Source organism: Zea mays, chromosome 9 (assembly GCF_902167145.1).
Source record: "Zea mays cultivar B73 chromosome 9, Zm-B73-REFERENCE-NAM-5.0, whole genome shotgun sequence".
Lineage (NCBI taxonomy): Eukaryota > Viridiplantae > Streptophyta > Magnoliopsida > Poales > Poaceae > Zea > Zea mays.
In genome coordinates this window covers 32,124,150-32,196,238 of record NC_050104.1, presented here as the reverse complement: position 1 = coordinate 32,196,238, position 72,089 = coordinate 32,124,150, and the positions used below count along the sequence as shown (strand labels likewise).

Genomic DNA, 72,089 nt, shown 5'->3' with positions numbered 1-72,089 from the left:
ACACATCTACGTACTCAGCAAATGTTCCGTTTGGCTAAAGTGGACTAGCTGTATATGGAGTTGAGGTCAAGCAGTTGCTTTTAGTTGGTCAAATATTTATCATTATTAGTAGAGCCATGTTTTAGTAATAAACCCAGTTATTACCCAGAAGTACCTCCTCAAAAGAGGAAATACCAAAGATCATATTTTATAGCATCATTGTTAATCATCATCATAAAAGTATCCAAGTTCTTCTAATCAAAGAGGATCCCAAGGCTGCTCTTAACCGTGAGCTCAGCTGATATACCAGTTTTTAACACTCTGCAGAGGTTGTACACTTTACCCACAAGTTGTGATCCCTTTATGCCTCGGGTCGGTCAAACCCTCAAACACTACCAAGGTGAGTCGGCAAGGTTTCACTACGTAGCCTTTACAAAGACTCCCCTGGTGCATAGCTGCTCGTTAGGTTTCGCCTGTCGTACAAATGCAGTACACCTCCCCAAGGTGGGTGACTAACAAAAACCAAATCGAATGAACCTCTGCACCCCAACCTTGGCAGAGCGAGCACTATGCCCTCCGGCAAAGCCAACTACACCCCCAGGTTCATCTAACTAATCAGCTAAGGGTGTCCCATTCCACCCTCATGGTTGCACTGTTATCCCGGGTGGTCACTCCACGAACAGGTCCTTATGGAGAGGTACTCAGGAAAAAAGGCCTGAGCCCCCTAAGGTATCACAAGATCATCCACATAATCAGGATAACAGTACCGTATCATAAATGTTCATATCATGTTAATTAATTAAGTTAAAGCAATAGCAACATGCTAACCATGGTAACCCAAAAAGGTAAACAAGGATAAGTGAATAGAAAGCTAGTCAATCCTTAGGTTTCATAAAGTAATGCGGGACAATGAATCATAAAGTATGTAGGACATAATAGGTTAGAGGACACTTGCCTTCACCAGGTTGCTGCTCAGGGAGGTCTCCAACAACACACTCAGGAAACTCGGACTGCTCGTTGTCTAAATAAAGCGAGCATGCATTCAATACATTGGGAAAGTACAAATGAACATCACACCAAACATGTACAAACATTGGAACACATCTTTAAAAAGACATAATACTACATAAGGGATAATGAATTCAAAGTATAACATAAACTATAACCTACATTAACTTTGTTTGAAAATAGGTTACTATTTCTCCTAAGTGTTATTTACAAGTACATAAACATAGATCAATTTATTTTATGGTGACCTAAAATTCAGAACAGAGATGAACTTATGTAATACTTATTATTAATCTCACAAGTTTAAACAAGTTTAAATCTCTAAGATTCTCATTTATTTATTTATTAAATAAACAAAACATACACCTACAATAGTTCATATTCAACTCCTAAAAATTAGAGTGTGCTGATAGTAAGTGAAATCATTTTATTTAAACAGAGAATAATTCTATGAACATTTTGCAATATGAACCACTAAATTTGGAGTTCATATGCAAAAGTTATGAAATAAACAAGTTTGGGAATTCAAAATATGAAATTAGGGCTAATCTTGTGATTATTTAAAAGTTCAGGGCTAAATCTATAAGATTACAGGGACCTGCGCACGAAAACCAGGGACGGCGGGTTGATTTCCTAAAACCAGGGGGTTTCTTAAGCAAAACAGCCACGCGAAGGGGTATCGGCCGAGGCTAACCGTTGGATCAGAAACCGGCGGCCGAGATTAGATCTGCAACCGAGGGCGTGCGCGCGCGGGTGGGCGAGCGCTGACAGGCGGGCCAGGGAATGTCAGTGACAGAGGGGGAGAGAGAGCGCTGACCGAGCGGGCCCAGCGCCAGAGGGGGAAACGGTCGGCTACAGGGGTCCGAGGAGGTCCGAGCCGTTCGATCAAGATCGGACGGAGGGGGTCCAAAGGGGGTCCGAACGGGTCCGAGCGGGTGCGAATGGCACTGACAAGCGGGCTAGGGCGTGTCAGGCACGCGTGCGCGAAGTGGTATCCCGCGGTCCGGGCCGTTCGATCTGAATCGGACAGAGGGAAAACGGATGGCTGCGGGCGGCGTCACTCCTCCCCACGGCGGTGAGGTCGCCGGAGCTGAGGCTGGTGCGAGCTAGGGTGGCTCCAGGGTCGCCGGAGTTGGGCAGAGAGGAAGAGGACGCCACGGCGAACTCAATGGCGGGGAAGAGGCCATGAATCCACGGGCAGAGAGGGGAGAACGGCGGTGAGGGAGTCTCGGGCGAGTCAGAGAAACTCCGATGAGCGATTCCGGCCACGGGGAGGGGACTTAGGGCACGCTAAGGCCTTGGCTAACTTCAGCAGAGGCAGGGGTGACACAGGGAACTACTCCGGTGAACTAGACCGGGCTAAATCGGCCGGCCACCGCAAGAGCACGGCGGACCGCCGCGGCCAAGCACCGGCGAAGGCAAAATTAGACGAACACAGGGCGTAGTAAAGGAAATTGGGCACGGGGACGGGTGTCTCACCTCGGGGCGGAGCTCGGGGAGGCTTGGGGCGATCTCCGGCGAGCTGGATGGCCGGGAACACGGGCGCAGGTCTCCAGCGGTGGCTGGCGGCGTGGGCAGAGCGCAAGAGAGGGCGAAGCTATGCGAAATGAGGCGAGAGGTGTGTGCGGGGCGCTGGCGGGGCTCTAAAAAGAGAGCTGGGCGCGTGGGCTGCGTCATGGCCGAGAAACCCGGCGACGTGCGCGAGTGCGCACGCGATGGTCCACGGCGGGCGCGAGGAAGGCGGAACTGACACGGAGGGTCCACGGTGCAGAGAGAGAAAAGGGGACGTGTGGGGCAACGGCTCGGTGACTAACGAATCGGGCTCGCGAGATAGAGAGAGAGGGAGAGAGCGGGTGAAGTAACTGGCGCTGATAGATCGGCCCCACTGGGCAGTGAGCGACAGAAAGAGGGTGCGCGCGAGAGACTGGCGCCGACAGGTGGGGTCCGCCTGTCAGGGGCGGCAGGCGCGCGCGTGACTGGGCCTGGTGTGCTGGTTTGGGCCGAAATGGCTTTTTCTTTTTCCCTGGATTTTCTAATTCCTTTTCCATTTCTTTTTCTATAGGGTTTTCAAATCCAAATTCAAGCTAGGTTTCAAATTCAAATAAATTCAAACATGTGCAACACTTCAAAGAATATTTTAAGCTCAGCATGATGCAACATGTCATGACTCATAAGGTTTTGGCAAAAATAACATAAATAATTCCTCACTAATACAACTAACTCTAATTAAAGTAGAAAGAGAGAGAGAAAACTAGAGAGAGAAGGAAACTAGAGTGAGATAGAGAAGAGTAACACATGAATTTGGGTGATCATTAGAAAGAAATTTTATACCCCCAAATTCAGGGTGTTACATGGTGGAGACCATTTCTTGGTCAAAAATCCGTAGTTGTTAGCCTTTGGTATTATTGAAAATGGTCATTCATGGCTATTTTCAACTAAAATGGGGGTTGTGTGGCCATTGATCAATGATCAAAGGCTCATTCACTTCACCCCACATATGTTTCGTTGCCAAAGATCACATTCTTAGATTTCTGGTGGAGACTATTTCTTGGTCAAAAATCCTTAGATGTTAGCCTTCGGTATTATTGAAAATGGTCGTTCATGCTATTTTCGACAAAAATAGGGGTTGTGTAGCCTTTGATAATCAACCAGAGGCTCGTACACTTCACCCCACTTATGTTTCCTTGCCATAAATCACATTCTTGGATTTCTAGTGGAGACCATTTCTTGGTGAAAAATCAGTTGGTGTTAGCCTTCAGTATTATTGAAAATGGTCGTTCATGTTATTTTCGACAGAAATGGGGTTGTGTTGCCATTAATCATCGACCAGAGGCTCGTACACCTCACCCCACATATGTTTCCATGCTTTAGATCACATTCTTGGATTTCTAGTAGAGACCATTTATTGGTCGAAAATACATGGTGTTAGCCTTCGGTATTATTGAAAATGGTCGTTCATGGCTATTTTCGACAAAATGGGGGTTGTATGGCCATTGATCATTGAGCAGAGGCTCGTACACCTCACCCCACATATGTTTCCTTGTCATAGATCACATTCTTGGATTTCTGGTAGAGACCATTTCTTGGTCAAAATTCTGTAGGTGTTAGCCTTCGGTACTATTGAAAATGGTCGTTCATTCGATTTCGACAAAAATGGGGGTTGTGTAGCCATTGACCATCGAACAGAGGCACGTACACCTAACCCCACATATGTTTCCTTGTCGTAGGTCACATCCTTGGATTTCTAGTGGGGACCATTTCTTTGTAAAAAAATCCGTAGGTGTTAGCCTTTGATATTATTGAAAATGGTCGTTCATGCTATTTTTGACAAAATAGGGATTGTGTGGCCATTGATCATCGACTAGAGGCTCGTACACAGGTTCCTATAATTGTTTCCTTGTCATAAATTACATTCTTGGATTTCTGGTGGAGACCATTTCCTAGTCAAAAAATTGTAGGTGTTAGCCTTCGGTATTATTGAAAATGGTCGTTCATGGATATTTTCGACAAAAATGGGGGTTGTGTGGCCATTAATCATCGACCAGAGGATCATACACCTCACCCCACATATGTTTCCTTACCATAGATCACATAGTTGAAAATTTTTGTTGTAGACCATTTCTTGGTCAATAATCCGTAGGTGTTAGCCGTCGGTATTATTGAAAATGGTCGTTCATGGCTATTTTCGACAAAAATGGGGGTTGCATGGCCATTGATCATCGATCAGAGGCTCGTAACCTCACCCCACATATGTTTCCTTTCCATAGGTCACATTCTTGGATTTTTGGTGGAGACCATTTCTTGGTCAAAAATCCATAGGTGTTAGCCTTCGGTATTATTGAAAATGGTCGTTCATGGCTATTTTCAACAAAAATGGGGGTTGTGTGGCCATTAATCATTGACCAGAGGCTCGTTCACCTCACCCCATATTAGTTTCCTTGCCATAGATCACATTCTTGGATTTCTGGTGGAGACCATGTTGGGGACTTGTTCTCAAATGTTATGAATCAAGAACAAGGCAACATAGAAATTGTTAAATGTTATAGTCCTTCGTCCTTCGAAGCATTATTTCCCTCAGGATATAATGGATTCCGGACGAAGGTTATGAAGGTTATACCTTCATAAACACAACAAATAATGAGGAAGGGTAAAAAATATGTAAAATGATTTAAACACATGATTATTATTATTAACTCATTTCTATTTCATTATTGTAAAAATGATAACAAATTACAAATGTACCTTCGGCTCGAAGGAAAGCAAAAATACCAGCATGAAGCAAAAACAAATGCCCAATGCGTGATTACAGGAGAGCATGTGAACAGTACAGGGGTACTGTTCACCTATTTATAGGCACAGTTCATAGCCTGTATATAATTACATTTATACCCTTTACAATGAACTATAATAATGACACAGAATATCATGGGTCTTTAAGTCATTTCATCTTTAAGTCGGTTCACCCCTTCGTCTTGAGACATGTCATTGTACCGAAGCTTTATAGTTGATAGCTTCGGCGTTGTTTTGGAGAGGATCTGCCGAAGGTGTTTATTTCTTTAGGATCTTCGGATATGAAGCATACCCCCAACAGTAGCCCCTTCGCGGCGCTAGATCGTTTTTCGTAACGAGCTTGATCCGTGAAAAATCTTCTAAGCTTCGGGATGCCGAAGATCCAAAAAACACCTTCCCTGAGCTCGTTGGCGAGAAACGATTAAAATAATCGTCAGACGCGCGACCCATCTTGCACCGATTACACTCTTGCCAGCGATTCACCTTCTCGAGCTATGTGGCCCACCGTTCAGTGAGCGCGGGTGACTGTTTGTTCGGTGTTGGAGACCTTGCCGATTCACCTTCCCACCTGCAACACTATATAAACAGACGGGTAGGTGTGAAGTTACCGCAGCATTCATTGCTATTGTACTGTTTTGCTGCCAAATTTTTAGTCATAGCCGAAGCTTGATCATTGCGCTCATACAAAATCTGCTTCGGCGCAAGTGTAAGAGCTTCGAAATAGACAAAAAAGCCAATTCAAAAAATTTCAAGTAAGTCGTAATCAAATGGCCAGAGTTCGCTCTACTGCAAGAGTCGATCACGAGGGAGACGAAACCGAAGCTGTGGAAACTGTTCCTATCTCGGAAGCAATGAAGCGATCTGGGTTGATGACACCGGAAGACGTCCCTGCTGCTGAAGCAGAGCAAGCAGATATTGAAGAGACTGATTCTGAAGATGATTACAACATCGCAGTGCCGAGCAAGCCTAGCCACCTGGACTTCGGAAAGTCGACCATCTCCAAAGCTGATTTTCCTAAGATGGTGAAGTCGGGCTACTTTAGCGAAGATAAAAAAGAGTTGATTCGCTTCGGTGGAGAAGAAACTACTTCGAAGCCACAGAAAGATGAAATAGTGATTTTCAAGAGTTTCCTCAAAGCTGGTTTGAGATTTCCTTTGAATAGGATGATTGCCGATGTGCTAAAGAAGTTTGGGATCCACTTTCATCAACTAACTCCTAACGCTATTGTTAGGCTTAGTGTTTATATTTGGGCTCTCCGAAGCCAGGGGTGGAACCATTTGCCGAAGGTTTCTGCCGGGTGCACGAGCTACATTACCAAACCAAGGCCAGAAAGGATGGGCTACATGAAAATTTTGGTTGTTACAATTTTGCCTATCGGAAAACTACAAAATTTCCTGTGATCAGCTACCGAAGCAAGTGGTCGGCAGGCTGGAAATCAGAATGGTTCTACGTCAAAGTTGATGATGACAAGGAGAAGCTGGTCCAGAGTCCGCTTGAACTGATCTTTGGAGAAACCAGACCCCAATGCAATATGACACCAGAAGGTCCAACCCAAACTGCGTTGGCTAAATTTAGGATTATCGCAGAGCACATTGGCACTAGAGATTTAGTGCAGGAATTTCTGGCTTACAAAATATTTCCAACTATGAAGGAATGGGCTATGCCGAAGCTTGAAAAAGAGAAGAAAGAGGGGGAGCTTGTCCGACTGCCCTACCACTATAAGTTCAAAAAATATTTCAAAGTACCCTGCCAAGAATGGCTCGAAACAATCGAAGTAATGTGCACTGAAATTCTTGGGAACTATTCTAAAAAGGAGGATCAATTGATGACAGCAGCCTTCGGCACCCGGCCGAAACGAAGGCTAAACAGAGTGCTTGATGCTATAGGCTTTGAATATCCTGATTATGAGCGACTCGACAAGGGTGCCGAAGGGCAGAAAAGGAAAAGAGTAGCTGGCGCTTTGATCAAAGACGACGAAGATCAATCAAAAAAGAAGAAAGAAAAGTTTGAATCAAAAGTGTTAACTTCGAAGAAAAGAAAGGAATCAATCCCAGAACAAAAATCAATTGATGAAGAAGAGAAGACTTCTGCGACATCTTCTGATGCTGAAATAGAGGAAATTCTAAAGGTAATGACTGAAACTTTGCCTGTCAAACTAAGTCCATTGGGGCTTCATTTGATGAAGCTTTTTCATAATGAAAAGGAGCCCACAAAGACAAAGGCATCTAGGCCAAAAAGACAAAGGATTGTTACCATGACTGAAGTGATTGAAACAACACCACCAAGAGCTCCAACTCTGAAGATGCCGGCAGTTGAAATCATGACAGCTACTGAAGTTGTACCTTCGGAGGCTGCCGCAGAAGAGGCCAGAGCCGAAGATGCTAACTCCGAAGGTATTAATTTAGAGAGCATAGCCGCTGACATAGATAAAATGCTGCTAAACATGGCCGCTGAAGAAACTGCTGCAGCCACCGAAGAGACCACGGCTGCCAAACCCGAGAAAGGAGGAATAACCGAAGATACCTCGGAAGATGAAACTTTTGACTTCCGAAACTTAGTTGGCCAGGAGCTGACTGAAGCTGAAAAAGAGGAATTAAAAGAGTATGATATATCTTGTGGATATCGGCGGGGGGCGCTTCTCTTTGGTGGTATTGATGATGAAGGGTTAGGCTGTATACGAGACCAAACCGGTGCGAAGGTTGTCGGTACCTTATCGACGAGTATCGGCTTCCCGAAGCTTGAAGCTGATATCAGCCGCTACCGTCGACAGCATATTGTCGGCAGTTTATTCTATTCTAATTTCAAGGTAAACATTTTGTGTCTAACTCTTATTACTTGTGGTACGAAAATATTTTCTAACGAAGGCTATTTGTGCACAGAGCATGCTTTTGAGCAAGGCATTAAAAATGCAACAAGATTTAGAGGATAAAAGGCAAGAAGTTATAATTGAAAATTTAGAAAACAAAATAAAGGAGCAATTTGCTGCCATTGAGAAGAAAGACCTCGAGCTACAAACAGCCGAAGGCTTATTAGTGGATGCTGAAGCAAAAATAACAGAATTAAATTCGAGCTTCTTTCCCAGTCAAAAAATTTTGAACAAGAGAAACTGAAGCTTGATGCAAGGCTTGAAGCCGAAACTCAAAGAAACTTGGAATTGAAAGAATCTTTGAAAAATCTTCAAAATAAATGTTTGGAGTTCTGCACTCGATGCATTCATCAGCTAAAGCAAGTGTTCCATTTTGTCGGAGCCAGTAGTGAAGAGTTTACTCCTTCGGCCGAAGACCTGCCCGGTGCCTTCGAACACATTGAAGGTGAAATTAATGATCTTGATGAAGTTATAGCTGGGCATAGCGACTTTTGTGCCCTGGCAGCTTCTCGGGGCACAGCTGTTGCTTTTTTGAAGTCTGGCTGTGAACATGGCAAGATTGTTAATAGACCCAACTTCAGCCTGTCACCGGCAGACTTAGATGATGTTCCGAATCTGGCTCGAAGTATTGCAAACATAAAGTTAGTATGGACAAAGGGTGGTCGGAGCAAAGCTGGTGACGAAGCTCGGAGTCACCTCAAGCTGGTAACAAAATCATACCTTATTCTTACCTTTTCCTTTGAATTTTTGAATTTGGCTTATAATACTTTCGTACAGATTGACCAGGCCGAAGCTGCAGCTGCAGAGTAGAAGAACGAAGCTCCAGAGATAGTGTCGAAGCTTGAATGGTCTTGTAAAAGTAGCTCAAAAAACTCCTGTAATAACTTGTATAAAATATGATGTAATCTGAGTTTTACTTTCTAATATAATCTTACTTTTCCGTCCATGTATGAAATGCTTTGGTGTGGACGAAATTAATACTTTTGAGCCATAGGCGAAAAACACCTTCCCTTTTTTGCGTACACAGCGAAGCATAAAATTGCCTTCCTTTTGGGACCGAAGCATGTTTGTACGTTATGCTGATGATAATCCTATGTATGTCTAAGTGAATGTTTATGAATGCAAATGTCATGATGTAATGTATCGTGCAAATGAATGTTCAAATACATATTCGAAGCCATATTCCCTTGAGAATGACTCAAACCTTCTTTGCCGCTTACTTTTCGGCTTCACCGTTTATTTTTCGGTGTATCAGCGCTGACTTTTCGCTGTAAGCCTCCCTTAGGAGCTTCTTCGCCTTTTACTTTCGGCGGAATCAGCGTTTATTTTTTGCTGTAAGCCTCCCTTAGGAGCTTCTTCGCCTTTTACTTTCGGCGGAATCAGCGTTTATTTTTCGCTGTAAGCTCTGCATTCCCTTAGGAACGACTTTTGAGCTTCTCCCTGTTTTCTTTTCTTTTTCCTTTGCACTCGATGATGTGTTATCAGCTTTTACATTTACATCTTTGGGGGATATCACTCTTATAGAATTGAAATAAGGAAAAGAAAAAATACATGTTGTGGCCCCATTAAAAACCTTTCTCCCCCTTTGGAAAGGAAAAGGGTGCCACAAGAAAGAATAGAAAAAATTACATCAAGCTAAACATAATATCGTCGAAGCTCGTCCGCATTCCATGATCTAGGAATGTCGTTGCCGTCCATATCCTTCAACCTGTAGGAACCGGGTCTTGACGAAGATACTACCAGAAAAGGTCCTTCCCACTTCAGCTGTAATTTGCCTACTGTCTCTGGGTTGGCTACTCTTCGAAGCACCAAGTGTCCTGGTTCGATGTTCTTTAGCCTAACCTTTCTATCACGTCATTTTATTGTTTCAGCTTGGTATTTGTTGATGTTTTCCACAGCTTGAAGCCTGATTCCCTCTATAGCATCTTTTTCCACAGAGTAATCAGCTTCAGCTTCGCCTTCTGCCGAAGCTACTATTCTTATTGATCCTGCTTTGGCTTCTTTCGGAGTTATTGCTTCGTCACCAAACAATAGTTTGAATGGCGTAAAGCCTGTTGATCTTGATATTGTTGTGTTGTGGCTCCACACCACTTTGATTAATTCGTCTGGCCACTTTCCCCTGGGCTGATTGAAGATTAACTTCATTATTCCTGTCATTATGATGCCATTAGCTCTTTCAACAAGTCCATTTGACTCCGGATGTCGAACTGATGCGAAATGGATCTTCGTGCCAATTTGATCACAAAATTCTCTGAAAGCTTCGGAATCAAACTGTGTCCCATTATCTACAGTAATAGCCTTCGGTACTCCGAAACGACAAACAATATTTTGCCAGAAAAACTTTTGAATAGTGACCGAAGTTATTGTGGCTAAAGGCTTTTCCTCAATCCATTTAGAAAAATATTCCACTGCCACTACAACATATCTTAAGTTCCCTTGTGCTGGTGGTAACGGACCTAACAAATCAAGGCCCCACCTTTGCAACGACCAAGTGGGTTGTATTAACTGAGTTAGAGACGAAGGTTGTTTTTTATCTCTTGCACATTTCTGACAACCTTCGCACTTTTGGACTAATTCCGCTGCATCTGAAGCTGCCTTTGGCCAATAAAATCCTTGACGAAAAACTTTTCCAAGCAAAGGCCTAGATCCAATGTGAGATCCACACAGGCCTGCGTGTATTTCCTTCATCAGTTCTATACCTTCGGCTCTGGATAAACACTTGAGTAACGGAGAACAGACCCCACGCTTGTATAGCTCCCCTTCTATTATAACATATGGTCGAGCTCTTGCCTCTATCCTCCTGTTATAAGCTTCGTCGTCTGAAAGAAAGTTACCCTGAAGGAAGGAGATGATCTCAGTTCTCTAGTCTTCACTATAGACTGGGGATATGTTGAGGACTTCTCTTTCAAGAAGCTCAACCGAAGGTGCTTTTATTGTTTCGAAAAATACTTCCGAAGGTAAGGGCAGCCCCTGTGTTGCTGACTTGGCTAATAAATCAGCATATTCATTTTCTCCACGAGGAATATTTTTAACAGAAACCCCCTCAAAGGAAGCCTCAATCCTTCAGACCGTGTCTAAATATTTTTCAAGCTTCGGATCTCTTGCTTTATAACTTTTGTCAAAATGACCAGAAATAACCTGGGAATCAGTTTTAAGAACCGCCCTTCTGATTCCCATTTCCTTTAACTTCCGAAGGCCCAAGAGCAAAGCTTCGTACTCAGCAATGTTATTTGTGCAACTGAAATCAAGTCTTGTTGCGTAACAAGTTTTAACTTTGGAAGGTGCGACCAACACAGCAGCTGCTCCTGCTCCGAAGGTTCCCCAAGATCCATCGCAAAATACTATCCAAACTTTGGCATCTTTACTTGTTTCTTCTTCCTGAGCCCCTGGCGTCCAGTCAGCAATGAAGTCTGCCAACGCTTGAGACTGAATCGAAGATCTATGCACATAATCAATACAAAATTCATTGAGCTCTGCAGCCCATTTTCCAACCCTTCCAGTAGCTTCTCTATTTCTCATAATATCCTTCAACGGTTGTGAAGAAGGAACAACTATATTGTATGCTTGAAAGTAGTGCCGAAGCTTCCTGGAGGCCATCAAAACAGCATATAGCACCTTCTCCAATTCTGTATAATTTTTCTCTGATAAACTAAGAACTTTGGATACAAAGTATATTGGGGCTTGCTTTTTGACTTGGCCTTCAGGCTTCTCCTGAACAAGTGCTGCACTCACCGCTGAGTGCGAAGTTGCCACATATAGCAACAGAGGAGCCCCTGGCGTTGGTGGAGTTAGTGTTGTTAGGTCTATCAAATATTGCTTCAGCTCTTCGAAGGCTCTCTGCTGGACTGGTCCCCATTGAAAAACTTCAGCTGACTTCAGCACTTCGAAAAATGGTAAATTTCTCTCTGCTGATCTAGATATGAATCTGTTGAGAGATGCCAGTCTTCTTGTTAATCTTTGAGCCCCCTTCTTTGTACTTGGTGGTTCCATTTGAAGGATAGCTTCGATTTTATTTGGATTAGTCTCAATCCCTTTTGTTGAAACTAGGCAGCCAAGAAATTTCCCTTTCTTCACTCCGAAGACACATTTTTCTGGATTCAACTTTAAACCGGCCTGTCTAAAATTAGCGAAGGTCTCCTGCAGATCAGTAATGTGATTCTCTTGCTTCGTGCTTTTTACAATGATATCATCAACATAAGTTAGCACATTTCTGCCTATCTGAGATTGAAGAACCTTCGCTGTCATTCTGCTGAAGCTTCCTCCAGCATTCTTGAGCCCCTCAGGCATCCGAAGGTAACAATATGTTCCACTAGGGGTTATGAAGCTGGTCTTCGGCTCATCCTCCTTCTTCATCCAAATTTGATGATAGCCTGAATAACAATCCAGCAGACTCATAAGCTCTGATGAAGCTGCTGCAACAACTAGGGAATCTATCCTTGGCAATGGAAACTCGTCCTTCGGACAGGCCTTGTTGAGATCAGTAAAATTGATACACATCCTCCATTTACCATTGGCCTTCTTTACCATAACAGTGTTAGCCAGCCATTCTGGGTATTTTACCTCTCTGATAACTTCGGCACTGAGGAGTATTTTCACTTCATTCCGAGCACCTTCGGCCTTATCATCAGACATCTTCCGAAGCCTCTGCTTTCTGGGTCTGAAAGATGGATCAACATTGAGCGAGTGTTCAATAACATCACTGTTAACTCCGCAAAGATCATTAGCTGACCATGAAAAAACATCTTTGTTGTTGAACAGAAACCTTATCAAGGTTTTCTCCTGTTCTTCGGACAGTTGGGATCCCAACAGCACCTTCTGCTCTGCAATGTCCTCGCATAAGAGCATGGAAATCGGCTGATCGGCCGAAGCAGCTTTCTCCCTTCTGAACTTGTATTGCTCACAATCTTCAGCTCCATCTATGTTATGGATTGCTTTTGAGTCTGTCCAGTTTCCTTCGGCCCTTCTGGCAGCTTCCTGACTTCCATGAATAGTAATGGGTCCTTGGTCTGAAGGTATCTTCATGCAAAGATATGTTGGATGAAGAATTGCTTCGAAGGCATTGAGAGTACCATGACCAATGATTGCATTGTAAGGGTATTCCATGTCAATAATATTGAATACAACTTGTTCAGTCCTTGTGTTGTTGATAAATCCGAAGGTTACTGGCATTGTGATTTTTTCCAAGTGCTACAATCTGCCTTCCTCCGAAGCCACAAAGGGGATGTGTGGCATCATGGATCTTGTCTTCGGGCTCTTGCATCTGTCTGAAGGCCTTAGCAAATATGATGTCAGTTGCACTGCCTGTATCAACCAAAACATTATGGACCAGAAATCCTTTGATCACACAAGAGATAACCATAGCATCATTGTGTGGGTAATCCTTGAGCTGAAGATCCTCTTGAGAAAAGGTAATTGGGATGTGAGACCATCTTGATTTGATGAAGGGTCCTTGTACCCCTACATGTTGTACTCTTCTCTGTGCCTCCTTCTTCTGTTTCTTGTTGGCCGGCTCTGAGCATGAACCGCCTGTTATCGGGAGAACCAGCTTCGGAGCCGAAGCAGTTCCAGCTTGATTCTTGATCGAAGCCATCAGCTCAAAAAAGTGGAAGTGAGTTCACCGGAGGTGGGCGCCAATGTTGGGGACTTGTTCTCAAATGCTATGAATCAAGAACAAGGCAACATAGAAATTGTTAAATGTTATAGTCCTTCGTCCTTCGAAGCATTATTTCCCTCAGGATATAATGGATTCTGGACGAAGGTTATGAAGGTTATACCTTCATAAACACAACAAATAATGAGGAAGGGTAAAAAATATGTAAAATGATTTAAACACATGAGTATTATTATTAACTCATTTCTATTTCATTATTGTAAAAATGATAACAAATTACAAATGTACCTTCGGCTCGAAGGAAAGCAAAAATACCAGCGTGAAGCAAAAACAAATGCCCAATGCGTGATTACAGGAGAGCACGTGAACAGTACAGGGGTACTGTTCACCTATTTATAGGCACAGTTCACAGCCTGTATATAATTACATTTATACCCTTTACAATGAACTATAATAATGACACAGAATATCATGGGTCTTTAAGTCATTTCATCTTTAAGTCGGTTCACCCCTTCGTCTTGAGACATGTCATTGTACCGAAGCTTTATAGTTGATAGCTTCGGCGCTGTTTTGGAGAGGATCTGCCGAAGGTGTTTATTTCTTTAGGATCTTCGGCTACGAAGCATACCCCCAACAGACCATTTCTTGGTCAAAAATCTGTAGGTGTTAGCCTTCGGTATTATTGAAAATGCTCATTCATGCTATTTTGACAAAAATAGGGTTGCATGGCCTTTGATCATCAACCAGAGGCTCGTACACCTCACCCCACATATGGTTCCTTGCCATAGATCACATTCTTGGATTTTTGGTGGAGACCATTTCTTGGTAAAAAAATCTGTTGGTGTTAGTCTTCGGTATTATTGAAAATGGTCGCTCATACTATTTTCGACAAAAATGGGAGTTGTGTGGCATTTGATCATTGACTAGAGGCTTGTACACCTCACCCCATATATGTTTCCTTGCATAGATCACATTCTTGGATTTTTGGAGGTGACCATTTCTTCATAAAAAATCCATAGGTGTTAGCCTTCAGTATTATTGAAAATAATCGTTCATGCCTATTTTTGACAAAATAGGGGTTGTGTTGCCATTAATCATCGACCATAGGCTCGTACACCTCACCCCACATATGTTTCCTTGCCATAGATCACATTCTTGGATTTCTGGTGGAGACCATTTCTTGGTCAAAAATCCGTAGATGTTAGTCTTCGGTATTATTGAAAATAGTCATTCATTCGATTTTCGACAAAAATGTGAGTTATGTAGCCATTGACCATCGAACAGAGGCTCATACACCTGACCCCACATAAGTTTCCTTGCCATATGTCACATTCTTTGATTTCTAGTGGGGACCATTTCTTGGTCAAAAATTCGTAGGTGTTAGCCTTCCGTATTATTGAAAATGGTCGTTCACGCTATTCTCGACAAAAATAGGGGTTGTGTGGCCATTGATCATCGACTAGAGACTCGTACACATCTCCCTACATTTGTTTCCTTGCCATAGATCACATTCTTGGATTCCTGGTGGAAACCATTACCTGGTCAAAAATTTGTAGGTGTTAGCCTTTGGTATTATTGAAAATGGTCATTCATGGCTATTTTCGACAAAAATGGGGGTTGTGGGACCATTGATCATCGACCAGAGGATCATAAACCTCACCCCACATATGTTTCCTTACCATAGATCACATTCTTGGATTTCTGTTGGAGACCATTTCTTGGTCAAAAAATCGTAGGTCTTAACCTTTGGTATTATTGAAAATGGTCGTTCATGTTATTTTCGACAAAAATGGGGGTTGTGTGGCCATTGATCATCGACTAGAGGCTCATACACCACACCCCACATATGTTTCCTTATCATAGATCACATTCTTGCATTTCTGGTAGAGACCATATCTTGTTCAAAAATCTGTAGGTGTTAGCCTTTGGTATTACTGAAAATGGTCGTCAAAGCTATAATTGACAAAAGTGGGAATTGTGCAGCCACTTATCATCGACCAGAGGCTTGTACACCTCACCCGACATATGTTTCCTTGCCATAGATCAAATTCTTGGATTTTTGGTGGAGACCATTTCTTGGTCAAGAATCCGTAGGTGTTAGCCTTCGGTATTATTGAAAATGGTCGTTCATGGCTGTTTTCGACAAAAATGGGGTTGCGTGGCCATTGACCGTTGACCAGTGGCTTGTACACCTCACCCCACATATGTTTCCTTGCCATATGTTTCCTTGCCAAAGAACACATTCTTGGATTTCTGGCGGAGACCATTACTAGGTCAAAAATCTGTAGGTGTTAGCCTTCGGTATTATTGAAAATGGTCGTTCATGCTATTTTTGAAAAAAATGGGGTTTGGGTGTCCATTGATCATCGACCAGAGTCACGTACACTTCACCCCACGTATTTTTTCTTGTCATAGATCACATTCTTGGATTTTTATGGAGACCATTTCTTGGTCAAAAATCTATAGGTGTTAGCCTTCGGTATTATTGAAAATGGTCGTTCATGCTATTTTCGACAAAAATGGGGGTTGTGTGGCCATTGAACATCGACCAGTTGCTCGTACACCTCACCCCACATATGTTTCCTTTCCATAGGTCACATTCTTGGATTTCTGGTGGAGACTATTTCTTGGTGAAAAATTTGTGGGTGTTAGCCTTCGATATTATTGAAAATGGTCGTTCATGGCTATTTCTGACAAAAATGGGGGATGTGTGGCAATTGATCATCGACCAGAGGCTTGTACACCGCACCCCACATATGTTTCCTTGCCATGGGTCACATTCTTGGATTTCTGGTGGAGACCATTTCTTGGTCAAAAATCCGTAGGTGTTAGCCTTCGGTATTATTGAAAATGGTCGTTCATGTCTATTTTCGACAAAAATGGGGGTTGTGTGGCCATTGATCATTGACCAAAGGCTCATTCGCCTCACCCCACATATGTTTCCTTGCCATAGTTCACATTCTTGGATTTCTGGCGGAGGCCATTTCTTGGTCAAAAATCCATAGGTGTTAGCTTTCGGTATTATTGAAAATGGTTGTTGATGGCTATTTTCGACAAAAATGGGGGTTGTGTGGCCATTGATCAATGAACAGAGGCTCGTTCACCTCACCTAGATATGTTTCCTTGCCATATATCACATTCTTGGATTTCTGGTGGAGACCATTTCTTGGTCAAAAATCCGTAGGTGTTAGCCTTCGGTATTATTGAAAATGGTCGTTCATGCTATTTTCTATAAAAATAGGGGTTGTATGGCCTTTGATCGTCAACCAGAGGCTCGTACACCTCACACCACATATGTTTCCTTGCCAAAGATCACATTCTTGGATTTTTTATGGAGACCATTTCTTAGTGAAAAATTCATTGGTGTTAGCCTTCGGTATTATTCAAATTGGTCGTTCATACTATTTTTGACAAAAATTGGAGTTGTGTGGCCATTGATCATTGACCAAAGGCTTTTACACCTCACCCCAAATATGTTTCCTTTCCATAGATCACATTCTTATATTTCTGGTGGAGACCATTTCTTGGTAAAAAATTCGTAGGTGTTAGCCTTTGGTATTATTGAAAATGGCCGTTCATGGCTATTTTCGACAAAATGGGGGTTGTGTGGCCATTGATCATCGACCAGAGGCTCGTACACCATACCCCCATATGTTTCCTTGCCATTGATCACATTCTTGGATTTCTGGTGGAGACCAATTCTTAGTCAAAAATCCATAGGTGTTAGCCTTCGGTGTTACTGAAAATGGTCGTTCATTCTAATTTTGACAAAAATGGGGTTGTGTAGCCATTGACCATCGAATAGAGGCTCGTTCACCTGACCCCTCATATGTTTCCTTGCCATAGTTCACATTCTTGGATTTCTGGTGGAGACCATTTCTTGGTAAAAAATCCATAGGTGTTAGCCTTCGGTATTATTGAAAATGGTCGTTCATTCTATTTTTGTCAAAAATGGGGGTTGTGTAGCCATTGAATATCGAACAGAGGCTCGTACACCTGATCCCACATATATTTCCTTGGCATATGTCACATTCTTGGATTTCTGGTGGGGACCATTTCTTGGTCAAAAATCCGTTGGTGGTAGACTTTTGTATTATTGAAAATGGTCGTTCATGGTATTTTCGACAAAAATAGGGGTCGTGTGGCCATTGATCATAGACCAGAGGCTCGTACGCATCTCCCTACATTTGTTTCCTTGCCATAGATCACATTCTTGAATTTCTGGTGGAGACCATTTCCTGGTCAAAAATTTGTAGGTGTTAGCCTTCGGTATTATTGAAAATGGTCGATCATGGCTATTTTCAACAAAAAATGGGGGTTGTGTGGCCATTGATCATCGACCATAGGATCATACACCTCACCCCACATATGTTTCCTTACCATAGATCACATTTTTGGATTTCTGTTGGAGACCATTTCTTAGTCAATAATTCATAGGAGTTAGCCTTAGGTATTATTGAAAATGGTCGTTTATGCTATTTTCGACTAAAATGGGGGTTGTGTGGCCGTTGATGATCCACCAGAGGCTCATACACTTCACCCCACATTTGTTTCCTTGCCATGGATCACATTCTTGGATTTCTGGTGGAGACCATTTCTTGGTCAAAAATCAATAGGTGTTAGCCTTCGATATTATTGAAAATGGTCGTTCATGCAATTTTCGAAAACATAGGGGTTGTGTGGCTATTGATCATCGACCAGATGCTCGTACACCTCACCTCACATATGGCAAGAAAACATATGTGGGGTGCAGTGTACGAGGCTCTGGTCGATGATCAATGGCCACACAACTCCCATTTTTGTCGAAAATAGCATGAAGGACCATTTTCAATAATACCGAAGGCTAACACCAACGGATTTTTGTCCAAGAAATGGTCTCCACCAGAAAACCAAGAATGTGATCTATGGCAAGGAAACCTATGTGGGGTGACGTGTAGGAGCCTCTAGTCGATGATCAATGGCCACACAACCTTCATTTTTGCCGAAAATAGCCATGAATGAGCATTTTCAATAATAACGAAGGCTAACACCTACGGATTTGTGACCAAGAAATCATCTCCACCAAAAATCCAAGAATGTGATCTATGGCAAGGAAACATATATGGGGTCAGGTGTATGAGCCTCTGGTCGGTGATCAGTGGCCACACAACCCCCATTTTCGTCCAAAATAGCAAGAACGAGCATTTTCAATAATAACGAATGCTAACACCTATGGATTTTTGACCAAGAAATGGACCCCACCAGAAATCCAAGAATGTGACCTATGGCAAGAAAACGTATGTGGGGTCAGGTGTACGAGCCAGTGTTCGATGGTCAATGGCTACACAACCCCCATTTTTGTCAAAAATAGAATGAACGACCATTTTCAATAATACCGAAGGCTAACACCTACGGGTTTTTGACCAAGAAAGGGTCTCCACCAGAAATACAAGAATGTGACCTATGGCAAGGAAACATATGTGGGTTCAGGTGTGCGAGCCTCTGGTCGATGATCAATGGCCACACAACCCCCATTTTGTCGAAAATAGCCACAAACGACCATTTTCAATAATACAGAACGCTAACACCTACGGATTTTTGACCAAGAAATGGTCTACACTAGAAATTATAGAATGTGATCTATGGCAGGGAAACTTATGTGGGGTGAGGTGTACGAGCCTTTGGTCCATGATCAATGGCTAGACAAGCCACATTTTGTCGAAATAGCATGAATGACCATTTTCAATAATACCGAAGGCTAACACCTACAGATTTTTTTTACCAAGAAATGGTCTCCTCCAGAAATCCAAGAATTTGATCCACGGCAAGGAAACATATGTGGGTGAGGTGTACGAGCCTCTGGTTGATGATCAAAGGCCACACAACCTCTATTTTTGTCAAAAATAAATATATGCGGGGTGACATGAACGAGCCTCTGTTCGATGATTAATGGCCACACAAACCCCCATTTTTGTTGAAAATAGCCATGATCGACCATTTTGAATAATACCGAAGGCTAACACCTACGGATGTTTGACCAAGAAATGGTCTCCAGCCAAAATCCAAGAATGTGACCTATGGCAAGGAAACATACGTGGGGTGAGGTGTACAAGCCTCTGGTCGATGATCAATGGCAACAATACCCCATTTTTGTCGAAAATAGCCATGAACGATCATTTTCAATAATACCGAAGGCTAACACCTATAGATTTTTTACAAAGAACTGGTCTCCACCAGAAATCCAATAATGTGAGCTATGGCAAGGAAACAATGCATTTTTGTCGAAAATGGCCATGAACGATCATTTTCAATATTACCGAAGGCTAACACCTATAGATTTTTGATATAGAACTGGTCTCCACCAGAAATCCAATATTGTGACCTATGGCAAGGAAACATATGTGACGTAAGGTGTACAAGCCTCTGGTCCTTGATGAATGGCCATTCAACCCCCATTTTTTGAAAATAGCCATGAATGACCATTTTCAATAATACTGAAGGCTAACACCTACGTATTTTTGACCAAGAAATGGTCTTCAGCCAAAATCCAAGAATGTGACCTATGGCAAGGAAACATATGTGGGCTGTCGTGAATGAGCCTCTGGTCGATGGTCAATGGCCACACAACCCCTATTTTTGTCGAAAATAGCCATGAACGACCATTTTGAATAATACCGAAAGCTAACACCTACGGATTTTTAACCAAGAAATGATCTACAGCCAAAATCCAAGAATGTGACCTATGGCAAGGAAACATATGTGGAGTGAGGTGTATAAGCCTCTGGTCGATGGTCGATGGCAACACAACCCCATTTTTGTCGAAAATAGCCATGAACGATCATTTTCAATAATACAGAAGGCTAACACCTGCAGATTTTTTACAAAGAACTGGTCTCTACCAGAAATCCAATAATGTGACCTATGACAAGGAAACATATATGGGGTGAGGTGTACGAACCTCTGGTCAATTATGAATGGCCAATCAACTCCTATTTTTGTCGAAAATAGCCAATAATAACCATTTTCAATAATATCAAGCGGAGGACTGGGGCGAGAGTGTGGAGGGGTGTGGGCCGAGCTAGAGGTTTCAGCCCAAGCATTATTTTTTCTTCTTTCCTTTTTTGTTTCCTTTTTCAACTTTTCTAATTTCTAAGTTTCAAATTCAATTCAAATTCAAGTTTTAATTTCCACTCAAGTTTAAATGCACAAACAAAAGAAATCAGAATGAATGCAAAGTATTTTATACTAATTATTTTTATATATATTCTTGGGCAATTGTTTTGATTTTGCAATGCACACACCTTATTTATCTTAACTATTTTGAACATGGAGTCAAATTAAAGTTCACTCAAAAACTTATTTGTTTTAATAGAAAATATTTTCTAAGGAATAATCTCTATTAAGAGATACATTAAATTAAATATTTTCGTGGACATTTATAAATACATTTTTCAATAGCATAAATCATATAAGGATATTCTCATGTGTTTCCTATTATCCCTTTTTAAGTCCATATTCAATGTCTAGTTTTAAAAGTTCAAACTTATCTATTGTTACCATTTGACCGTTCTAGATCAAATTATGTTGAAAAGAAATGAAATTATTATTAATGACATTTTAATTCTTAATTTTTTAAGGATATTTTATAAATCCCAAAATTAGGATTCTGTTCCTAACTTTTTTGTGGTTCCTATTTTTAGGTTTCCGATTTCTAAGCTTTTGTTTGTTCTGGTGCGTCAAACATGACAATCTAGGCATTTAGCAACATATTATTTTTCTTGTATAAATCTTTGAATTTTTGTGGTCTCGAACCGATTTTCAAGTTTTCGTCATTTTTATGAGTTATAGCTTACTAGTATTCATAATTACATTCGAGCAAATTATTTGAAGTGTTTATATTTTTTTAATTGTCATGATAACTTAGGGTTGAAATTAAGATGTAAAACTCTTTCTTTGCACATTAGCCATTTAAATTAGAATTTAATTATTACAAGAATGTTTAGAGAAGTTAAATTCACCCTCTTTTTTATGGTTTGTGATTATTTATCTTTTTCTTTTGTTCTGGCATGTCGGCGATCTAGACACTCAGCTCGACCACATGTTACTTTATTTTTTGACCTATATTTCCTTCTGTAGATTTTTTATTTCCCATTCTCTCGAACCAATTTTAATGTTTTTGTTATCTTTGTCAGCTATATATGGCTTACTGGTTTAGATATTTCAGGGATCCAGAGCTATATATATATATATATCCGAGACATAGCCATTGTGCTATGGCCGGTAACATGTTAAGCCTGCCTAGTTTAGCTGTGCAGAGTGTCATGGAAACTAACTCATGTTTATCGATGATATATAGTCCGATCCACATACGTATTGAATTGCATTTAGTTCTTGAATAAAAGGAAAGAAAAATATTACATCTGACAAGCAGGGAAAATATATGTAATTATGGAAAATAAATTACCCAAGAGAAATTTGTTGTTGAAGCCGAAGAGGGATTGAGCAAAGTGCGAGCGAGATGACAACACAAAAATGACTGTGAAAGCAGATCAGGGAGATCACTAGAAGCTAGCGGAAGCCTGCTTGGCAAAGCGGCCTTTCACTCGCCATCTCGTGTCTGCTCTGGCCTTACGAGAAGCATACATGATCTGCTTGCAGAACCTGCAATAATCCACGTACAGTACAAGCTAGAATCAGATGTCGTCGTCACAAGGTAGCTAGCTAGCTAGTTAGTTGTTCAGAGCGCGCGCACCTTCTATTCTTCCTCTTCTCGATATATCTTTGTTTGGCCCTCTCTCTCCCCTCTCGCTTCTTGGCCATAGCGCTTGCATCTTGCAGCAGCATCTGCATCTGCAGTCGCTGCTGGTCAGCTTCCTGCATCAAATTTATCTTCTCCGGCGGTAAGCCATTGTCAACCCATTATATTTATTTAGAAGAAGAAAAAAAACAGATCAGTGGTATATTTCTACCTCAGTCTCAGGCTCACAGCATTCTGCCAGCATCTTCTCAAGCCTTGCAGTTTCCACGGCGACATCCCAGTCTGGCGGGAGCCCAACATCCTCCTCCACGACCAAACGCGGGAGCTTGTCTGCGAGCCAGGCCTCAAAGTCCTGCTCCAGCTGCGGTGGGTCTACGGAAATGAGGCGCACCATCTCAGCAGGGCCCGGACAGCCGGTGTACGTGGCCACGCGGGTGCGGGTCACGCCGGGAGCACCGCGGCCGACGCACACGGCGCACAGCGTCACGGTGCCGTCGCAGCGCAGCGCGGCCGGCGCGGCGCCGCACGCGTCGCAGAGCCGGGCGCGCGGGTGGAGCGCCCCCGCCTCGGTAGCCCCGTGCACGGCGGCGTCGCAGTGCAGGCACAGCCTGGCGTCACAGCAGTGGCAGAAGATGATGGCATCATGCACAGCGCAGGACCTGCAGCCGTAGAGCGGCAGGGCCATCCGCCGCCGCGGCGAAGAGAACCGGACCGGACCTGAGGCGGCGGTGGAAGGCGTTGGTGATGGTGGATAGCTAGTGATGCATGGGCATGGCGGTTACTCAGATCAGTTGCCGCGCGCGAGTCATCGGATCGCTAACTAGCTGGATCCCGACCATGCAGTGCATGGATCTATCCTATTCCTTCACACAAACGTACGTACGTGCTGCATGAACTTGCATACAGTACTATGATGTCTTTTCACATTATTGTCAGTATCTTTAATATTAGGGTATAGACTAACAAACATGAGAGACTCTCTAGCCAGTCCTCTAAATCCTCCTGCACCGTAAACTTTAGAGGAGATTATTTCCATCTCTCCAACAGTATCCTCCAAACAGTTCTCTAGGATGTGTTTGGTTGGGAGCCAACTGAGATGGAGCGGCTCCATTCGAGTTTCTAAGAATTGAGCCATTTTATTTAGTGTTTGGCAAGTAGAACGGAGCCGTTATATTTTTTGTTTGGTTGAATAGTAGAATAGAGCGGAGCCGCTCTGTTCATTGTTTGGTTGGAGAGTCATATGACCATAGGCGGATCCAAAGGGGAGCAAAATGGGTCATGGCCCCCCTCAATTTTGTACACCCTTTTATGTCTAATGATTATTTAGTATTAAGTGTAGAAAAAGACAAAGTTTTAGATAGTATAAAGTCTTGTTCTAAATCTCTAAAACTAATAGCTAGTAGCTAAAATTAGTCGAGAGGTTTAGAATGGATCAACTAATTGTTAGTTGTACCCCTCAAATAAGTATTAGTTGTTAGATACCCTAACCCAGCTAAAACTAGTTAACAATTAGCTCTAAAGGTTTAGAACATGACCTAAAACAACCATGTTATGAGCTTGCTCGTCGGATCCTCTCGGTCCAGTCCTTGCATCTACCAGTCTGACTCTAATCTTCCCGACACCACCAAAACCAGTCTGCTCGCTGCCCCATTTCCGCTGCCGACCCATTAACGATGCGACACCACCCGACTTCGCCCCTTCCTGGCGTATTCGTCCCTTGTCCTGTTTTTATCGTGACATCGATCCACTCGACAAGCTAGATCTCGCTCGTCGCAACGATATGACTTGTCCCCTACGGTCGGCGGACTTGGCGAGCTAGAAAATCATGGCTTTCATGTGGTCTTTTTGGCCCCTCCTGAATTTTTGTCCTACGTCCGCCACTGCATATGACTGTGGAGTGGATGAGATCAGCGCTCGCGTCCGTGAGAGCGCTCACATCCAGTCGTTTTGGTGGAGCGAGAGCATCCCAAATATTTACCTTATATAGACTCTAGGAGTCGCTCCGCTCTCCTCCGTTGAAACCAAACATCAAAAAAATAAGAATGGAGCTGTTCCATTCCCTTCCGCTTCTCAACCAAACACACCATAAATAAAGAGGATCATGCTATATCCTCTCTCTATATATATAGTTATCATTTCCTAACCTCTATTCATTTTAATATTTTAAACAATAGATTTAGCAAAACTAAGATATGTACAATACATTTGAGAATACATTTGAGGGTATGACAAATACGTACGAACAAAAATTAAAAGTAAATTATGTCTCTAATATAGATATTTATGTATAGAGAACGTTGTTGCAGAGGGAGAAGATATAAAGGAGAGAATCTTTTAGAGGAGTCTATAAAAAATGATATAGAGGATGAATTTAGAGGACGTTGATGAAAAAAATCTTATAACGAAACCAAACTATACCATCGTTGGATGCAAGTCACTCTAACTGGTATCACTAGAGTCATAAATCCAAATCATATATAGGACATGGTGAGAACACCGAGAACGGGTGAATAGGTGATCTTGCAAAATTGACACTAAAACACAAACTTGGTCCAAAATTAGAGTTAGCGCAAAACATAAACCAAGTTCGTGATGAGAAGAAGAGAGAAAGTTCTCTTCATTTGATTGCTCTTTCAAGATATGATTTAAACTAAGAGCAATATTCCAACTGAATGAGACAGGCGATTTTATCTGTGCTTCGGCCAAGCGTGAAATGCTTGCCTACATCCACGTTATGGTGTCCCAGAGCACAAGGATTGCTTTCAACCCCTCTCGAGTGATACAGAGATCGGACTTGAGTGCCACGGTCTTCCTTGTCAATATGAATCCCTTTCGCAAAGAATCTACACAAATTGGAGTCTCTTGCAGTCGTACACGAATCAGAGTTAAAAGCTTGAGCACAAGAAAGTGAGAGAGTACACACATAAGAGCAAAATGCAGCAATACAACGCAAGAAAGAAGATCACAAGAGCACAAACACAAGTGTCACAAGAAACAGCTCAAAATAGCGCTCGAATCTCACTAGAATCACAAAACAACGTCGTGGCAGAGTGTCGAAGTTATGTATGCTCTTGGAGTGCTTCGGTGATGAAGGAGGTCGCCATGGGAGTCCTTTTATATCCCAAAAGGCTCCATAGTCGTTGCACCTTCCTTGCAAAAAGATCTCAAAATTTAGCTTCCTACGGGGCACCAGACCGATCCGGTGTGCCACCGGACCAAGTTCATGTGCCCCGAGTCCAAGATTCTTATTGGCACTTTCCTTCGCCGACGAGCACCGAACCGGTCTAGTGCACCTCCAGACCGGGTGTCACATTAGCTAGCCGTTGGCTTGCCCGCGCACACTGAAGACTAGTCGTTGGAGGCAGTCCAGTGCACCACTGGACCATGAACAATGATGGTCCAGTGCGCCAGGCCGCAAAAAGACCAAGCCCTAGGCCCCTATAGACTCGATATGGTGCACCACTAAACCGGGTCCATGTGCCTCGAGTCCGGATTCTGATTAGCACTTTCCTTCGCTGACGGGCACCGGAGCGGTCTGATGCACCTCCAGACCAGGTGCCACGTTAGCTAGCCGTTTTCTCACCCGCGCACGTCGAAGACTAGCCGTTGGAGGCGGTTTGGTATGCCATGCCACCAGACCATGAACAGTGACGATCTGGTGAATTTTATAATTAAATTCTTGATACTTCATTGTTTGTCCGTACGGGCGGTTCGGTGCACACCCACATGGTCTGGTGCGCTAGGCCACCAAAAGATCAAGTCCTGGGCCCCTGTGGACTCGGTCTGGTGCACCACCGGACCGGTCCACTGAGGCCCAGAAGTGCTTAGTTTTGGCTCTTTTGAGCCAAACAACTCCAAATATTTTTGGCTATTCATGGGATCTTCCCTGCGACTTAGGCAAACATAGTTAGCACATAATCCAATTGAGTAAGTGTGGAAAACTCACCTTTTCGCCATAGTTTCACCGGGATTTGCAATGTGGCTCAAACTAAGTCCTAGAAGCACTTTTCTCACAGAATTGAGTTAGACATCAAACAAAAAGTGCTAAAACTTAGTGTAAGGTATATGTAACTTATACAAACACACAAACCTCATGTTTATACTGTTTTACCCAAAGTTGCACTTTTAGCCTCCAGCTTAGCTCATTTGGACTTAGTACTTCACTTTGCCTTCAAGTGAACATGTGATCATACTCATATCAGACTAGTTAGTCTATGCTGGTGTGTTGAACACTTAATCGCCAAAATAGATATAAATGGCTATCTAACACATTTCCCTTTCACATGAACGTAGAGATATAGAACAAATATAAATAGAGATACATAGATTGAGCACTAGTCATAAATCTAAATCACATATAGGACATGAAGATACAAATATAGAATAGGTATAAACACACACACACACGCATAGGCACACTATATATATAGTGTGAGAGAGATTAGTACTATGTCTGTGCATTGTGGCGGTACACCAATCATATTTGATGGTATAGTGCAACAGTTGTACGACATCCAAGGTCTAGTGGCAAGCGGTGTGATGGGCCATCTACATTAAAAATAAATTTAAAATTAAAGTGAACCCTTCCCACAAAAAACAAATTAAAAGTGGACATATAGCCCACATATACCAGAAATTAAATTGTAGATACTGCACTTTATCTTAGCTAAAAGGCTGAGAGAGGTACGAGTTAAAAAGGAGACCTGGTCCATTTTTATAGCTCACTCAGTCACTCGTCCTCCTTCAGCTAGTGAGGTTGTACAATCTAGGGGTGTTGCGCTGCGTGTGGCTTCATGTCATGTTGGGTTTAGGTGTTTTCTCACGACCCATCTAGAAGGTAACGACCTATTTATTGATTGAGACATGGAGGAGAAAAACATATATACTCTATGCGCATCATGTGTGATGCACGATACACAAAACTCGTGTTTTACAGAAGTATTTGTGTCAACACCCCTAAGCATGTGTACCTTGTGCGTAGGGGTGGGCACTTTTTTACCGTAAACTGAGAAACGAATTGAACCATACCAAACCAAACCGAAAATTTGGTTTTTTGGTAGTTTAGTTCGGTTTCGGTTTTTACACCTGAGAATTTCGGTATTCGGTATCGTAATCGGTTTTCACCGTATACTGAACTGAAATACCAAAAAAAACGAATACCAAACTTTACCAATTCAAAATTTTGACTCTTTGATTATGTGAACTAAATGTGTGATGCAATTAAATTGTTATTCACTTATTTGTATGTGATGTATGATGCACCTTTAAGTATTTTTATCTATATAATTTTTACTTTTTAAAATTATGTGTAATGTGTTGTCTTGTAGCCTTCTTGAGTATAAGTTTGGTATTCGGTTTTTACCGAAAAATCAAAGTAAAAAATTGAAACTGAACTTATCGGTTTTCATTTTCTAGAAAACTGATCGGTTCCTAATATTTGAAAAACAAAGCTTTTAAAACCAAAAAACCAAACCGAAGTTTCAAGAAAAACCAAATGCCCAACCCTTGTGCGCTACATTATAACTCGCTAAGGCCCCAACCATCACGATGGGTCATATCACCCAGTTATAACAAGAATATGCGACTGGAACCCTGCCACATTTGGTCGCATGGCAGGTCCCCTGCCATAGACGTCTTAACCAAGCTCCCGTTCTATGGACACCCCCACCAATCTATTGATAGGGTCTGATTGTGACACTTATCTCTGGCGTCCCTTCTCCCTAACGGGGTCTAGATGCGTCATGTGTCCTAGGGCTCCCATCGGAGCCAGAGGACTCCTACGTCCACTCATTATGCCAACCAAAATGGGTTCCGAGTGCGCCATGTGACCCAGGATCCCCAGCACCCCTTAAGGGCTCCGAGCACACCATGCGTCTAGACGCCCATGCAGTGGTTGGTCAAGTATTTGGTGAGTTAAGGAGTTGTTGTGTATGTATGACAGGATAGGTATGACCGCCCACAGCCTTAGTCACACTGGTTGTCAAGCCCAAACATCCTGGGTGTGGTACCAGTGCGCATTATGGGCGAAAGCATGGATGACGTTTGCCACGTCCAGTGACTACATCCGATCATGACACATAGATGATTGTGACCATCCATGACGTGTAGGTGATGATGCCATAAGAATAAAGATGCACGTTTACACCTTCTAGAGTGTAGTAGGAAGGGTCAGGCTATCAAGCTGACCCCACATAACCTATAACCCCATCGCACTTGGACTATAAAAGGGAGAGAGGGTCTCCTTCACAAGGTGAGGCCACGGACTCAACACCCACGGACACACACACACACACACACTTAGTCATTTTCCGAGCAATACAATCAAGTAACTAAGAGGACGTAGGGTATTATGCTCTAGTGGCCCAAACCTCTCTAAATTAGGTGTCTCTTGTGCATAATACACAGCCCCAAGTTGTGCCCTGTCTCGTGAACCTAGAGTTCTTTGAGTCTTGATAGAGGTCCTGATATCGTGGTGATCGCCTAAGCCCTTGCGAACCTAAAAGGTGGTGCTTTCGATACCTCGAACAGACCACCTGCCATTAGTTGGTGTGCCACATAGATTGCTATGCATGTCGTTGTAGCACCAACATGGCAACTTGTGAGCCCACTACGGAGGGAGAGGACCATGGTGCCCTCTCAGACACCGACTCTCACTCCCCTAAGCAGCATCCTTGTCGTGCCTGTTGTCACACATCCGTGGCCATCATCCATGGTGGCACAATTGGCCTAAAACCTAAAAGGAGCGAATGCTAGATCTAGGTCTGGTAGGGCCTCCTATGTCTTAGAAAAAGAGGCAGGTAGATCAAAGGTCAGGGCAATGTGGTCCTACTTGTTTGACTGTAGGTAGAACCACGACATCTTCCACAAGTCCTAGCAACTCACTAGGTTCAAGGTAATGTATGTATGAGGCCACTAGTACGCCCCTAGAAGTAGCATTTGTCATAGATTGTCCCTTGCATGGTCCATCGTAGGATGAAGAACTAGCAAAATAGTGTATGGCTTGCACACACCCCACGAACATCTCATAGAGATCGACGAAAGTTGCCATGATGAGGATGGAGTTGGGGAGAGATGCGAGATCTAGATCCAATAGAACTCAAGTGCCATCACCAAGAAGGGTGAGGCTAGAAACCATAGCCTTGCTAGGAGGTGAGCGTTGAAGACGACATGTCCTGGGCACAATGTGCTACATTGGCTAGGAGGTTAGGACCACCTTGTCGCTCATCACTGGGTCCATCCACCCCAACAACATGTTGTACACCGCAAGCACCCTCTCGTTGCTCAATCTCGACTTGGGAAGTGTGGTCTTATTCAATGGGGTCCATTACCACCATGGGAGAACACGATAAGAGAAGGGGAGTAGAGCCCTCGAGGGAACGTGAAGCGGGCTTCGAAAGGCAAAGGGGTGCTTTTGGCAGGAGGAAAGTTGAGTGCTCATGTGCTTGATTACTCCTTCATGGACGCTCCAATGCCTACATTTATGATCCACCTGAATGGATAAGACTCAAAGACGGTGCACGAGGCCCGAGAAATTGGGAGACGGTGTCAGTTTAGCTTCTGATGCATCGCTGCTCATGCAGCCCGTGTTTTATAATTCTATCCTCACTCATAGACTCTAGAGCCTATAGTGGGTCTGGTGCCATTATCACCACCCCTAGGTACGGATACCCCATGTGCTATAGCATAAGTATGTTGAAGCCCCCACCTTCATGATGAGGCATATCAAGAAGACAGTTACGAGGGAAAGAATGTGTGGTTGGGATCCTGCCACATGGGAGGCCACCTACCACGCATGTTTTAACCAAGCTCCCATCCTACGGACGCCCTCGCCAATCCATTGACATGTTATAACCCAACTCTCATCCTGCGGATGCCCCTGCCAATCCATTGATGGGGTCCAGATGCGACATGTGTCACTGGTGTCCCTTGTCCCTGATGGGGTTCGGATGCGCCACATGTGGGGAGTCCATCAATGCCAACAACCCCCTGCGAGGCCTTTTATGTCCACTCGTTTTGTGACCATAATGGGGTCTAGGTGCGCCGCGTGCCCCCTAATCCCTAGCGCCCCAAAAGGGCTCTAAGAGCACCATGTGTCTAGCTGCCCACGCCGCAATTAGGTCAAGGAGTTGGTGGAGTAAAAGATTTATTATGCTTGTATGATGAAACATGCATGATCATGCCCATAACCTATGCCACGCTGGTTGACAGACCCAGACATCCTGGGAGTGGCACCAGTGCGCCACTATGGGCACACGCATGGACGATGTCTGTCAGGTCCGGTGATGACATTCGACCACAACGCATAGATGACTGTGACCACCCATAACGTGGCGACAAAAATACAACAGGGCCAAAGATGGAAGTTTACACCTTCTCTGTCAGTAGACGGGGAGAAGCTATCAGACCGACCCCATATAACTTGTAACCATCTTTCCCTTGGACTAAAAGGAAGAGGGGCCCTTCACAAGGGGAGGCCAACTCAAGTCATCCACACGCGTAGACAAACTCAACACACACAAATACATGCACACACTTAGCCATTTTCCACTCCCAATCAATACAATCAACCTAGAGGACACGCACAAAGACACAGTTATTATGGCGGAACCGCCCAGTGTAATCCAACTTAAGTGCATTGACTTCCACCCCGAGGGTGACAACACACTTAAAGGGGATTAAACTGACAGTCTGTCGGATCACATCCGATTTAACCACATATACATGATCGATAACCACATCTCATTCGAAGATGAGAACAAAGAATACAACCATCCACAAATATAATAACATGCCATATTAAGTACCATTATTATTATTATAAGACAAAGGTTTGAACATAAAACCATTGGTTCCAAGTTTCACTGGCAGCGGAAATATAGGTAACACCATGCTAACGGTAAGCTAATGATACATAAGTAGGATGGCGAAGCCGACCATGAGCTACTCCACATGATCCTCTCCCGAGGAGGTCATATCCCACTCGACCGTCCATCCAGGTGGTAGATGACTCGGCCAAGTTATTCCAGCAACCATCTCCTCTATGTTAGCACCTGGAACAAAATGCCACAAGCAAGGCTGAGTATACTAATACTCAGCGAGACTTACCCGGCGTGTGGAAACTACTCCACTACCTCTAGACACATGAGGCTGTTTGGTTGAGGGGTTGGTTTGCCAAAAGCAGTTGTTTAATTGTGAGCCAAGTTTTAGCTTCAAATTCTAGTTGTAGACTTAACTAGGTTTGCTTCCTTTCTAAGCAACCATGGTAACAAGCAATTATAACAAGCAGCATTCTTAAGTATCAACCTCATTTCACTTTTTACTCAATGCAGTACATCAATCAAGTAGTCTCATTAGCTGCGAGAAGCAGATGATTCGAATCGAGTTTCAACCTTGCAAGGTGAACCTAAACACACGACATACAGGTGGCACTCCGGCCCCACCCTCGTCAACCGTCCCCGTCGATTCCCAGTACGTGGAACAGAGCCCACTCCCCTTGGATACAAAGCCCCACTGCCCCAGACCCCGCCGTGCAGTGACTGCTCTTGTTAGGGATGGCAATTTTACCCATGGGTTCGGATATCCGCCGGATATCCGACCTGTCGGGTTCGGGTACGAATTTGTACCCGCGGGCCTTGCCCGCGCCCGACCCGTGATAAAATCGGGTATGGATATTTTTTTCGCCCGCGGGTTACCTGTGGATATCCGTAAAAACTAAAAACTAGTGAGCATGTATCATGAAGACTTGAAGTGTTCCCATATTATAATCTGTATGCATGTGTTGACGCATAATTCATGAAGACTTGTTCGAAGTGTTCCCTGTACGCATAAGTTTTCTAGAATTTTTGCTGGCTACGATTATATTTTCTGGAATTTTTCTATATTGTTTTTAGATATATATATATATATATACCCGCGGGTACCCGATACCCGATGGGTACGAGCACGGGTACAATTTTTTACCCACGGGTACGATCGCGGGCGGGTATTTATTATACTCGATCCGAATCCAACCTGTTGCCATCCCTAGCTCTTGTATCCACCACTAGCTATTATGGAAAACCTCGTTTTAGAGCAAGTGGGAAGAAAGTCCACGTGTAGGTTCAGTCAGGTACTAGGCTTACCGATTACCATATTTATCAGCATGTGTTTAGTACATTCAAACGCTTGATACAAAGTATCCACACATTAATCCTTATTCCAAATTTCGTTCCATAGACAGGGAATCCCCCAGGATCCATGTCCATAGACAATCATAAATTCCATTATCAAAAGTATGAACATCAATACCTGATCTCGCGCGAGTGCTAGAAAAATCACTTAACTTCTACCGAGATCTCTAATTAGCATAGCAGCTACTCGACCTAGCATACTAGTATTCATTTCAAAATGAACCTAAGTTCATGCCGCTATGGTTTCAAACAACTCCTACACGTAGTAAACAAAACAGGCCTACAAATAAAGTTGCAGTAAAATAGCATATAACAGGTTATGCATAAAACTGGGGCTTACCTTCTTGAGTTGGGTCGGGGAAAATGTCTTCCGAAGTGGGATTCTGGTCTTGCGCAACCTCGACCGTGGACAGATCACCCTCTTGTTGTCCACCTTCTGTCGCCGGTACTAGCACGTACTCTGCGTCGATGATATTAAAATCTACAGGGGATGCACATACATGAATATTGAGCGGTCATCTTCATTCACATACGAATTTATTTAAATTGAAGTTTTGGACGGATGGTAGTGTGATAATTTTTTTATTTCTTTTGTCTTTAAAATAGATAGAATATTTTATGTCTAACTCGTTTCATCCGTTTGTTTTTCTTTTCTTCTTGTATCAAATTAAAATTACATAATTCCTGTTGATCGGATCGGCTAGGGTCGCGACATAAAGTTTTTTATTTCTTCCTACGTCTTAGCCTTAGTTTAAGGGATTGATTTTATATAAAAATTTTATTGGTCGCAAACAAAGTCTCACTACCATGGATGATAGGAACTCTAACTAGGGACTACATCGGAGACAGACTAATCGTATTTAGATGAATTTAGATAGTGGATTAGTATCTAAAACGGAGTGGGAAAGGCCAGAGAGAGGTCGTCGGTGTTGTCCAAGAAAGCGAAGCTGCTACCGTGAGCTTCGATCCGCTTGAGTCGTGGCTGGAAATGCAGACAAGCGCACTGCTGCTGTCGAACGACGTTCGCGACGCGGCAACAATTGGAGGAATAGGAGACGCAGAAGCGAGCGAAGAAAGAACGAAACAAGCGTGGGCTGCACTGCTGTTGCGTATGTGAGGAAGCTATCTTTGGTCCTGTGAAAAAATAGAAGACGAATGGGTGGCAAATGGCAGGGAGAGAAACAGGTTAGATCGGTGGGAGAAAACAGATACACTTCAGCTCTATTTTTTACGGGTTAGGACGGTGGCCACTATCAGCCCGACACGTAGCACCCGCTACGCACCTGCTACACGCATGCGTGGCGAGCCCGTGCGTGCGCACGTACGCTCGGCTGAGCATTGGTGAGTCTTCTTCACTTTTTATTTTAGATTTTCCCTTTTGTTTTTGTTTATTAGTTTATTTATTTTTTATATTAATACCAAAGTCTTTCTTACGGTTATATATATAGTCAAAAGTATATATGTGTAAATATCTATTTTTTACAAAAAATTTTTGAGTTTAGTGTGTTATGGACTAGATTGTTTGTTTGTTTATTTTAACCCTCCTATGATGATTTGTACAAATGCTTTCACACACCGTACATAACCGATGTGGAAAGCCCTTTTCATGAGAGGTTCTAATTTCTATTATTAACTTTGGTAGACTCTTCCTGTGATTATTGTGGTGTAAACATCTGAGATGTTACAGTTACACACTTAGCCAATTTCCACTCCCAATCAATACAATCAACCCGAAGTATTATGCTTCGATTACCTAGACCTCTATAGATCAGGTGTCTCCTATGTTGTGCATCATATTAGGGCTAGAAAAATAGCTCGAAGCTCGTGAACCAGATCGAGCTCAGAGTGGTTTCGCTCGAGGCGGTTCACGAGCCCAGAACAAGTCGAGCTAAATTTTCTGGATCGTTTTTTCAACCAAGCCGAGCCAAACTGGCTCACGAGCCCAAACCTAGACCAAGACGCCAAGTCACCTTCGTGGGCCTCCCCCCATAGGCCTGCACAAGCACAATGCACAGCACAACGCCTGGGTGACACCGTGAGTCCATGACAGCCGCCGCCCGCCGGTCTGCCCGTCCCTGGCTGTTGGCTCCCTCAGTCCCTCCCCCCGCCATTTTCGGTTCTGGCCTGTGGCCTTCCCCTTTGCCTCCGGTCGAGTGGACGTGCTCCCTTCTCATTCACCTCCGAGTGGCCGTGCTCCGCACCGCTGCACCTGCACAGCCGCGCCGTGCTCCCTTCCCCTTCGGGTCGCCGAGGCACCGGGGTTGCCGGACTATCGGGCACTGGCTTCTTCACCAGCTCAACTCGACATTGCCCTCCCCTCAGCCGCAGCAAGACAAGCACCATACGCGTCCCGCCGGGCGCCAGCAGCCGATCTTCAGTGCGCGACAGCAAATCTTCAGTGCATGGTAGCTCACTAGCTATTTCATAATTTCATTCCTTTGCTCAAATGTATCATCTAGTTATTTGTGATATATGAAGAAAAAGAGCCATGTTATTATATTATCTAGACTCAGAATTGACTACTAGTCCCCTGCTCCCTGTTTCGAATAGTTTGAAAGATGTTAAGTCAAGTGGGTGAAATGAGACACTCCCTATGGTCACTTTGTTTTGCTTAGAAATGACTAAAGTTCACTTTCTTATTCTTGTTTGTAGATTGCTAAGTGATGGATTCATTATCAGCTCGTTCAGCTGTGCAAGGGAAAGGGAGGAGTGAAAGAGATGAGACTGATTCAGAGAGCAACTCTTTTGACCATAATGATGACATGTCTGAGGATGAGATGACAGTGCTAGGTGGGAAAGATGCTGATGTTGTTACAGTTAATGAATCTGATGGCGATAGAGCCAAGAAAAGTCGTCGAGGGGTGAAGATGCCAGTTAAGGTTGAGGGGGGCAGCAAGAGCAAATCCAAGGTTTGGGAGGTCTGTGATAAGATTAATGTGCCCAATAAGTCAGATAAGGAGAATCCGCTATTGAAGGCAAAGTGCAAATATTGTAACAAGCTTTATAGTTGAAGGCAAAGTGCTATTGAAGAACTGTCCCAAGTATCGAAAGCATATTGAAGAAAAGCTAGATCAAACACTGTTGAACTTTGCTCCTTCAAAGGCAGGTGAATCTGGTTGTGGTCTCCCTACTATCTCATCTCCTAGAGAATATAATCATGAACAAGTCTAAAAATTAAATGCTAAGATGATTATAGTTCATGAGTACCCGTTTAGAATGGTTGAGCACACATGGTTTAATATTGTCATGAAGTATATGAATCTGTTGTATGAATTTATTGGTAGAAAGACCATAAGAGCTGAATGTATAAAGGTTTATGAGTCTGAAAAAGAATCATTGGCTAAGGCCCTTAAAGGTGTGGATTTCATTTCCTTGACCACTGATTTATGGACATCTAATCAAATGTTGTCCTATATGTGTTTGGTTGCACACTACATTGATAAAGATTGGAAAATGCAATATTGTGTGCTGAATTTTTTTGAGTTAGACCCTCCAAAGGACATGTGATAGGACAAGCTGCATATGTTGTGTTACTGCATGGAAAATAGAAGATAAGATTATTTCTTTCACTCTAGATAATGTTGCAAACAATGACAGTGCTATACGTGGTCTGAGGGCTAGATTTGCAGCTAGAAAGGGGAATGCTTTCATTTCAAAATACTTCCATGTCTGTTGTTGTGCACACATCATCAATTTGGTTGTCAATGATGGAGCCGCTGCATTAGCTTCTTTGATAGAAAACCTAAGGTTAACAGTCAAGTACCTTAAGAAGTCTCCATCTTGTATGCATAAGTTTGTTGACATTTGTAGATCTCCTGCAATTCAAATTGGAGAAGGGATGAGGCTTGATGTCTCAACGAGGTGGGGTTCAACATATAAGATGTTGCGCACTACTATAGCTTACAAAGAAGCTATAAAGACATAGGCTGATTCAGATTTGAATTATAAGTGGAAACCTACATTAGAAGAATGAGATTTGTTTGCTGCAATTGAGCCAATTCTAGCCTCTTTAGGAACCACTACACTGTCAACTTCTTCCTACCCCACCGCAAACCTATTCTATCCCCATAATGTGGATGTCAAAATTGCATTGAGAGCAGCAATGGTTTCTACTAATTTTAATATGAAAAAATGGGTATTGCGATGATGGAGAAATTCAACAAGTATTGGGAATAAAGGAACAATGTTATGGTGATTGCTACTATCCTAGATCCAAGGTATAAGATGAGATATATTGAGTGGTGTTTTGGTAAGATTTTTTATGTAGACCAAGTTGGATTTGAGATAGAAGAATTTAGAGACGAATTGGAAAAGTTGTATGAAGACTATGAGATGCAACATAGAGAGAGAAAAGCTGCTCAAAGCAAGCTTAGTGCATCATCATCATTGGCAATGAATAGATCTTGTAGTTTGCCTACTGCATCATGTGAGTTTCAGTCATACTTATCATCTACTGAAGTGAATCCATCAAAAAGTGAGTTGCTCATCTATTGGATGAAACAATGTGAGTTTGGCTGATAAGGATTTTGATTTGCTAAGCTGGTGCAAGGTTAACTCACATAGATTTCCAGTGGTGTCGAGGATGGCAAAGTTCTTAATTGTGCCCGCTACCTCTGTGTCTTCAGAGTCTACTTTTCGCACTGGGGGTCGAACTCTAGATGACTATCGTAGCTCTCTAAGCCCTTCTATGGTAGAGGCATTGATATGCTCCTCTAGTTGGATTCGAAGTGCACATGATGGGAGTCATATGTATTGTAGTATGATATTCTTCTACTTTTTTATTCTAGTGTGTTTTCTATTTTTTTATCAATGTAATGCTCTATTTATTTTTTGGAGCAAGATGAAGAAGACGATATTGAAAACAATGCATTTCCAAAAAGTTTGGTGGAGAGCAACTAGATCTTGATATCTTTGTAAGTTTGTATCATGCTACTACTAAGTAGTAAGCGATTACCTACTTGAGTGGTTTTGATCTTTAATTTTTTTCATTAAATACTTATTGTCTTATTTGATGCTTTGTAGTGGACAATTGGATGGTTGATCACATAGCAAGTCGCATGGATGATGGACTCATCAGTCATCACTCATGGACATGTTCACATGGATGAGCACACAACAAGTGGCATTTGATTCTGGAATTTTGGATGGTGGTAGTTGCATGCCACTTGTATTTGTGTAACTGTGGGCTGTCACCTGTTAGGTTGTGCGGCTGTGGCATGGTTCTTTACTTCTTTTGTTTATCTCTTCACTGTTTAGACTTGAGAATTTGTAGTTGCATTCGTATTGCAGACTTTATTGTCTTACTGTTGGAGATGGTAGTGATGTTACTGAATACTGAGGTAGTGTAACTGTTGGAGTTGGCAGACTTTATTGTCTTGCACTTTTGCTATTGGAGTTGGTATTGCAGACTTAAGTGTTATTTCAGTTTGTGAGTAATGTGACTATGTCCCCTTATGTTTATTCAAGTCATAAAGTATTCAACATTTAACTTGTCTATAAACTGTTATTGCAATTTGCATTTTAGTGCTAGCAGTTTGCATTTTAATTGTAGTGAGACTGAGGCACTAGGCAGCAGGCCGGCTCGCAAGCCTGTTACGAGCCGAGTCGAGCCTTCATGTTGAGCTTGTTAGAGAGCCGTGTTGAGCTTGTTAGAGAGCCGAGCTCGCACACCCCCACGCTACATCATCTCTCATTAACCCAGAGTTATTGAGTCTCTATAAATGTCCTTACTATCATGGTGATCGCCGTCAGGCTGTATAAGCGAGCCTATAAATACAGATACACACTAGTAAATCCAAATCACATAAAACATAAATGTACATATATAGAACAGGTATAAATACAGATACATAGATAGCTAGCTATATAGATATAAAACTTAACATAGGACAGTGCTGCCGTATTTCACCAAGAAGAGAAATACAATACAACGTTGAAGTGACCGCCTTGGTCTAAATTGCTCTGTTACATACTCCCGCCGTTTCAATCAAATATATACAAGAAAATTTCAGCATTTATTATACATAATAACTATCATGGAGATGTTGCTACTGTTTTTTGTTGCTACTGTTTTTTTAAGTCAAACTAAAAAAAAGAAACATACGTAGAACCAAAACGATACACGGAGCTAGCACTCCGGCCTACAACGAACACCTCAGGGAACTAATCAATGACAAACATGTACAGAAACCTCATAGCGCTTGAAACCCAACTCCATCTCAGAGGTTAATATCCACATTCCCCAGAGGTTAGCGATTTACAGCAAACGTTGGCAGGCATTTGTCATAATACACATTTACAATGAACTTAATAAAACTGTCATTGCTGTTACCAGCCATTCACAGCACAAACAACATTCCCACCTTGTCAGAACGGACTCAAGGGAGCCGTAAAATAATGCCTAGTCCTTTCAAGCAGTCATCTATAACTGTCAGCCTTGTACACGTGCTAGCATCATTCATCATCTGACAGGCATACCACATCTATCTCGGAACCACCATTTGTAGCAGAAGCAATCGCCCCAGGCGAATTACTGCTGGCAGGAGCAATCACCCTAGGTGAATCACTGATCAACCCAAGACTGGTTGTAGTTGTAGCAGGAGTCGTTCCCCTAGGCACATCACTGCTCAACCCAAGACTGGCTGTATTTGTAGCAGGAGCCGTACCCCTAGGCACATCACTGCTCAACCCAAGACTGGCCGTATTTGTATCAGGAGCTGCCCTAGGGGCATCACTGCTCAACCCAAGACTGGCTGTATCCTTAGCAGGAGCTGTAGACGCATCATTCAACCCAAGATTAGCTGTAAGCCATGCATCCAGCGATAGGGAACCAGAATCTGGCAGCTGCATGCCTGTAGGGATGGAAGGCATTGTTGCATTCGAGCCTTTCGGTGCCCCGGCTTGTAAAGTTGGGTTAGGAGTTGGTGGCACACGTTGTGCCAGGTGACTAGGATGCAAGCTTGAGGGTAATGAGGTTGAAGGGAGAACAGAGTGTAAACTTGACAAGGCTGAGGCTGCTAGGGGTCCCACATGTATATCTGATGGGGATGTGCTTGCCGCCAGCACTGGTTGTGTCCTTGAGGACATTGCATCCACACTAATTGCTGGCGATTGCTGCTGATTTCCAGGTGCCATGGAATGTGCCCGTGGCGATCTGAACTGAAGATGAGGAGCAGGTGAGCGAGGAGCCAATTCACTCTGAACTCCATAGCTCCCACGTTGAGGTGGCATATGACTAAGAGTCGTTGACGTTGCTCTGAAAAGATTGCCTAGTTCCAGGTTGGGAGGTTGGACCACTTGCAAAGACGGACGGGAGAACTGCGACAATGACAATAATGGTTGGTCCACCTGTGGAGCTTGAACCCTAGGCCTCGGCACTGGTGGTCGACAAGCTGATGACAGGGCAATTGATGATGTGGAGGACACCACTTGGGTAGCCTGAGGTGTGTGACGAACTGGAGGGGTATGGCCTTTTGCTGCACCTGGATGAAAGAAATAAATAGTTATTAACAACAAGATTCTAAGAAATAGTTTAAATTAATAATCTTGGATTCCATCTTGTTCCTTCTTTCAGTTCATCCATACCCAGGATGTTTAGCATCTAGTCAACTTCAAGCGTTGCATAGAACTTGGTATTTGTGCATTTTTATTGCGTTTAGAAGATCTACTGCACCTTCAGATATAAATATCGCAGAAAGGGGAAATTGCAATGAAATTGAACTTAATCACAATGTTTCATACTAACCGCTAATTATGTTGAAAACATTAAATTTTGGAAGGGGCAATGTATAAATGTACATGCTCCATACCTTGTGCTGCAGACAGTGATATGAATTTGGCCCGAAAATCCTCAGCCAGCGATTGGTTGCGCTGAACTTTCTCATAAAAATCACCAAGTGCCTTCTTTTGCTGAAGATGAGTGGAATCATGTTCTTTAATTAACAAATCATATTTTCTCTTTACCTTCTCTAGTTCTTGGCTACATGCGGTCTGAAGTTGGGTTTTCTGTCCAAATTGGAGTTGGTTAGACATTGTGATACTGGAACAGCATATATAAAGGAAGGAAAAGTGACCAAAAATAAGAAACCTTCATTTCATGGACTTTATTGAGTGTGTCCATGTGTAATCGTAATTTGTGCAACTCATTTTTCAGTGGTTCAGAATCAATAGGTGCGTGATTAAACATCATTGACGTCACTGGAAAGAGTTCTGTAGACTGCGCACAACCAGGTGCCGCATCTGTCTGATAATTTGGTTGACTCTGATCAAGCTGTGCTCTTTCAAGCAGATTATTGGAAACAGAGATTAATTGTTGCCTCTCAGATTGCAAGGGTTGAGTTGATGCTGCACTAGACAAATCTGCTTGTTCCGACTCATCCTGCAAAGGTTGTGCTGACACTAAACTCTGTTGTGCACATTGGTCCACAAGATTGCTCAGCATCTCGGTTTCTCGAGAAACCAGCAATGTTGCCTGCCTGGATGGAGCAGTCAAAGCTGGTTTGTCAAAGTGAGGTGAATCAGCCAAAGCAGTGTTCCTGTTTCCAGTTTCAACTTCCATTGCAGCATCACCTAAATGTTTGCTTGTACCACCCTGTATTTGTGAGCCAACTGTGTTCTCCTCAACATGGTCAGTACTTCTAAGGTCGTCACTTGAAGGTTCCTGATATAATAATACCAGTACATATTGAGTTATTCTGCATAATAAGCTTATGCCATAACAACTACTAAGGATCCTAGACAATAATGATATGTGTAACCACAAAACAAGAAAACAAGCATAAGCAAACAGTGATATACCATTAGTTCAAAAATGAACACAATGTGCTAAGCACTGAACCTCAAGCAAAGAAATAAAATTGTAAATTGTAAAGAAACACTCAGACTATACCATATGAAAACCAACATAATACATACAAAGAAAAAGAAGGGATATCCACTAGTCAGGTACATTCAAGGGCATGGGTTAGAAAAATTCAGAGGGCTATACGAAAGCGGGGGCAAACCCAGTGCTAGAGGCTCCCACATGAGTGGGGTCTGGGAAGAGAATAAACCAAGGCAAGCCTCCCTCCCGCAAAAAAAAAATTCTCGAATATGCAGGAGAGCTGCATATCATTATATTTAAGAAGAAAAAGTCGGGCCGGAGCCCTTACAAACCATAACACTTAGGTTTGAACCCCTCAAAAAACAGAAAAAAAACAACAAACCCTTGAACAGAAATTAGCCGTGAGGAAGATTATCTGCTAGGAAAATAAGCCCCTTAGCCCCTGCCATCTCCCACAACCTTCGCTCTTCTCCAACCTGCTCATACAGTTCTAACTCTATGGTTTTACTACATGGAAACAGTAAGAAAAAAAGCCACACCCTAGTTCAGGCTACTAGAAAGTACCACATATTTCTTACACTTTGTGCTATATCACAAAGGAGAAAGGACATTAACTTAACTGAGTAACTGCCAAAGGAAAAAATAGCAGAGGTCATAAATACGGACATGAGATCTCACTTTTCTTTCTGAAATTCTGATGTACATACGAGCAACATTGTCCAAGAAATATGTTATGGTTTACAGGTTAAACAAAATTTCCTATGCTAAAAATGATCATGTGTCGCTTGGAAGCTGTTAGAGTGGGAGGAAACCCTAACCCTGGAATGTATTAATAATAGAGTTAGGTGGGCCAAGGCCCATTACGATAGAGGTCTATACATAAACCCTAAACAGACCTAAACACAGTTACGCTAACCCCCCCCCCCCTAGCACAACTCTAGCTAGCCCGTACAGATGTTGAGACTCGAGCCGAACTCGGTGAAAATGGTGGAGGGAAGCCCCTTGGTGAAGATATCGACGAACTGCGAAGTGGTGGGGACGCGGACATCGTCGACAACGACACGCTCGCGAACAAAATGAAGGTCAATCTCCACGTGCTTCATGCGATGATGCTGCACGAGATTGGTGGAGAGGTAGACCGCGCTGACGTTGTCGCAGTAGCCGAGGGTGGAGCACGCGAGAGGGTTGTAGAGCTCATGAAGAAGCTAGCGGAACCAGGAAGCCTCACCCACAACATTGGCCACAGCGCGATACTCGACTTCAGCGCTGGAGCGGGAGACAATGGGCTACCGCTTTGAGAACCAGGAGACGAGGTTGGCGCCAAGAAAAATGGCGTAACCAGATCTGGACCGACACGTGTTGGGGCAGCTAGCCTAGTCGACATCGGTGTAGACCACCAACTCAGAAGTCAGGGAGAGCCGAAGGAGGCCAAAGTCAATGGAGCTAAGAAGATAGTGATTAGTGAAAGATCTGCTTGACAGCGGTGAGGTGGGGCTCCGCGGCGTGTGCATCTGAAGGCACACCTGATGGACCGCGTAGGCGATGTCGGGCCAGGTGAACGTGAGGTACTAAAGGGCGCCAGTGAGGCCCCGGTAGGCTGTCACGTCGTTGACCAGACCGTTGTCAGAGAGCTTCTCATGAGTGTCGACAAGCGCGAAGCAAGGCTTGCAATCGGACATTCCAGAATGTCGAGGGCGTACTGGCGCTGGTGAAGAGGCCCTGGGTGCGCTCCACGGTGATCCCGAGGAAGTGGTGGAGAAGGCCCGGATCCTTCATCGCGAACTCTCGTTGAATAGCGACGATGATGTCGTGAGCACGATGTTGTCGACATAGAAGGGTGTGTCTGACTTGGCCTCGACAAAGCCGAGGGAGACCAAGTAGGAGGCGAAGCGACTATACCAAGCATGTGGGGCCTACTTGAGGCAATACAGGGAGTGATTCAGGTTGCAGACCAGACTCGAACGAGCAGAATCAATGAAGCCGGTGGGCTAGCTGCAATACACTGTCTCGATCAAAGTGCCATGGAGGAAAGCATTCTTGATGTCTAGCTGGTGGGCCACCTAGTCCCAGGAGAGGACGATACGAACAGTGGCGATCTTGACGACGGGGTTGAAGGTCTCATCACAGTCCACTCTGGGGCGCTGAGTGAAACTCTGAAAGGACCTAACGGGCCTTGCACCGGTCTGGAGAACCGTTATACGTGAGCTTGTGGCAGAAAATCCACTTGCCGGTGACCACGTTGGTGCCTGAGGAACAGTCACCAAGTCCCAAGTGTGGTTGGCCAGGAGGGTCGTGTACTCCATGGCGTGAAGCCAATGAGGATCGACGAGAGCGGCGCGAACGGAGGAAGGAACAGGCGAGGGAGGCGGAGCAGTGTCGATCGTGAGCACCAACCGATCAACGGGGCGGAGAATACCGGCCGAGTGTCGCATCACCATCGGGGGGACGTGGCAAGGGTCGCGGTGGAGGGCAACCATATGGTACACTGGCGGCTCATCCCAGGAACAAGCCAAGGCACGGGCTGGCGCAACAGAGGGGACCGAGGGATCGGTCTGCCAACGTCATTGGTAGACGCGGGCAGGCGACAGAGCCGCGTGTGGCGCAGGCGGAGTCGACGGAGCCATGCTTGGCACGGGTGGGGTCGACGGGGCTACACACGACGCAAGCGAAAGAGAAAGATCAACGAATGGTGTGGAAGAGGTCAACGGGACCGAGTGTGGGAGAGATGAGGGTATGATGACTGGATCAGAATCGAGGAGAGTGCCAAGGTCAAAAGGTGGGGAAGATCTAGCAAGGGGAAAGACATCCTCATCGAAGACGGTGTGACCAAATATGATTATACAGTGGGTGAAGAGGTCAAGGCATCGGTACCCCTTGTGGTTAGGGGAGTAACCGAGGAAAGGACAGCGAGTAGATCGGGAGGAGAGCTTGTGAGGGGCGGTGGCGAAGGTGTTGGGACAGCAGGCATAGCCAAATACCCAAAAGTGCGCATAGGAGAGGGTTGTGCCAAAGAGAGCGAGGGAGTGGGGTGACTGACCGCCTTGGAGGGGAGGCGGTTGAGGATGTGTAGGAGTGTTTAGGGCCTCCACCCAATAGTTACCTGGGAGAGACGCCTGAAAAAGAAGGCAACGGATCATGTTAGTGGTGGTGCGAATAATACATTTAGCCTGGCCGTTATAAGGGGAGGTACGGACACGAGAGTCTAAACTGAACACCGTGGGAGAGAAAGAAAGAACGGGAGGTGGAGTTGTCAAACTCGCGACCGTTGTCGCACTGAAGAGCATGAACCGGACGATGAAACTAGGTGGAGACCCAAACGAAGAAGTGTGAGAGGGTGTGAAATGTATCGGACTTCAATCACAATAGAAAAGTCCAAAGAAAATGTGAGAAAACATAAAAAATCACCATGTCATTTATAACCAGAGTGGTGGAATACATCGAGGACCAAGGTGCCGAGGTAGGGATCCCCGTAGGCAAGAGGAGAGGCGCAGTCGATGTTGCCAAAGGCAGAGAGGACGTCATAGGTTGGTGTCGCCAGGAGAGCCAGCTGAGGGGGACACGGCGAGGAGACCCCCGTGGTCGGACCCGACCAAATGGAGATGATCCCGGTCTAGGGGTTGTAGAATGACAGTCATGTTGGGCCACGGCCACGACCAGTGGGGCAACCACGGGTAGAGCCACCACCCCCGTGACCCCCTTGCGGGGCTGGCGACAGGCGTCAGAGCCTGACGATGAGCTCCAGGGTTGGGGCAAAAGGAGGGCGCGCAGGAGCCCCCGTCGACGGAAGGTGAGGGCCAAGATGGCAGGGGACGCGTCGTAGAGCGTCGTGGCAAACGCGAGGGGGGGGAAGCTTAAGGTCCATGGTGAGCTCCTCGAGAAGCTCATTGCGGACGTTGTGGAAGGAGGGGAACAACATCGTCTGCTTGATGAGGCCCCTCAGGTGGTCGTAGTGTCGGCTGAGACCACGCAGAAGGTTGAGGACGAGGGTACGGTCGAAGACGGGTTTGCCGAGATCACGGAGGGACTCCAACATATCGTTCTTCTGGCGGCAGTACTCGCTGACGGAGAGGTCCCCCTAGGAGAACATGCGGAAGGATGCGTCGAGGTAGAGAGTGTGGGCCTCCCACTTGTCGAGAAACTAGGCCTCAAGGGCGACCCATGCCTGGCGAGCGGTGCCCCCCACTCGCGGACAATGTCATGAAGCTTGGCGGTGAGTGTGCCGATGAGCCAAGAGAGAACAACGTTGTCCATCTGGTGCTGGGCTAGAGACAGTTGTGCAACAGCGTCGTCGAGGACGTGGTCGACGAGTGCATTGCATCGGAGCGTGAGGAGCACCTGATTGCGTCAGCGGGCGTTGTGGGTGGACACCAGATCCAACACAACGGAGACCAAGGATAGAATGTTGTGGACACCGGCCGCTTGAGCATGAAGAGTAGCGATGGTTGTGGTGTCGAGCCCGGAGATGGAGGATAGCGCTGGGGCCACCGGAGGGGGCGCGACGACAGGGCCTAGAAGACGCTCAGCCTCATCCAGCTTGAGAGGTTAGGGCATCCGCCGCGGTACGCTTGTGTTCCCAAGCAAGGGGACGACACACTCACGCTCCCGAGTCGAGGCCATGGTGGCCTGGACAGTGGCAAGGGCCGCCGCTAGGGAAGAGGACAGGGCTACAACTGGCAGTGAACGAGGTGGAGCTGACACTAGCGACAGTGTATCGGTGATCGTGGTGAAGGGGAGCGTGTAGGAAAGGACGATGTTGTGTCAACGAGGCCGGATGAAGCCGTGAGGGCCCACGCGGGGTCAAGGAAGCAACACGCGAAGTGCGGCTGGTTAAAGAGGAGAGCTATGGCCACGACGGGGTTGGCGAGCAGGGCACGCAGAGCCGCAACTGCGGGGGGTGTCAGGCATGCATTAGCGAGGGCGGCATTGTAGACATGCTGGTCAGGGACGACAAAGGTGTCGAGAGCCATGTTGGTGGCGAGCGGGACAGGTGTCGCGCCCGCTTGGCGAATGGAGGCAATGTCGCCCACCGCAGTGCTTGGAGCGGGGTCAGCGAATCCGACGAGAGTAGCGTGCGCGGCGCCTAGAGCGAGGCCGACACGAGTCAGGCCGGTGAGGGTAGCGCCGGCGAGGGCTGCGCCCGGGCCACATGAAGGAGAGGTGGTGGTGTCCAAAGAAGCGGCGACGCTCGGGAGAGGAAGGCGTCGGCGACAGTTGGGAAACCAGGGGGAATGCTCGCCGGCCATGGGGGTGGCGGCGGTGGGAGGCAGGGGGTGGGTTGGCCGCGATCGAGGAGTGAGGGTTGGCCGCGATCGTGGAGAGGAGGGGAGAGATTGAGGGTGGGAGAAAAGAGACCTAGCTAGATACGATGTTAGAGTGGGAGGAAACCCTAACCAGGGTTGGGAAAGTATTAATAATAGAGTTAGATGGGACAAGGCACATTACAATAGGGGTCTATACAGAAACCCTAAACAGCCCTGAACACAATTAGGTTAAAAGAAGCAACTAAAAAGTATTGCAACATATTGCATGCAAATAGACCATAAATGGTTAACTGAATTGCCATTTAAGGACTACTAACCAATGAATGAACAGCCAGAGATGCATCTCTTTGGGAGTTGATGCCATCAGAACAATTGCAAATCACATCAACTGATGGACCAACAACTTCTGATGCTGGACCTTGAACAAGAACTTCAGTAGGTCGATTTAGCACTTCTTCGATGACTTCAGCATCAGTTGCGCTTTGAACCAACATAATTTCCATTGCTGAATTGTCATCCAAAGACTCTGGTACCAGAGCAGCTGGATCAACATAGCAGCTACCAACTACTTCCCTGAAGTGCCTAAATTCTTCCATAGCAAATTCAAAATCTGGTGAAGGAATATGTTGATCAAAATTTTGATCTAATTGGCCACATCTTGCTGCCTGAAGGGTTTCTTCCTTCAATTGAGACTCCTTGATCCTGGAAGCTGATTGCTGCATATCAAGCCTGTTACGTTGGCATTTCATGTGTTCCAGAAAAGCATACAGCAGCATAGTAAACCATTCAATTATTAGCTTTATTTTCCCATCTCTGTCCTCTTGAGCAATGTGATTTTGACTACTACGTAGATGCTCCACAACTAAACTGCATGCTCTTCTGAGTTTATCCACTACCTTTTGCCTATGCATGTCTAAAAATGAAACCTGATTTGAATGCTTATCATAGATACTCCTTCCTCTCAGAGAGAAAACTTTGTCAACTAATTTAATTCTTTTGTCCATTATTTTGCTGAGAAGTTCATCCCTCAATAAGTGTTCCCCTTCATGAGTTACTGGGTCAGGTAGCAGTTCTTTCTCTCCCGAAACCATCTCCTCGGTCCAAAAGTCACCTGTAGCCTCGTGATGTGAACCATTCTCAAAGTTACCATCAGTTAAAGTTACCTGGCTAGGGACTAACTCATCATTTCTCAATCTAACAGAAGTGACCTGTTCACAAGTTGATATGTCGCTCACTGAAACCATATAGTTTTGCTTGCTCACTTCCCCTGCTCTACGTGCAAACTTCTTCTTAAGGATCTTTAGCTTCCCATAAACAAAATCAACAAGTTCTTCTTTGCACTCATAGTTTAAGTTTTTTACAGCAAGTGCGAGTGATTCTGTGTGATTGATCTTATGCTTTGAGAGAGAAGCAGCACGCCAACACTGAAGCAAGAACAATACAAAACAAAAGCATTTAGCAGCAAACATGATTAAAATAAAAACAAAAAAAAAATTTTATCTAACCAGAGCCAAATTGAATGCATGCAGTATGCCCTTAGGCTCCTGGCTGATTTGGTGATTCTTCAAAATATACTCAAGAAATTCCTCACATAAGGATTTCACCTTCTCCTGCAAAATTTGTTATGCTCCATCCATGAAAGCAATCAACTTCGATTGAAAATTGAGTACATGAAATAAAGTAAAGTTTCAGTTTTGTTATTTGACAGAAAATTTTAGGGTAAAATGTTCTATGATCTGGATGCATCCTTGCTACAAATACCGCATGTCATTTTGTATGTTATTATGCAAGGAGACTGCAACTATCTTTAATAGTAACTTCAGTTTAAACTCATTTTATTTGTGCTAATCCAAGTTGCAAACCATCTCCACGGTCACTAATTGCTCGTCGGGACGCGATGAACACGTACGTCCCCGACACAACGCGCCCAAGGACGAAATGAATATCAATCTCAACATGCTTCGTGTGTGGGTGCTGGACAGCGTTGACGGAGAGGTAGACAGCGCTGACGTTGTCACAAAAGACAAGTGTGCTCCTGGTGAGGGTGTTGTGAAGGTCCTAGTAGAGCTCGCACAACCAGCTCGCCTCAGCCATCCCGTTGGTGACGGCCTGGTACTCAACCTTGGCACAAGAGCAGAAAGATCATGGAGGACGGCCAGATACTCAACCAGCTCACCCCGTTGGTGACGGCCAAGTGACGGCTTGGAGGACCAAGAGATGAGGTTGGCCCCAAAAAACACTATATAGTCAGAGGTAGACCGACGGGTGTCCGTGTACTCGGCCCTAGCAGAGTAGGTCTAGATTGTTAGAAGTATATTTATGTTTTCTACATTTCCTCATTCTATAAGGGCTTAGTACCGGTGTATAACTGTATATATAATGGCCTTAGGGACTTATATTGAATACAAGTGCTATTCATAGCATGGTACCAAGCCAGAAATTAGGGTTAGTTTCCAGCCTGGTATTTCCTACGCACATGTTTGCTGCCAATCTTCTCATCTTGAAGATTGTCACCCGATTTGTCGTCGTTGGCTCGTTCACTCATGCACATCAGTAGGGAGAGTGTGCATTCCTCCATCGGAGGCATGGTATTTCATCTCCTCTGCTTTGGCCTCCGATGGTTTCTTCTCCTCGGAGGGTGTCGTCTCTAGCTTGTCCTTCTCTACGAACTCGGGTTTCTTCTCTATCCGCCCACTAGGACGTGGTTCCTCTCGCCCCCGTCAGTCGTCTTCCTGCCAGCTAGCCAGCCATCCTCCCGCTCGTTCGTTGCTCGCCCGACGGCAGTACTCCCGCCCGCTTGTTGGCCAGCACACCAGCCTGAATCTTCTTCTGCCCGCCTGCAGACCATACGACTGCATGCCAGCCATACTGCTCACTCTTATATGATCTGTAAAAAAACTACTTTCGCCGCTTATTCCTCTACGCTCCTGTCGTCAATTATTGTTGCTCAGCTATGGCACCATCTTCGTCTTCACCAAACGGGGGTGCCCCATTACAAGTTGTCTGCTCATCTTTGATGGCACCAATTATCGTGTTTGGGTTCCTCACATGTGGTGACATATGCAAGGTCTTCGTCTATGGAATTTTCTTTCATGTGGTGACATGCAAGGTCTTCGTCTATGGAATTTTCTTTCTCGCGAGCTTCCCTGTCCTCCTTGTCCTAAGGCTTCTACCAAACATGTGATATTGAACATGGTGACTCTTAAGGCAAAGGACCAGCTGCTTACATATTATGATAATCAGTTGGCATCATATGAGGATGCTTGAGCTGGTTCCATTCTTATTGCTAGTATGGATGATCACTTTGTTGCAAAGGTTATTGAGTGTGACAGTTCTCATCTGATGTGAACCCTTCTTCGTGATCACTACAAACGTACTAGTCACTCATCTTGTTGTCATTCGTTAGAAGCACTCCTTACGACGAGGTGATTCTACAGTTGATGAGTTCTACAGTCATATGTTTGCCATCTGGTGTTAAGCTTGATACTCTTAGTCCACAAATCTCTATCACTACTCCTATAAAGCACCAGTTTCGATGGTCGTCCTGCATCACGCACGAAGCGCATAAGTTTGTTCCCCTCCACCCGATAAGTTGATTCCCCTCCCACGCTTCTCGCCTAACAAACCAGACTAGTGTAACCAACCATGCAACCACCACGAGCGCTTCCTCCTCATCGTTCCCGTCCACCGCTTCTCGCCTAAGCCTTTATCTATTGCTTGATTGCATGTGTAACCAACCATGCAACCATCACGAGCACTTCCTCCTCGTTGTTGCCATAGTATATTAACCCCCAACTTTACATCTCTTTTCCTGTCTCCGCCTGCCTCACCAAGATTCTTTCACACCGCCATAGAGGACATCGAGCAGGATGGACTTGCTACTTGCCGCCGCCACGCCCCACTCGTGGCGCCGCCTTTACCTTCCCCATCGACAAGCGTATCAAACCATTGACGTGACTCTTCGTCGCCATGCGCTTCTAGAGGCAACAGGGTAGGAACAACCAAGGGAGAGGACGGCAAAGCGTCATCGCCGCCGATGCGTGACTGAACAACCGAGGGAGAGGAGGCGCTCTAGATCTCGAGTTGAGTGGTGTTTTGTATTGGTTGTTTGCAAAGAATTTGAGATATTTATGTTGAGGAGGCAGCGCTCTGGATTCCGAATTGAGTTCAGTTTTGTATTGGTTGTTTGCAAAGAATTTGAGATACGGCAACGCACAGGCATTGTACTAGTGTCTCCTAGCACATGTGAGTTTTGTCTCCGTCAGAAGAGTGACCATGAGTTTCTTCGCACAAATGACTTCTTGACCTGTTTGTGTGATGAGTTTGAGCCTCTTCATGCCCAGTTACTTGCTCGTCGCCCTTTTGTATCTCTGGTGGATGCCCTTGTCGATGTTCGCAACGAGACTCATCTTCGTACAGGTGGTTTATTGTCTTCTTCGGTTTCGTTTTGGCTACTTGGTCTCTGTCTTCACCTTCCCAGACATCATTCGTCACCCTTGTGTGAATCTGGTGGATGCTCTTGCTGATGTTAGCAATGAGACTCGTCTTTGTTCAGCTAGTTTATTGTCTTCTTCGATTTCATTTTGGATGCTCGGTCTTCATCTTCGCCTTCCTAGTATATTGCTCCCCCGTCGTTGTAGATGTCATCGGCATCTTCTCCTTCTGCACATGGAAAGGGTAGTGGTTTTCATTGTGATCATTGCGGACAGGATGGACATGTAGAGTTTTTCTATCGATCAGCTTACTGATCATGAATGTCGTGTTATTCTTAATCATGATTTCTGTTATGTTCAGGATCGTTCCACGGGTCGCTGGGTTGGGTACTGACTCTCAGCACCTTTGGGATCTTGACTGGCTTCATCTTTTCCTTCTGCTGCACTTGCCAGCTCTATCAGCTCTGCATTAGCTGCTTTGTCCACGTCGTCTTTTGCTCAGTAGCATCATTGTCTAGGTCATCTTTGTGGCACTCATCTGTCTACTTGATTCATTGTGGTCTCCTAGGTTCGGTTTCAAGTCATGAGTCCTTAGCTCAGTGTTAGGGTTTTCAACTGGGCAAGCAGATTCACCTTCCTTATCATTCTAGTGAGTCAGCGTCTGAGCGTCCTTTTCATCTTGTCCACTAATGTATGGGTGGACTCCCTTTGCTTCAAAAGGGGCGTCAACGATATTATATTATTTTATAGATGATTTTTTCGCCACACGTAGATTTATTTTATGAAAAACGTAGTGAGGCTTTGTTCATCTATAAGATTTTCTCTGCTATGGATCGCACTCAATTTGGCACATCTATTCGTGTATTTTGTATTGATTCTGTAGGAAAATACCTTTCTAGGGCTCTTCACAAGGTTCTTGTTGCGCAAGGTACGCTTGCTCAATTTTGTTGCCCTGATGCTCATGTTCAAAATGGTGTTGCTAAGCGCAAGCATTGTCATCTTCTTGAGACTTCTCAAGCTCTCATGCTTGCTTATTCTACCCCCCCCCCCCACTTTTAGACTAAGGTTGTCTCTACTGCCACTTATTTGAAATTCAGCCTTCCTCGGCTCTTCAGGGTGGCATTCCTTCCGAGCGCCTTTGTGGCAAGATGCTGATTACTCCAGCCTTCGTCTTTTTGCTTGTGTTATGTGCCTCTTGTGGATCGCGAGCGCTCTAAGTTGAATGCACAGTCTACTAAGTGCATCTTCCTTGGGTACAGTGTTGAGCATAAGGGTTATGTTGTTGGGATTCGGTTGCTCGTCGGAAGAGGATTTCTCGGAATGTTGTCTTTATTGAGATTCGTCCTTTCTATCCTAGTCCGTCTACATGTCTGATCTTTGGTTGATCCTCTGTCTTCCCTTTCCTGTCTATGAACGACTCTGCTACAGCATTGTGTCTGTCTCCCACCTACCACTATTGTGCCTTCTCCTCAATGTGCCCTCGTCTGTTGCGCCTCCTCCTATGCCCCTCTATGACTTATTCATAGACTTTTGTTCTGATTCCTGACTACATTGTCAAACCTCCTGCGACAAAGGTCTATACACGAAGACGTCCTTTTGACTACTCCATCGGCTTCCTCTGGTGTGTCCTCTTCTCTTGATGTTTCAGCCTCTCTGTTGATTCATCTTCTTCGGCTAGGCCATATTCTTCTGGTGATAGCTCTCCTAATTTCATTACTCATTGTGGTCTTCGTACTCGTCAACCTGTAGATTTCTATGGTTTCGGCCTCATTACATGGCAAGGTTTTACCGGATCTGTTCTTTCTGAGCCAACTTCCTATCGTGATGTTATTCTTCATCCTGAATGGCAACTTTCAACTAAGCTATCTGTTCTACCTACTAAGCTATTTATCTTAACAATGTGCCCTAAGCCCAGATGGTGAAAACCAGGACAGGAGGAGGAATTGATCAACCTGCACGCATACGTCAAGGAAGATCATGGAACAGTTCGGAATCACAAATGAATCCTCCACCTGCTGGGTTGGAAGCGTTCCTCGTCGCTTAGACCCAGTTGTTGCAGAATATGGCGAACATTATGGCCAACATGCAGGCTCAGCTCAACAACAATCAGCAGCACCAACAACAGCAACCTCCCATGGACAAGCACAGAGAGTACATGAGTCATAAGCCTCCAACTTTTTCCAACTCCCCAGATGCATTGCAGGCTGATGACTAGTTGAAAGCTATGGAAAAGATGCTTAATATCGCACAATACATTGATCGGGATAAAGTCTTTTATGCATCAGGTCGCCTCTCTGGCCTCGCTGCTGATTCGTGGGATGCCTATTGTGCAGCACAGACACCATCACTTGGGCCGAATTCTCAACAAACTTCATAAATTACCACATTCCTATTGGCCTAATGAAGATCAAGGAGTTCCTTTCACTCAAGTAGGGAGGAATGACAGTAAGCGAGTACAGAGACAAGTTCACCCAATTGTCCAGATACGCTCCTGAGGAGGTTGCAGACAACGAGAAGAAGCAGGAGTTATTCCTGGAGGGACTTATTGGGCCACTCCAATATCAGTTGATGTCTCCTTTCCATCTTTCCAAAGACTTCTAAACAAGGCTATAGCTCTGGAACACAAGCGTGTTGAGCTAGGTGAGATGAAGAGGAAGGCTACCAACCAAGGGCATGCTGGTATTAGTACTCGTCCCTGTTTGTCCCTGTTATGCTTCATCGCAAGGCACCCCAATGCTTGGCAGTCCTAGGCAACCGAATTCCAGAAGTCAGTCCCTCACCAATCAAGCATTCCGGTGGGACCAGTTGGCCCTAATACTTCAACAAACAAGGCATGCTTGAAATGTGCACAAATTGGTCATTATGCCAACAACTGCCCTAACAAGGACGCCTACACCACTCCAGCTCCAATGAAGCAGGGTCAATCCTCGGGGAATAAAAATCAGGCCTTTATCAATCAATAGAGGACAACAAAACTTCTCGCGTGGCAAAGTCAACCATGTGGAAGCGGATGCTGCTCCTGAAAATCCCGAAGACTCAGAAGTTGTGCCTGGAGAAAATGAAGAAAACTAGGAAGAAAATGAACCATAAATCAGAGTTCTCTTATCTCTGTCCTGATTTCGAGGACGAGATTCTTTTAAGGGGTAGGATTTGTAATACCCAAATTCTATGAATAAAGATGAGGATAAGAGTTATACTTAATGTGGGTTTTTTTAGTCATCATGTTTAAGTGATCAACTTAATTAATAAATCATGTTGATTCATTTTGATTGTTGCATCTTAGTACAAATTTGGATTTTGAATTCTGCTGAACTGCAGTTGGAATTTTAAAATCGAAAATAGAATTTAAAATGGAAAACTGAAAACAAGAAATAGAAACAAAAAGAAGCCACCCGGGCCGAAACCCGCCGGCCCATCTGCTGCCCTAGCACAACCCAGTTCGCGTGCGCCTTGTCCCACTATCGGGTGGGCCGTCCTCGTCAATGCCCAGCATGTCCCAAGCCGTCGCTCCATTCACCGCCATGTGTGACCCAACCACTAGAACTATCCCCCTCCCTCGCGTCGTAACAAACCCAGTCGGAGCGTGCGATTCCCGCGGCCGTTGCAACCGCCATCGGCTGGCGTCCAGCCTAGGAGACGACTATATATATGCCCTTGCGCCTCATCTCCTGGGTCATCTCGCATCCACGAATTCAAGCATGCCGAGAGCAGGGGAGTCGTCAGCATGCGTCAGGGTCAAGAAAGAGAGGGAGTCTGCCGTCGTGGTGTGTCGTCTACGCAATCGTTCAGGGTTCAAGGGTCGTTGAAGGAGGACCACGGGAGCCGGTGGGTCGCGTACGAGAAAGCCCTCGGGCGCGAGGGTCACCGAAGCCTTGTGAATCGCTCACTAGAGTTGCGGATCGTCGCCGAGCCACGCCACGACGGGGACGACGGCACCAGCGCCACCGCTTTGGAGGAATTTGTCGCCGGTGTAGGCGCCCACCGTGGATCCGCTTCACAACGTCGTCGAGCATGCATTGTTGCAGTATATGGTGATTGAGAAGCTAGGTCCTCATCGATCTGTGATTGCTACTGTTGCCTCAATGATTCTTATGCATCGGCAGTCATGAACAAGATAGCAATGGTGAATGTTTCTATGATTTCTTTCTTGTGACTTATGCTGAGGATTACGAATTTACGACTTGACTAATGAATTAGCAATAAAAGTATAGATGTTCTAGTTCAATGCTGATAAATTAGACACGAAACATACAACAAAACAAGAACTATCATGGATGATACCAATATCAGTTTCATGCCAGCACACACACATGGAGATGGCAAGCACTGGCCATGACCCCTGAAGCTGAAAGAACAATATACTCAAAATAAAGTAGCTGGTAGAAACCAGCAAACATCACTGTTCTTAAGGCGTCGCCTAGGCGTCCAGGCGGAGGTCCAACGCCTAGGCGCCTTGCCTGCCTACCTCGCCTAGGCGTCCAGGCGGTGGTCCAACGCCTTGTCTCGCCTTACCGCTTTAAAAACCATTGCAAACATTATGGATTAAAGATGACAATTGAGAATATAATCACATGTGCATATTGCTTAATATAAACTAGCTAGTGGCAACTGTTAAATATTAATAGATTCCAGATGATACACTAATAAGATAATAAATTATGAGTCAACTTTCTCATTTTTAAAAGCAATATTTATCAAGAACCAACTTGACAAATGACTAGGGAAAATACACATTTCACACATGGTTCGAGGCTCCAAGCTGAGATATATTAACCATCAAAAGCCTAAGAGTGCCAAATTCTATCTTATACCTTATGAGAATTTAATAAATGATTTTACACAGGATTAAAAAATAAAAAGAGAACATGAAGTCATGGAGGGGGCAATAGAGTTAAATATGTGTAGCAGTACCGGCAGTTGCAGCAACTTATATAACTTCGAAATCTCTGGCTTGAGTTGAACGTGTAGACCTTTTTGTGTGGCATGAAGATTGCTTCGCTCTACATAATGAACTGTGTTAGCAAAATGCAGTATCCACATATAAACTAAAACACATCAATTCAGTTACAGATGTAATACCTAGTTCCTGCCATGTATCTTCAACTGATATTTGATGAGAACTAGGTGGGGTATTGTTTCCTGGCAATATGGTGTCCTTGTTTTTGCCAGGTGAGTCTATTGCAGATGAATCCATGATTTCACCAATTCTTCTACGCTTTACTCTGGCTTCATCAGTTTCTTCAGTAGTTATTTTCAACTGTTTGTCTGTGTTTTTCAATTGTTGTTCCATGTTATTTATCTTTCTACGGCTTCTTTGTACTGGCTCAGATATATACTGCCACTGAGGAGACCTCCCATTAAGTAAACTTAACCAGTAGGCCCAGAACTTTGGCAGGTCACCATCAACTGATGGAATTCCCTCCCTCTCACCCGCTACAACAATAGCCCTAGAATAGAAAGATCCACACAGATAAGCTTGTGATATGGCTGTATTGCCTGATTCAGTTCTGAGTTCAACCTTGCTGAGTAATTTTGTCAAAAACTCCAAATCTACATTATCCATGAAAAGCTCATCACCAGAGACATTTGAGTAGCTATGTTGCTGCAACTCCTCAAGTCTATTGAAGAGAAATGATGCGCCCCAACTGAGCAGACAATGGCTCAGGCTAGGGGTTATATTCACAATATTACTATCCAAAATATGGTCATGCTTTGCAAGAATAAGAGCTTTTTCCTCCACTGTAAAAGACGAGTACAAACGAAAAATAGGCACAGGTTCAGACTGTGACTCCATGCTGACCCTCTGAAGGGCTCTCAAGTCATTCATGGGATTCCAGTCACTACAATATATGATGATGGCATCAACAGATGATAGTTTGATGCTTGGACCACATGCACGACTATCAATTAAAAAAATAAATCGCCCCTTAGTTTTGTCATTGAACATATTCATTGCTGTCTGTTTCTTTTGCAGTAGCAATCCACGTTCAACACGTTCATATGACTCATAACCAAATCTCTGACGAACAAAGTCATCCAAAATGTCACCCATAGGCTTGCCAGATTCACCACCAGACTACCACAAAAAAAAAGTTGAATGAGGTTGGACAAAAAAAACATTGTTAATACAATAATTAGATAATACAGCAACAGCATAAGCAAAAGTACTCTAGTGTCAAAATAACAAATCAGAGCTATTCAAAACAGATGAGTAAAATAATCATTGTGGACATCTACTTCAAAAAAACAGATGCATGTTAGAAATTTGAACAGAAAATCAACTACATCTTTTCTGTTATTCTTAATTTTGTAACTGAGGCAAGTTAGATAACTAAGCAGTATCACTTACTTATTTGACAATAAATTTAAATGCCAAGTGTGCATAAGTTAGATACCTTCTCAGAAGACTAACAAACTTGGAAAATTGAAAGGAACTGCACAGGAAGTCGGGAAGGCATAAGGTAGGAAAACAATTAAAAATCAGTGATTACCAAAATTTCAGGCTTAGGTAGTGCTCTGTCCATTCCAAAGTGCAGGTCATTTTAGTTTTTTTATAAATTTAACTTAACTAACTTTGACAAAGTTCATATAAAAACATATTAGCATCTACAATACCAAATAAATGCACTATGATAAACTCAGTCAGAGTTAAAGAAGTTTGACTTATGGCAAAATTAAAATGATACAATTTTGAAACAGAAGTAGTGGAATGGCCTTAAGGTAATCAACATGCACAGATTGTAAGTAAAAATATATTGGAAGCATGATACCATGGACATCTCACCTGCGAAAGAATAAGAACTCTAAGACCTTGAATCCTGATCTGTTGGAGCATTCTGTCAAGAAGCAGCAACTTGCCACATGAACGCACTCCAATATCAAGGATATCAGTTACAGGGTGATCCTTGGTAAGTGTGCTTTGCAGCGATTGATCAACAAGATAAGGGTGATCACAACACTGTTGCATAAGGATTAACTGAAGATCAATAGAATTGTCTGTAGACATGCATGATAAGTAATTGTACATGCAGGTTCCATCTCGTCCAGCTAAATTGCTACGTCAAAACAAGTCATTGCATGCAAAGAAGTTTTAAAAGCAAACCTTCCGAAGAGATATAAGAATGTTGCGAAGAGCACCAACACTATCTGTTTTAGAATGTGATCTAAGGGCTGGGGAGTTTGATAGTAATATGTAACAGTACATCTCTAGTTGCACTGGTGAAAGGCGGGCAGGAACCCAATACTCTAAAAGCTTTGATGAATCTGTCTTCCGCTCAAAGGCAACATAACGTGCAAGTTTTTCTTTCAGAACAACTAGAGTGCCAGCTGTATCAAAAGAAACACCATTTGAAACACTCAATGTACCATTTTCTTCAGGGTTGAGAAAAGACAGCAGACTGATGTGCTCAGCAATACTTTCCTGGAAGATAAAATAAGAAAATATGACCCAAATATGACCCACTTGCAGTACAAAAAGAATTATATATAAGGATGGTGGTAGCACCTTTAGTGAGGAACTCAATAGAACCATCCTAAAATTGGTAGGAAGTCTCCTAAGTTGTTCAAGCCATTTTGAAACTCTAGAGTTTTGGCAATCATCGACTATAACTGCTTCCCAGTTAATTCGTTCAATCACTTCGATGTCCTGTGTAATTATGGAAACAAACAGGAAGCAAAAGGGTACATATTACTTGATAAGTAAACTTCATGGTTTCATAACAGTAATGCAAAATGCATCTAAAGCAAGCAATGGTGCTCTTTTATTGGATAAACTTAGACAAGCTGAGTCCAAGAGAATAATAGTACCTCTAAGATGGCATCAGGGTGGGACAAGAGAACTTGCAACATCACAGAACCATCCTGATAAAACTCCAGATCTTGTATTGATTTGCGTACATCTTTCTCTCCATTGTACACAACAACATTGATGGATGCTGCCAAGCGATTGAATTTAGTCTCCCACAAGGAGAGAGTAGTAGTAGTAGACACAATGAGGAGTGGTTGACAGATGTGAGGCAGTATGGATGCCACAAAAAGAATGGTCTTAATTACTCGCTCCTGTACAATAGATAAGTTAATTAGTTAAACATGTAAAATACACTGATGTAATAATCAAAGCTTCAGCCATAGTCGATTAAAATCTGCCAAAATACAAGGGCGCCAGCAGAGTTGTCATGACAGTAACCATAGACCTCAACTGATAAAAAGACAAGCAAAAACTGGAAGCACAACTAAATCTACAGAATCCAAGAACTTAAGTGGAAGGTGCCAATAAAACAAATCCATATACCTTTTTCATGCATGATGGCTAAATATTTAGATAGTTCTATTCTACCTGATCATCGATGAAAATAGCACCACAAGAATTGTGCCAGAACTCACGAAGCTGGTTAAGTGATCTCAAATGGTCATCGTCTAAACCAGGAGGGCAACCATCTGGCAGTCTCTCGAGTTGCTGAAATATCCCCCCCTTAGCCTGTATAGCACATAGATAGTTTAGCATCACTGAAAATTGTGAAATGTGAACTCTTTAAGCAATCTAAGGACTGTTTGGAACTAATAGAGCTCATTATTTGTGTGGCAGCTTAGCAAAGCAATGTGACAGACTGACAGACAATTGCAGAAAAATACAAACTTGCTTGGAACTAATAGAGCTTGTTGATTGTTGTGGACTAGCAAAGGGATGAGCATATACCCTAGATGATGAAAATGCACAGATTATAATCACTTTCTTCTCAAATGAAGTTGCAGTGTGCCAGTTAATACAAATAAATGTTTTCTATAGCATACCTTGTCTACTTTTGAAGGATCAGATGCTTTTCTTGCAGTTTTAAAGCGGTCCTCATAGCTCCTTTTAAGCTCCTCGGCCTCAGGAGTACATAAAAAGGATGAGGACTCGAGTTCCCATGTAGCATGTTCATAGCCCAGATCCTTCCATTTCACTAGCCACTCGACATTACAGTATACAAATTTATCACCTAGTGAATTAAAAAAAACTTCGGCTTCTTTTTGAGGCATAAGCAATCTTCTCTTCAACAGACGGTGTGGTTCAGCCCATTCCTGCTTCCACCTTATTGTCTAAGAAATCAAAATCAGAAAAGAATCCATCAGCATGCATACTTTTGCAGAGCCTAAAATCCTGTGAAAAAGATAAGCAATGGAATTCATCACACGAGTAATCACCTTTTCTTTATGAATCTTCTTGCTAACTTTGGAGATAAGATCAGAACCTTGCGGGGTGCTATCAACTATATCACTTTCTGAAACCCACTGGTTATGTACATGAGCAAGATTTTTATACTTAACGAAATATTGCTTGCTGTTCACCACTCCTAAAATGGAGAGGCGATAGAATTAATAAATGAATGATAACAATCAAAGAAAAACTGGCATACGCTTTATAAGATATAATTACCTTCCTTGACATCCCATAAAGATTCAATTCCCTCGCTGACTGAATATACACCAAACTGAATCCTCTTTTTCATACACATTATGCAAAGCCATATTCCTAGGGACACGTCCAAGGAAGGATCCATACACGAAAGATGGTAATGTCGTTTACATCCTTTTCCACCACAAGACCTATTACCAAATTAAAAAATGGGGTTAGTTTTTTTTTCTTTTCGAAGACAGGGGAGAGCTTCATATTATTTTTTTCTGTGTATCATTATATTAAGGGGTTTAGTTTTATTAAGATCCCTGCAAATCAAGTATGAACCATGGAACACAATTTTCACATTTACAGCATGGTATTAGAGATGAACTGTTCCACAAAACATGTTTGAAAGATGCATCAACCACAAAGACTATAAGGTGTTAAATTCTAGAAGCACAACCGAAATGGGAGATAAAAAAACACATGTTTATCTTTCACCTGATATCGAATCTTTCAGTCACCTAAAAACTGTTCAATAACCTTGAAACAGAGTTCACTGTTCACCCATGAATCATATCACTCGTTTGAGAATGTATTTATTCTAAAATTGTTGTAGCAAGAAGTAGGCAATTTTAGGAAAGCTTTACTGCATTCTTTTGTACCACTTGTTTCTGGATTTGTTAGGTTCGCCTACATTTACTTTTTCCTACATTCTATCATCATAAATCTGAATATTATAATTATCAAACTCAAACTTTAGCCTACAATATCTCTAAACCTAGCTACGTAGTCTCCCAGAATTCAGGACAGTAATAACCTACAACTTCACTCCATACAGTTACAAATAAGTACCACTGCAAGATCCATCAAGGCATCAAACCATTTTAAGTTTGACTAAAGGCGTCTTTATCATTTTGAATCTATCACATGAAAATGAACAAATGTGATTCAAAAAAAAAAACACATCCATAACACAAATTGCATCATGTCCAAAAATATACAACAAAAGTTTTGTTGTCAAAGTCATACTTTGAAGACAAATAACACTTATTCATATATAGTTTTAAATCTGGTAATCAAACTATTGAATTGCATGCACCAACCATTTCAACCTAAAAGCTTAAACTAGTAAAGAGAAGTGGGCAATTCACTTGTATTCTAACACTCCCCCTCACATCAAGCCTCTCATACCTCAAATGTGGAATATGAACTAATAACGATTATTTTTATTTAATTGCGCTAATCAGGATATAAATTTGAGACCTCTGGCTTTGATACCACATTGAGTTGCATACACCAACCATTTCAACTCAAAAGCTTTAGCTGATAGAGAGAGGTGGGCAACTCACTTGTATTCTAACACGAACTTTTAACACTTCTGATTTTATATGCACAGTATTTTCAACAGTATATTATGAAAGGCATGACATCTGGAATGAACAGATAAATATGATGGACGGGCATAGTGACTAGAGCATGTTTTATCGCTTATAATGTCAGCCAATGATGGGAGTAAAATAACCAGATAGTGCTAGTGAAACACAGATAACTGAAACAATGCGGAGTACCATTTGCCTGCGTAAAGAATAAACAAGATTGCAACTGTGATCAAGTCAACTGGTAGAAGGGGGGTCTATCACAGAAGCTGCTTAGTTTTAGCATGATCATGTTCCATCTTTCGATTCTATAGGTTCATATTTGTGTGATTTCGGTATTAAGAAAATAACATGGATCAAAAAGGGCGACGTATCCGGTGCTCAAAGAGTTGCTGTGCTCACATGCACATTTTAAATCTAGGACATTCATCTTGCATCTCACAGCAGCAGCAATTTTATAAAGAAACCCTTTCACCTCGCTCCCATGGTGGGAGGGGATTTTCATAAAAGTGGTGCTGCTGTTAGATTCAAGATGAAAGTCCCAAATTTAAAATGTGCACATGAGCACAGTACCCCTTTGAGCACAAGATATGTTCCCATCAAAAAGAGATAACTTAATTAGACTGCAGAGTAACTTACTTCAGGATATCTGAGATTTCCCTACTTCTGCAAACAACACAAATGTTGTCATCATACCATGTTTCATCACATTGGATAGCTTCAGTATTCCTTGAAGTGCATGCACCTTGAATCCCAATAGAATTACCATCTTCCACCGACTTGCTGGCCTGGAGGAGGATAAAAGAAACATTAACTGCAAGCACATGGTTACTTATATCACACTAAATAAAACATGAAAAACGCATATGCTGCATGAAAATCATGGAAGCCTCATTTGATTATTACCTCTTCATGATGAGCAGTAGAGCAAGCGCTATTTGGCAATTCTAGTAGAGGTTTCTGGCTGCAATACAGAAGTGACTACAGAATCAGCTGACATACCAAATCCATGCTTAGCAACATCAAACAGAATCTATATAGCTAATGGCATAAATAATATGCAACGGATAGTGAAATACTTTGAACCACCAGTAGCTTGCTCTCCAGTTTCCAACATGGGGATGCTTTCCACTGCCTTATTTAGTGAGCGCGTCTCAGTAAGAATGCAACGCTGTACAAAAAATTGCAACATCGCTTCAAGTCTCCAATACGCATTAACAGATAATAACAGAAAAGAACCAAGACTTCTATAAATATATCAGACATAACATTCCGAGGTGTTACCCTACTAGGATGTCATAAAAAGCTAGCGGACATAAGAAGCAACTGATAAACAAGTGCATGACGGATACTTCGTCCATTAAGGTACGTAGCACCAGAAGCAGTATAACATTTGCAGGTTTGAACAAAGAGCGTATTCCTTAGAGATGTATGTAATTCTTTCACGCTACTTAAGAGTTAATACCAATAACGGATAAAAGAAGGCAACATCACTACTTTCCAAAATGCTTAGCGCGTTGATTTTGTCGGTAGTATATACCCAACTGCTGCTTACTGCACTGATTCCATCAGCAGCATAAATACAGAGCTGACTTGTTTGAATCTCAGATTTTAGAAAAGGGGTGGCAGCTCCAACCTCTAAAACAACATCAGACTGATGGGATCCAATCTTCAATCCATCTCCCTCCAATATCACCTCAATTTCATGCAAGTCAGAAGAGTGACCTCCCAAGACCTCACTAGCAACAACATTTGAAGCTTCCTGGTTGGGTTGTTCCGGTGCATTACTTTCTTCATGCACCAAAACAGCACCATCTCCTTCCGGTTGCACCTCAGAAGCTTTTTCCTCATCCTCCCTGAGGGTAGCAAGCACTGCATTACAAAATTTACAGATAGCAGTCTTTAGTATTTGGATGAAAACTAAGCATCAGCATCCAGGGGAACAGAGGTGGTAGAAATCATCATCCTGAAATTGCTATGCCAAAATCTGATCGCTAAGAAGCTATAAGCCCTCTTGGAATGACATTATGACAATGGAAGGATGATTAAGCAAGAGTGATATGCATGGAGTACTATGATATCGGTTGGGTTTTAGAAGGCTCAGCGCACTAAGGATGCTTCAAGACATTGCGCTCAACAATAAAGAAGACTAAAAGGGTGCAGTTCTTTTTAAGTAATAATATTGAGCATTTTAAAGCAATCTGACAAGTGGAATGTTTGCAACAGAGAAAGTAAGTAATGAGCTGGATTAGCGAGACTTCAAAAAAATACCCATCGTGCAAAAAAACCATTAATTCAATGAAATGGCATGGCATCATGTACCAGATTCTTCTCCTATATTGAAGAGTGCAATGTAGCTCTTCGCATGCAGGAGCCTTTTCTGCTTCTTGGACGGTGTAGAGGCAGTCAGAGCATCATCTTGGGTTTTTCTTTTGGTGGAGGCGGGCGTTGAGGTTTCATTAGGTTCTTGTTTTGAAGGAGAAGGTGAAACACTTGTGTTCCTAACTCTGGAGGGCTTTTTTGTTGAGTCTTTGGGGTTGTTTGGCAAGGGTGTGGATTTGGGGGTAGCAATTGCAGTGGCATCCTTGGTGGGCGTTTTAGCAGATCTGTGAAGGGGTGGTGTGTCAGCAAGTCTAGATTTGTGCTTTCCTTTGTTTTCTCGAGTGGACCTCCTGAGGTTTGGTGTGTGAGCACTGGCAGCTGCGGTGTTCCTGGTCTCCCTTCCATCGGCAAGCTTCCTTGTGGCAGTTGCAGAAGCAGCAGCTGGAGGAGAAGAAGGGGGGGGAGGGGCATCTCCTCCTCCTCCTGACCGGGTATTAGCCATGGATCAGTAGTAGCAGCAGCAGATCAACACCTGGGTCAGTTCAACCGTTTGTTCCTCCGAGGTGCGAATCACGCCCCCGCCCGCGGCACCGGCAGCGAACTCGTCCCCCAAAATCGCCGGCGAGCCCGAACCCCAACAACCCGAGGCCACTACCTCTGCGAGCGCGCGATCAGTCGTCAGAAAGAAATCTGTGTAAGTAGCAGGGTAGTCTGAGGAAGAGCAGGGGAGCGGAAGGAAAACGAAAGAGAAGCATGGATTACTTACCAGCCACGCTCCACCGGCAATGGGTTGAGAAGAAGAGATTTGTGGGTCCTGGAATCCGCTGCACCAGCTACCCTAGCTAGGGCTTGGCAGGGACGGGAGTGCTTGCACGGCGCTGGAGGAGGAAGGTCAGCAGGAGGCGGCCCGGCACGGCCCTGCCGAAACCCTATTCTACCTCCCCCTCCCTGACCGCCTCGTCTGATCGTCTCGCGAACACGAGGGGTTTTGCGGGTGAGGAGGCGGAGTCGACCCCACCGACCAAAGGAAGACGGAGAAAGGCGTGATCGGATGGTGTGCTCTCTCCTCTCTGTGGCTCTTCGCTCACTCAGACTGGAGTCAGTCTAAAAATAACTTTTAGTACCTAATCTTTAGTCCCCTCAATGGGTGTTGGTTAGAGGGATTAAAGATTAGTCTGTAGTTTTTAGTCCTATTTAGTCTTTTTTAGTTAAACACTAGGACTAAAATATAGACTAAAATGATTTAGTCTTTAGGGGGTGTTTGGTTAGAGGGACTAAAGATTAGTCTCTAGTTTTTAGTCTCATTTAGTCCCTTTTTAGTCAAACACTAGGATTAAAATATGAACTAAAATGATTTAGTCTTTAGTCCTTCACATATGTGCTAAAAGGGACTAAACCATATTAATTCCACATTTACCCTTTGTTTAGTTCAATTGTACTAATAGCAGGAGAATGTTAAAGGTCATTTTAGTCTTCTTATGAGTCATTTAGTATATTTTTACTATTTTTAGCCCCTAGAACCAAACATGTTAGAGACTAAACTTTAGTCCCTAGACTAAAGAAACCAAACATGGCCTTAGTCCTTCACATATGTGCTAAAAAGGACTAAACCATATTAATTCCACATTTACCCCTCATTTAGTTCAATTGTACTAATAGCAGGAGAATGTTAAAGGTCATTTTAGTCTTCTTATGAGTCATTTAGTATATTCTTACTATTTTTAGCCTCTAAAACCAAACATGTTAGGGACTAAACTTTAGTCCTCTAACTAAACTTTAGTCCCTAGACTAAAGAAACCAAATATGGCCTGACTCCAACACGAAGTCATTTTAGCCATTCATGTATTTTGCTTGTTATAGTCATGTTTGAAAATTAAACCAGTTTTTATTTTTTATCTAGAATAGGCTAACTTCTTAGTTTTTAAGAAACGGGGAATCCAGTTTCTATAAACTAAGATATAAACTAGTTTATTTAGAACCAGTTCAATTTTTATAAACTAGTTTCTTAAAAACTGAGTGCATACATTAAATTGTTATGGTTGTTACAGGTAGTTTAGCTAGTCATATAAATTTAGTGTATTCAACAAAAAATCATTTTACCATCTAGTATCGGGTCGGTGGTGAATGGTGGAGTTACTCTGTCATTGAGACACATATTAAAATGGTTGCCCCCTTTCTATACCATTCATTTTAGCTTTCCTTTCTCACCTCATCCAAAATGATTGTTCTTTTTACCTGTCCTGTTGGATAAACACTACCGTACCTATATAACATCTAGTTTAGCTTTGGATGTCCTTTAGTTGTCCTGTTGGAGCCAGGGCTCAGAGGCTAACCAACCTATGTTATGCTAATTACTAGCTATTATAGCGCCACGTAGCCCTTGAATTCGTAGTCGTCCGATAGATTACCAACGAACACGCGACCGTTTCCGTACACCCTTCCAACAGGCCGGTGTATCCATTTAGAGCAAGTTTAATAATTGCCAATGAACATGCGACTGTTTCCGTACACCCTTCCAGTGGCACTGTGTATCCATTTAGAGCAAGTTTAATAGTATAGCCAACTATTGGCTATAGGACCTTTGCAATCTACCTTATAGTTGTAATGTACAATTGTTACCCATTTGCAATCAATATATGGTTCACTTTGTAGGATCTAGGACACTGGCTAGATGGGGTGAATAGACGGTTGACTAAAATCAAAGACACTAGAGAAATTTAATCAATACGACAAAAGATATAAATTCTCTAGCTAGTAGAAGGATGCAACTAATGGGAAACTAACGATATCAAAGTTAAAAATGAATGATAATCACTAGGTCCTTGCAATTTAAACAAATAAGAAGAAGAAAGAGACATCGAAAATTTTCTCGTGGTATCAGTGATTTGTCAATCACCCCTAATCCACGTTGAGGTGGACTCCAAGTTCTCACTTACTCCTCTATCAAGACATGGCTTGATCTTTGAGCCAAGGAAATAAGGAATCACTCAATACCTCGGTTCACTAGTGTCGCCTTTGCCGCTCCGGCGAGATAGGCGTGGAGCCCTCACAATCACCACCGCGACTCATGTACAATCTTCACGGAGAGCTCGACGGAGACACTACCAAGTTGTCTAGGAGGCGGTAATCTCCAAGAGTAACAAGTCGATGATGCTTGTTCGGTGTACCACATAGTGCCTCAAGGATCACCAATTGATGCAAATGCACTAGAAACACTCAATCTCCCACTAGAATACAATCTCAAGCAAAGAGTGTGAGAGAGTAAGTTGGAGGATCACAAATATGCCCAATATGTGCTAGGAATGGCCAAGAGAACACTCACACACGAGAACCCTTTCTATTTATATGCCCCAAACATTTCTAACCGTGCAAATAGCACACTTTTTGCGCACACGATAGTCCTCGCCCTTAGGGCGAACGGTCCACCGTACCTGTAACGTCTATAAATGCCTTTTGAACCATGTCAGAGCTGTCAGAAAAAGGTAGGTCTAAATAGTCCACAGCCCACACCTGGACTGTCTGAGACCTAGCAACAAGAACCACCCGAGCTCTTTGTTCAAACGATATCTACACAAGCGGATTGTCCGCTCTCCAAGGCCGGATGGTCCGCCACTTGGGAGTTAGTACTGTTCGGGCTGAAACTCCGGACAGTCCGTAGCACAAACCTTAAAAAACACACAGTCCCTGCCCAATTCCATTTTTGCACTTGCGGACAATCCGCTGACCCTGGCCAGACTATCCGCACAGGCACACAGGGACTTGTGCAAACTTGCAACTTCTCTGGTTATGACCGCAGATGATCCGTCCCTGAGGCCCGAACGGACTGTAGTACAAAAGTTAAAAACACCCTGAGAGAGACCACTTCTGTTGGTCCACTGAGTGAGTCGCGGACGGTCTGGCCTCCTGGCCCGGACGGTCCGCCGACCACTGAACATACCAACCTTCCAAATATACTTTTGAAAAGATTTTAACTCTCAAAATCGGAAACGTTGTTAGTCCTCATACAAATGCAAAGACTAGATGCTTTATGAGGCACTAAGCTTTACACGGACAAGTGTCATTGACCACTCTTGATAGTTCGGCTATCTAGCCTACTGATCCGGTCAATTTCTTCTCTAAACACCCATTGACCGGCAAAAATAAAACATATGTTATACATTTGCCTTCACCTGATCCACAACCAATGCTTTAAGTCTCCAAGACTTTCGATAAAGCCCTTTTCCCTATGGTTCAACCTACATTCTTATTTCTCCAAGAATCGTTAGTCCATATATGGTTGTCATTAATTACCAAAACATCACTAAGGGCCTAGATGATTCACAATCTCTCCCTTTTTGGTAATTGATGACAACACTACATATTTCATCGGGAGGTCGTTTCTGTTGGTCACTTGTTCTCAAATGCTATGAATCAAGAACAAGGCAACATGATCGTTAAAGATTTAAGGATCTTCATCATCCGAAGCATTATCTCCACATAGGGATAATACTCATCAGACGAAGATCAAGAAAGTCATGCCTTCATTATTTAATACGTGAAAAGGAATACTAAAGGGTAAAGATGAAGGTTGGATCTTATTAATTCATTTATATTCGTATTTCATAAGACATAAACAAATATTTAACAGTATTGATACTATATTGATACCTTCGGCTTGCTCGAAGGCGTGAATGCGGGAGAGTGATAACAACTCAGCGTGAACAGTACGGTGGTACTGTTCATTTATTTATAGGCACGAGACACAGCCCGGGTGAAATTACATATATATCATTGTCATCCATCTACAATCATAACATAAAACATTAAGGACTAAGTAGTCTTTGTCCTTTCTTAGTCATCATTATACTTGGTCTTCGTCATCACATCAAGCCAAAGTTCTATGGCTATAGCTTTGTCGTCCATCTTTTTCACCTTCGGGTTACATTTTTACCCTTGTCACGAGAAAGGATCTTAATTCCAAAGCTGAAGCCTCCTGCAATAATCCATGTCATACTGAAAACATATAGTCATTCACGTTTTTGAGGACCTTCGGAGGAAGAAGGCCCCCAATAGTTTTGAATTTTAAATCTTCCTCATACACTAGGTATAAGAAAGATTTGAGGGGTGGGTTTTGATTGGCTTATCTTGCTTTGAAGTTCTATCTTAGAAATAGACAACTCGAGTCAAAACTCAGGGTGTAGAAAAGGCTCCCCCTATATGTGTGCATGATATGTCCAGTTGAAGATTACACACACATATCATATCGAAGTTTTGGTGAAGATTTTCCTACAATTATGGTCATCGAGGCATATAGGAGTAATATGATATGAAATAAACATTACACATTCATCACCCCTCGATCAACCATACACATAATACTTTGAACTAATAGATATATAGAAGACAACATACATAGTTCGAAACATAAGTTGTTCTCGGAGCATAATCCATAAGCAACATAAGACATATGACATAGTTCAAACAACACAAAGGCATAACCATAACATACAGGAAATAAACATGAATATACAAATGTCTAGATGTCCACAAATGAGCTCCCCTGGCTTTGACACTCCCCATGAATCTCTCCCTCTTTGGCATCAATTGTCACAAAGGAGGGCCTCACTGACCATCAGGCAGATGACATGGGTACATATTGTAGTACTAAGAACTGAAGTTGTCAAAGATGGCTAAATCATTCTGGAGCTGATGCTGCCGCTAATCAAGTGCATGAATGTTGTCACTGGTAGATAGTGTCTCAAACTAGCTATAGAGAGCACCCATGTTGTCCTAGAAACTTTGTTGCATGGTGTTCATCCTAGACATGATAGGATCATGAACATTCTCATGGATATGAGAACGAAGATCAGAGAACTCAGAGAACACCCTATCAAATTGATCATTGATAGAGCAAAGCCTTGATGTCATCGATGAGTATTGTCCATCCACATGAGTCTGCAGAGCATCCATCCTACTATACATGCCCTGAAATCTGCCATCCATGTGAGTCATCAACCCCTAATACTGGTTGTCCATGTGATGCTGAAGCCCTTGCTGCATCTGGTGGAGATAGGGAGCAAAGTATCCTGAACCAGGTTGTCAGCACTGCCCATATTGAGGAGGAGGATGTGGCATCTATTAAGCTGCATCTGCCAAAGGATCATCTTGCTCATCATCTTCAGTCGCATCCTTAACATTTGGAAATAGAGTCAATGGACTCCGAAGAAAGCCAATCTCATTCTTGAATGGCATGAAAGGGATATGTGCTATGTCACATCTACCTCAAATCTAGTTTTTGAATTAATTAAGGCGATAATGTAGGGACCATAAGCTAGATTTTGATTCTTGTCCATCTTTAGATCATTGAGTTGTTTCATCATGAATAGGACCACGTTCGTCACCTCACCATTCATGACTTGGAGGATGATGTTCTAGAACTTGTTTCTGATCTTACTCTTGTCTCCACTCTTTAGAAGAATAGTGACCCTGACAATCTTGTTAATCATAGTTGGATGGTGTCTGCGACCTAGAGTCTCACCAAACCTCCTGGAAATCCCTAGTCTCACTTGGTCATAATATTGCACACAATCTTTAAAGATATCCTCAGTGTAGAGGTCAACCCTAGCAGAGATCACTCCATAGTTTAGATTGTTGGCAGTAGCAAACTCAACAAAAGTAGCATTATACCTTTTGAATCCAGTCATCTAGACTATAGATTGTTCTTCAATATCAATTTCGGCAGTTGCAAGCATAAGGAAAATGGACCTCGGCCCATTTGGCTAATTGATTTTGGTGTTTGATGATCAACATAATCTATGGACGAATATGTTTGCTACTGTTTGTATTTGTAGTTCACATGATGCTAAAGTGACTTGGACTAAGGCAAAGGAAGCAACACCTCGAAAGAAGACATTATGAAGACCATAAGTGAAGATCAAAAAGTATCAAGCAAAGTCTAAGACATGAATACAATGTTGCCACTGGTGGACCATCCGGCTAAGAGCACTGGAGTGTCAAGTGGCACATCGAACTATTCGGTGGCAAATCGCTGGAAAGTCCGGTGCACCAGGGAATAGTAGTCCAACGGCTAGTTTCTGGTGGCACTATGGAGGAGATCCATCAAACTGTACGTTGTGACACCGGACTGTCTGGTGCAAGGCTGCACACGATAGCAGTCACCTACCACCGTCAAATCGAAAGGCTAGTGGCACACCGAACAGGGCATCGGATTGTCCAGTGTCTACCACCAGACTGTCCGGTGTGCTGCAGAGAAGCAACATCTTTTCTCCAATGGCTAGTTTCGAGTTGGGGCCTATATACACTTCACTCAACTAGCCATTTGAAGGTGTGGGAGCCCAAGCAACATACCAACACATGTTATAGACATTTTTATGTGCTCATACACCCAAGTGCTTAATAGAATCACTCGGTGATTAACATGGACGACGAGTTGATTGCCCCGTCGGCAATCCAGTACCGCCCATGTCTCTTGCCTCCATTGACCCTCATGAAGACATCGGGGTCGATGTCCTTGGTCCTCGAATCGTAATCTGGCCCATGGACCTCCTGTGCCATGGCGGTGTACTCATGAAGGCGGTTGTAGATGGCGGGGTTGCTATACGCCTCAGGCCCGTCATCCGAGTTGTAGGTGATGTCGGACGTCGCCTTGCCCTTGTGGGCCATAGCATAGGCCAAGAAGATGGACCAAGGATGACCACCATGTGACGCCGCAAGAAAACCAACGAGATAGTTATCTAATCCAGTATTATATACCTAAATAAAAAAGAGGGTGTACCCATGCTTCTGCATATTTGTCTAGGTTGCGGCTACCTTGGTGGTGGGAGGGACCTTGCATCAT

At 43.5% G+C, this 72,089-nt stretch overlaps 2 protein-coding genes, 1 long non-coding RNA gene and 2 pseudogenes across 8 annotated transcripts; 1 reads left to right on the top strand and 4 right to left on the bottom strand.

The window, feature by feature from the left end:
• Nucleotides 1-22,057: 22,057 nt before the first annotated feature.
• Nucleotides 22,058-23,213, bottom strand: LOC103638207 (zinc finger protein CONSTANS-LIKE 15). The gene is made up of 3 exons (XM_035962514.1): nt 22,703-23,213; nt 22,486-22,622; nt 22,058-22,394 (listed from the first exon to the last, which is right to left on the bottom strand). Exons 1-3 carry the CDS (start codon nt 23,174-23,176, stop codon nt 22,295-22,297), a joined length of 711 nt encoding a protein of 236 aa, XP_035818407.1. The 5' UTR covers nt 23,177-23,213; the 3' UTR covers nt 22,058-22,294.
• Nucleotides 23,214-26,954: 3,741 nt separating this feature from the next.
• On the bottom strand, nt 26,955-27,178 carry LOC111590240 (uncharacterized; annotated as a pseudogene).
• Nucleotides 27,179-31,431: 4,253 nt separating this feature from the next.
• LOC103639866 (uncharacterized) lies at nt 31,432-33,956 on the bottom strand (annotated as a pseudogene).
• A 624-nt stretch (nt 33,957-34,580) lies between these two features.
• On the top strand, nt 34,581-38,125 carry LOC103638206 (uncharacterized). Its single transcript, XR_558621.3, has 3 exons — nt 34,581-35,065; nt 35,313-37,573; nt 37,683-38,125. It is a non-coding gene; the product is annotated as an uncharacterized lncRNA (long non-coding RNA).
• Nucleotides 38,126-38,575: 450 nt separating this feature from the next.
• Nucleotides 38,576-65,394, bottom strand: LOC103638205 (Helicase protein MOM1). 6 transcript variants are annotated; one of them, XM_008661197.4, is made up of 21 exons: nt 65,019-65,394; nt 64,253-64,909; nt 63,567-63,802; nt 63,010-63,101; nt 62,837-62,894; nt 62,570-62,718; nt 60,591-60,760; nt 60,359-60,507; nt 59,966-60,253; nt 59,511-59,651; nt 58,982-59,233; nt 58,680-58,820; nt 58,278-58,595; nt 57,960-58,151; nt 56,255-57,251; nt 56,087-56,175; nt 48,248-48,352; nt 47,060-48,166; nt 40,747-41,319; nt 40,469-40,664; nt 38,576-40,141 (listed from the first exon to the last, which is right to left on the bottom strand). In XM_008661197.4, exons 2-21 carry the CDS (start codon nt 64,752-64,754, stop codon nt 39,114-39,116), a joined length of 6,783 nt encoding a protein of 2,260 aa, XP_008659419.1. In that variant the 5' UTR covers nt 64,755-64,909; nt 65,019-65,394; the 3' UTR covers nt 38,576-39,113. The 6 variants fall into 6 exon arrangements, with proteins under 6 accessions (XP_008659419.1, XP_020399649.1, XP_008659422.1 ...); XM_020544060.2 differs by having other exon boundaries at nt 57,960-58,133; nt 64,253-64,942; nt 65,019-65,353; XM_008661200.3 differs by having other exon boundaries at nt 57,960-58,133; nt 65,019-65,342.
• Between the last annotated feature and the right edge of the window lie 6,695 nt (nt 65,395-72,089).

Bases quoted from the DNA above. Each gene is read 5' to 3' on its own strand.
- LOC103638205 (XM_008661197.4), bottom strand. From the start codon at position 64,754: ATGGCTAATACCCGGTCAGGAGGAGGAGGAGATGCCCCTCCCCCCCCT. The intron at 60,508-60,590 runs GTAATTATATCT...TCTCCATTTTAG, and splicing joins TTTATGGGATGTCAAGGAAG to GAGTGGTGAACAGCAAGCAA. The intron at 56,176-56,254 runs GTATTACATCTG...TTCATTATGTAG, and splicing joins AGATACATGGCAGGAACTAG to AGCGAAGCAATCTTCATGCC.
- LOC103638207 (XM_035962514.1), bottom strand. From the start codon at position 23,176: ATGGCCCTGCCGCTCTACGGCTGCAGGTCCTGCGCTGTGCATGATGCC. The intron at 22,623-22,702 runs GTAGAAATATAC...CCGCCGGAGAAG, and splicing joins GCTGTGAGCCTGAGACTGAG to ATAAATTTGATGCAGGAAGC. The intron at 22,395-22,485 runs GTGCGCGCGCTC...GGATTATTGCAG, and splicing joins GAGAAGAGGAAGAATAGAAG to GTTCTGCAAGCAGATCATGT.